Below are 71,238 nucleotides of genomic sequence, written 5' to 3'. Positions count from 1 at the left end.
GCAGGGTGAGGTAAGTTGTTTAACCTTTCCCAACTGAGAGTACTCTTGCACTTGTAGTCAGGCTGCAGCAAAAAGTGAAATCTCTTCCAGCCTTAACTCCTAGGAACTGATCCCCCTTTTTGCTTGTGTGGCTCAGGAGAGAGCATTTGGAAAATCCAAAAACTTTATGTCCTTTCCATCTTGGGCATTGCAGGGTTTGGGGTTGGTTGGTTGTTTTTCTTTTTTTCTCATTTATCTGATACTCAGATCCTTACCAGGTGGCCTGAATTTCTTCAGTCATTCAGAAAGCTGCAGCAGCTCCTCCCATTGAGGTCAGAACTCAAAGCAGCAGCCTGAGTTCATATGCTAAATCAAGAGGGATACAGATGTGTGTGTGTATGTGTACATACATATATATATATAAATATACACATGCACACTGTAAGTTGCAGTACAAATTGGGAACAAACTGAAAGGGCTGGATTCTCACCTCCTCTTTGTGACACGAAGTGTAGTCAGTATAGGCAGCCCATCATAGCTGAGGAATGTGCAGGCAAAACTTATGGAAGGAGCAGGTTTCTTCTGAATCTTCTGCCAAACACGGCTGTGTTGTTTGTGCTGCAGAGGATGGAGTATTGTATTTTAGTCTGAGTCATCCAATTTTGCTGCAGGCCACGTGAGACCTCAGCTTAATAAGTACAACTGGTTCTGAATCTATTCTTAAATTGCACTGATCTGGTAGGAAACAGCTGAACGTTGTGTCGCTCTGTGGCAGAATCTGCAGGTTTGGGTTTATTCTGAGAGGTGTAACTGTGGGATTCGATTGAGCCATCTTGGTTAGATGTCTTTATAAAGCTGCCACCTCCTTTTTCCTTTGGCTGCAGATTCCCAGTTACATGGAAGGAAGGAAGCACATCGATGAGAGAACAGAAGAGGTCACAAAACACAAAAGCACATTCTCCAAATAGAAGAAAGAGCTGAAATGGCATACAGGGTCACCTGTGCCGAGGTGACCATCACCTCACCGAAACGTGTGTGTGTTCAGCTCGGTGCCAGCTCTTCACTTTCCTCTCAGCTGGGTTAGGGGGTTGGAAACAAGAAAGTTGGCTCGCTTGCTTGGCACTGAAGGGAATCCACTACCACAGCTGGCATGCGTGTCTGCTTGCAAAATGGAGTGGTTGCTGAAAGTGGAGAGAAGTGGTGAGAAACCTTCTGGTTTCCTTGCTCTGATTTTGACAGTGGCAGTTCTCAAAATAGGAGTTGCCAGCCCAGAAAGGCAGAACCGGGCTGGCTGACAAATCCAGGGCGCAGGCAGAGAGAATGTGCGTTTTTAGGACTGATACCTCTATTAGAGCTACACAAGGCAGACGTAACTTCCCGTGCACTTTACTTCCAGGCTCATCACATCACAAGACTCACCCCAGATTTCAGAAGACCACTTTTTAGGAGGATGAAATCGCTCTCCAGCAAGGCACCTAGATAGGGTGATCCCCTGAACATCTGAAGTAAGAACTAACACATCTAATTCTCATAACAATTGTCACTGTCATTTGGAAGGAGATCTCTTGGTAGAAAGGTTATAGATGATGCAAGTAGCAGGGAAAACAAAGCTCTTATATTTGCCTACTGGAAAGCCTCTAATAAAATAATGCATCTGCCAAAGCAGCATATAAATGTCATTTCTGTGTGTCATCAGAAAGGAAATGTTATTCCTGAGTGCAAGCTGGTTCTTATACACAGTTTTCAGCCTTCCAAGAACTATAAATGCAGCCCAAATGGATGATTTGGAGCTCTGGTGCATCCACCTTATACATTCCTGTAAACATCAGGAACTGCCTTCTGTGTTTTTGCTGTCTCTACTCTTCAAGTACAGTTGAAATTGTCCATGTAAATGGGTGCTGCTGCGAACAACAGCGACAAAAACAAACAGCCCCATGCTAAACTCCCTTGCTTGTCATGTCTTTTAGGTCAAAAGATGGATCTAGTAAGCACTCAGGTGCTATGTGTCTTTCTGGCAAGTTTAGTATTCTGTAGCATGAGTCTGTTTTCAAGCAAGTTTGTCCCAGAAGTACATCAAACGTTTCACAGTGTGTGCAGTCTTTGCTGAGCTCTGCCAGTACAGGTATCTGGGCTGTCTGCAACAGCCTGTGCTCCTGGCAGGGGGATATGCTGGATTGTGGAGGCTGGGCCAGGATGCCGCGGGCAGGATGCTTTCACAAAGTGATGGATTTTGTGTCTTGGGAGGACTAGACCAAGCTAAAACTCCCTCACCTTCAGAATATGAAGCAGAGGCAGTTGTTGAAGCTGGCAGGTTCTCCAGTGGTCATGTCAGAAGAAACACCAAGCGCCCAGAGAACAGCAGTGGCAGCCCTGGAGAGAAATGGAACTCCAAAGGCATGGGAAGAGCATGTAGCTCCTTTCAGGTGACTGATGATAGCCACCACACGTCATGGGGGTTTTGTGCGTGTTTAGGAGGGGAAGGGGATGTGTTCATAATGCACACCATACCTTCAAGGTTATTTACAGAGGCTCGTGCAGTCATGCCTGTGCACACAGACACACACAGGGACCAGGCACTCCTTGGAACGGCAGCTCTTCAGCAACAGACACAGCTCTTCAAGTAAAACCCCAGTTTCAGTCACTCGCTCTGGGAACGTGGGGTGATGGGGTTCGAGGAGGAAAGAGGGACGTGTAGAGGGAAGAGACCAAAAAGCACCGTTTCATTAAGAGAAACAAAGTGATGTGTTGCCTTTGGCCGTCTCCCTAGCGAGTGCAAGGGTCAAGCACTCATCTGCCCCACAGCAAGCAGAGCTCAGCATCTCTGCAGTAACCCTGTTTTGCCGGTGAGTGATTCTGGTTCTGTGACTTTGCTGCTGCTCAGAGGCACCGTTTCTAGGGCAGAGACATGGTGTGGAGCTGATTGCACTACTGGCAGGAGAACTGGATGGCAAACGACAGGAACACTGCACCCTTCAGATGAAATGGGACAGGAGAAGAGCGGGGAGCCCCCCAGCCGTCGTGGGTGAAGACACATGGGCAGATAGTAGGGAGCAGAACACTGATCAGAGGAGATGATGATGGAAAAGCAGCAAGAGAAACAAACAAGCAAAGGTAAAGATGCAGGGAAAAGATGGGAGAGAAGAGCTGGGCACAATGTTGTGTGCTTTTTGGCAGAGGGCTGCTGGGCTTTTACTTTATTTATGTGTGTTTATTTCTGTATGTTCTTGGTCTTCTCAGTTTCTTGTCCAAAAACTTGTTTGCTGCCTACAGGAAGTTTTTAGACAATGGCTAAGAGCCAACAGTGCATTTTTTCATCACACACTTGGCCAGATAGAGAGATTCAAGGAGGAGAAAACCTTCACATCCAGCATCCAGGTTGCAGATGAAAGTGGGAGGATAAGGATTTAAGTTAAAAAAAAAAAAAACATGTGAATCCAGTGAAATCTATTCAAAGAAGCAAAAAGAAAGAAGAATGGACAAAGAGGAGGATGAAGGACTAGGAAGGAGACATGGCTTCAGCTGTGTTGCAGTATGACAGGAGGAGGAAAGCCCTGTAGAAAAAGCTTCCCAGTAAAAGCCAGCAGCTGTCACCCTGAGAGCCCTCAGTGATGGTCCCTGAGCTCCTGTCCTCAATTTTGAGGCTAGCCAAAGACACTGTAGAGATGATGGGTCCTTCCCTGAGCTAGGAAGGGAAGCACTGTCTTGAGCTTTGAGCTTATTTTCTTTACCTCTTGAAATATCTCAGACTTGAATATTCACATCTTAAAAACAATGTTACTGGACTCAGGGTTTGCCTTGGGCCCCCTCTAAGAAAGGGAGAGTGCAGGAGGAGAGGGGTGGTACAGGCTGAGACCTGGCACTGTGAGAATTCTGTGGTGAGCATTTGGGCTGTGCAATACAAAATTCAATGGAGGATGGAGGAAGGATATTGAAAGATACTAAAAAAAATGAGAATAATGATAATAAATCATTTTTTGTGTGAGGCACTCCCTGCCCCCCATAAGCTACTTCCATCTCATTCTCTGCAATGCCTCAGTGCTGCCATTTTTCTGACCAACCATTAATTTACAATATTTACTGCTTCCCTTGGGTAGCAGAGTCTCATTATTGCACGAAAATCTCAGTTCAGTTGTGTTCCTTGGCTAAAGTTTCTAACTTTCAAAGTTACAGAGGAAAACTCATGTACATGACCTGGATCAATAGTCAGGCTACGAAGACAGGAGACAAGTAAAAAGAAGCAGCAAAAATGTGTTACTTGAAAGTAGCCACTAATGATTTCTCATCCAATCTTTTGAGTGTCTTTGGTCCGTGACCTTCAGAACTGGTGACAATGCCAATAGAGAGGCTTGTGAAGGGTGATCATCTCAGTAATGCTCCTGGGGAAAAGCGGCACTGAGGTCCAATGTAATTTTGGAAACTGCAAAAATAGTTAAAAGTTTCCCCACTTCATGCAGCCTCCAGTATTCTGGTAGAGCAGATCAGGCACCTTCAGTGCTATCTGAAGCCTTTGTCATCCTTTTCACACAGCATCTATAGCTCTTTTCTGTCTTTCTGTCCTAAAGAATGAGAGTCTCTAATCTTTTTTATGGAGAAAATGTACTTCTGCTTATTAATGGAACCAGGATGTGTCGCACTCTGCTGCTACCTGAAAGGAGGTTGTTGTGAGGTGAGGGTCAGACTCTTCTCCCAGGTAACAAGCAATAGGACAACAGGAAACGGCCTCATGTTGCAGCAGGAGGGGGTTAGTTGGGATCTTAGGAAAAAAATTCTTCACAGAAAGGGTTATCAAGCATTGGAACAGGCTGCCCAGGGAGTTGGTGGAGTCACCATCCCTGGAGTTATTAAAAAGATGCCTAGATATGGTTTAGTGGCAGGCTTGGCAGTGTGACATTAGTGGTTGGACTTGATCTTAAAGCACTTCTCCAACCTAAATGATTCTATGATTCTATCTGTGTCAACAGAACAAGTATAAGAAAACAGGCACGTTACGGAAAAATGTTACATATTTGAGATACTATCTAGCTATCTAAGGAGGTCTCTGTTTTAAAATCATGCTAAAATAGAAAGACTCATTTTTATGTACTGTGAAGAACTATGCAACGTCCCTTTATGCTGACCCCCCCCAGGAATTCACATGGCTAGCTCTGACTTTTATGGGGTGCAGGTGTGATGCAACTGACACACAATCTCCCACCCAGGGTCCAAACTTTGCCAACACATCTAACTTACTGGAAAGCGAGCCTGAGTAGTGAAACGTTTTGTAGCCATTCCTGCTGACGTGACGGTGGATCAGCATCGTAAGAAAGGAGTGAGCAGCAGTGTGGAGATTGAGGAAGCACCCAGGGGACTAGTCAGGGGTGAAGCAATGAGTGTCTCCTGCTCTGGTCTTTAGCCCAGACACAAAAGTGTGCAGATGCCCCTGTCCCCCAGGCCCTGCATCTCGTGAACATGTGGAACACGTTACTGCGTGTTGGCACCGGCGTTAGCAACCCTTCATTAGTCTTTGGGTTTCCAAGACTGTAGGGTGTCTGAGGTCTGCTTGTCAGAAAGATGGAAATAGCTGATTTACAATGAGTCACTCAGCAGCTCTGAGCCGCTCAGATGGCAGTCTCCCAAAACAGGCATCTGAAGTAACTTCGCTTTCCTGCACCACATAAAATGCCAGGCAGTTTGCTTCAAGTCGAGCCATACACTGCTTCCCTCCCATTTGGGAGCACGGGTTGTGGCCCGCACTCAGGCTTTCCTGCCAAGAGCACGAGCCAACCTTGTCCAGCAAAGGGAATTGACTTTTCCACTTCTTGGCTGTCACTCCTCTGAATGATCTAGCTGGTGACTCCAGACACACTTCATTTCATTTCTTTTTTTCTCATCGGGACTTGAAAGTTCCAGTTGGGTCTGTTAATTTCTTCCATGACCTTATGAAAAGGCAGATTTTATAGCTAGGCTTTCCCAGAAGCTCTATACCAGGCATCCATCTGACTTGGTGTGTCATTAGCAGCTAGTTAGGGTCTGTGTGTGTGTGTGTGTTATGCATGGATTGTGTGCACATGCATGCATAGGCACACAGCAGTGCCTAGGGCAAGATTGCAAGGCACTTGGGTGCTCTTGGCTCCATGTTTATGTTGTAAATGAAGGCCTGGGAACAGATAGCTGGATGGTGGAGATGGAAGGGGAATGGAAAAGAGGAGGAATTTCTTTACTGACAGGGTTGTCAGGCCTTGGAACAGCTGCCCAGGTAGCTGGTGGAGTCACCGTCCCTGGAGGTGTTTAAGAGACTGGTGAATGTTGCACTTAGGGAAATGGTCTAGAGGTTGATAGGGCTGGGATAAAGGCTGGACTCGATCTGAAAGGTCTCTTCCAGCTGAAACAATTCTATGATTCTATGAAAAATGAAGGGAAGAGATGTAAAATGTAAAGCAGAGAGGGAAGGGAGCCTGAAAGTCAGGCAGAGAGGTTTCAGGATTGGTGCAATGGAAGATGGTGCAGCCAAGCCTTCCTGCAGGCAGCTGGCAGCGCTCAGCACAGCGATGCCCCAAGGCCTGCTCCTGGCAGGGAGGAGGAGTTGCCTAGGAATGTTGTGCAAAGCACTGTTGGCAAAAGGAGGACGTTATTAGGGTTGCGTTGCTTATGCCAAGGACCTGATGTTGGCACTGCAATGAAAAGAAATGCTTATAAAGGGTGAGCTTCCTCCACTCCCAGAAGGGAGCAGGGAAAGGTAATGGGGTTTGCATCGCTGGGTGACCTTCAGGATATCAACCTGGGGAGCTGTCAGGTATTACAAGGGCTTTAGAAAACAGGTTCCAAAAAAAAAATGCTAATGTAGGGCTGAAATAAAATCAGGTTATTCCCCCCTCAGTCAGGAAATGCCAGATGCTGTAATGGACACGTTCTTTCATAAAGTGGAAGGATCACTCACAGCTTGAGACTGCTGTTCTTCAACCCCCAAGCCAGTACTGCACACATGGACAGGTATTTCTGAGTTAACAGTGTTGGCTGTTTTCACTTTCCCGAGATCTGAGCCTATTAACTGGTGTATGTGAGTGCTGACACACAAACAGGAACCGCTACTACCAGAATTTTAACGCATGCAAACAGAAAAAAGGCAGCATTATCACCAAGGTGGCCAGCATTGTTGGATTAAAGACTAAGGCTGACTCCTGAATGAGTAACACTATGTCTCCAGCCCATGGAGCTCTATATCTGCACCCTGGTGCCCCAGACCAGCCACATCAGGAGATGCCACAGCTCCCTTCCAGCCCACGTTCCTGTGGGTTTTCCATGGAAACCAGTATGGAGGTGATGATATCAGCACCATGGGGGTTGGGGCTGGGGCTGAGAGTAGCAGTGGGCACAGAACTGGGGCCGGAGCCAAGGGCGAGGATGGGGAGCTGTGCTGCTGCACAGACAAGGGCCAAACACAGGCTTTCAGGGCCCATATAGACAAATCATCTAAGGGCCTGGGTACTACTAATCAGTCAGTCTGTAATTAGCATTAAACGTGATCATTTCCAGGACCAATCCGTTAGAAACCTGGCAGTGTATGAAAGAAATGTGCAAAGAAGCGAGCTGTAATTTCCATATGCAGCAAGCCATGCGTTTTCCATCGGCTTATGGAAAAGATTGAGAGCTGGGCTGAACAGGTCAGTCACGCTCTGCAGCAGCAGCGATGGAGGAGCTTACCTGGGCACAGCCGGTGGCTTAGCTGCTAAAAGTGCAGCCACCATGGAGAGTTAATTCCTCTGTAGACTCAACCCCTGAATCAAGCGTTTGCGGAGGAGAAAAGTCTAGAAGCGAGAGTGGTGAAACACCGAAGGTGCTGAAAGGAGGTAGAGAAGACTGAGCAAAGCAGGGAGGGGAAGAGGAGCTGGGGGACCCAAGGGGGGAAACCTTCCCAGCTCCAGGGGCAATTGGGTGTTTGGGTAGGTTTGAAGGAAATGGTATGGAGAGGTAAAGCAGTAAGACGAGGCCCTGTGGGAACGTGGAGACAGACACACACATGCAAGGAACCTACAGCTGAAGGAGGGGACCTGCAAGAGAAGGAATTAGTGGGCAGAGGAGGCAGCTGAGAGGCTTAGATATGGAGTAGGTAAAGGAAAAAGTTCATTTTTTTTCAATTCCTATTCTCTACCTTTTCTTCTAGGCAAACTTTGTTCAAAATAGGTCACTGTCTGTATATACTTCTCTGCAGCTATGCTCCAGCTACATATGACCTTCTCAGGCCAGGCTGCACCTTCTGAGTCCTAATGGCCCAGGAAGCGTTTCCAAACACAACCTTAGACCCTTAACCAGCCCTCCCCATGGGCACCAAGGTATTTTCTGAGCTTTGCAAAAAACTCAGAGTTTTCCTTTCCCAGCCTCAACCACACACCTTGCTCTTCAGGTAGGATGAGTTGCCTGGTGTTGAGTCCAGCCCCATGCAGGGCAGGGGCAGGCAGGGCACTGAGAGCTCTTGCTCCACCATAGAGAGCAAGGAGAGCCAAACTGTGGCAGAGAGTGAGGAAACAGGATTCAGTGATGACTCATGGAAGTGCATTTCTCTGAGGAAAAGTGAAAGGGAGATCTTTCACTGAAAGGTTTACCTTATCTGGCTTTTTTGTCCCCCCATCTAACTCCCTTTGAAGATTACTGCCCTGCATTCCCCCATCTTGCAAAGGGCACTTCATTTCAAGAGTGCTGCAGGTAAACAGGGTTTTAGAGAGGCTGGTGGGGTCATGTTCTGCACTGGGTGCCACCACCTGAGCACAGCAACTTCAGGACTGGTGAAGCAAGCCCTGGAAATCTGTCCCATGGCTGTAAACAGGTGACTGGGATGAATGGGAATGCTTTGGACAAAGGACAGATTTGGGGAGACTATTGCAGAAGGATGTTACCACCTTGAGACGTGGCTGAGAGGGGCAACTCCTCAGAGGGGCCATACAGGCTGTATGGGGAAGGCAAGTAGAGGCAGCAGCAGTGCTGACCCTGCCTTGTTCTCCACAGCTTGCTGCCTCAATCCCTTCTGCATAGCTACAACCAAGGGCAGGGGGAACAGAGTGGACAGGGATGGTGCCATGCCACTCCATGCCAGCCCTCTTGATCCCTGAAGCTTTATACTCACCCTTTAAGCAGGGTTTGCAGCAGTATCTTAACTCGTGTAAAGACAGCATGGATGTTTCGTGCCTCGACAGCAGTGAGTCTAAGTGCAAATTGTGTGTGACCTGAATATCCCACAGTTACACCTTGGAAACCTTAATAAAGCTGCCTCTGAGGTGCTTATGTGGAGCAGACACTAAGACTGGAAGACAGAGGCACATTTTTTACTCCCTAGGAGCGCTCACCAGGGTAAGTGGCAGCTGGCTGAGGCACCACCAGGTCATCAGGCTAAGGGCTGAAGCCCTGCAGCCCTCTGAAAGCCACAACGGCATGGGTTGTGGGTACAAAGTGGTGTGTGTTGTAAATAACTTGGCAGAGAAGGCAAAGCAGAGCTGTGCAGGGCTTGATGTGTGCTGCCTGTGGTCTGGGGGATAATAGCACAGCACTGCCTTTAGCTAGCCAAAATGCTCCTTTAAGGATGGAGAAACGTTGCCTGGTGCAGTATTGCCAGGATTTGGTCTATCTGATGAACTGTTGAAGGGCTGAGTGGGAGAGGAAAATTCTTCCAAATTGCTTTTGCCTCATGTTGCACAGCACATAACAGAGTGGGGAGACTGGGGACGGGGGAGGGAGGGTTAAACCAGCTAAAGGAAGGCAGTGACCTCACGGAGCTGCACATCCTCTTTGATGAGTACCATCTTTTGTTGCCTTTCAGGCATGGGCCTGAGCTGTGTCAGATTACATCAGGCTTTTACCATAATTTCTGAGAGCTCAGCTTTTGTAGATTCCATCTACATGAAAAGTTCTTGAAAAGTGCAGCACTCATCAATTGTACAAGAAAGCAATTTTTCTAGCAAGTATTAATGTAATTAAGGGGACAGGGGTGGTGGGATGTCTGCTGGAGCTTCAGTTTAAACCCACAATAGGGACAATAGATATGACAAGGAGGATGGAGAGGCAGGAAATGGGATCATTGCCTGGATTTCTGAGCCCATCTTTTTGCTGGCTGTAGAAGCGGGTTGCTTTTCTAAATATAAATCAAAATGTGGATGCTCACCAGTGTGAGATTATGATCATTAGATGTCTCAATGATGTGTGATTAAATCCTTCAATGCACCAATGACCTTGTCTGATCACTCTTGGAGTGTGTGATCCACATGGGGGGGATCTCAGCCTCCTCCTGTACAAGACCAAAGGCCTCAACTGCGTCCCTCAGTGTGAGCACTCTTGCTGCCTCTTTCTAAATGGCTGAGTTTTTCTTGGTATGGTTATCTTCCCTTCTTAACCTTGGTAAGTCAGTCACTCGGGAATGAACCTTGGTAAAACAGGGTGAAGGCAACGCTTAGTGCACTGGGTATGAAACAAGCAGCCATGGGAATCTTGGCTGATGTACAGAAGCAGTGAGGCCGATGTGGAAGGGCTATTGCAGTGGGAGAGGCTGTGCCCACCTCAGAACAGCCATGGGGAGGGCCATGGGGATTAGTTTACAGGATAACCTATGGAGTAGGCAGCAAAATAGCCTAGAGGATAGCCTAGGGCTAACCTCCTGGACATCTTACCTGATAACACAGCCTAGGAGGCAGCTTGAAGGCTAGCCCGTAGGATAACCCTACAAGAGCAAGGGCTCTCCCCTAGAAGTCCCTGCTCCAAGCTGGCAGAAGAAAGATGTGAAGCAAAGGCTTGCGCTTCCCAAAAGCACTTCAGCTTGCTGCTGGCTCTGAGGACATTAGGAGTACTGATCCAAAAGGCCAGCCTGGCTCTGGCTCCCAGAGGGGCCCAGGGAACCACTCACAGCGCTGCCAGCTCCGCAGGTTGAGCGGGCCCTGCCTCCGTGTTGCAGGGGGCAGTTGAGGCTGCACGTCATGCCATAACCCATGGGGCCACGTTGGCCTCCTCTGTAGGTCAGTCATGCTTCTCTCATATTGCAACAGTGGCCTGGGAGCGGTCAGGCAAGACAGTATCAGCCCACTGCTGCAAGCCCAATGCTCCCAGCCTGTGGCACGAAAGAGACTGGGAAGGCTCCTCCGTCAGAAGCCTCAGAAAACACTGAAAGCTGCATGACTGTTTCCAGCCACTCTGTGTGCCTGCAGCCCATCAGCCAAGCCTCACCCCTGTGAGGGGAGAGGAACCACTGCCCACAGAGCCCTCTGCCCTCCCTCCGTGGCAAAGTGTCAGCTGCCGCTGCCTCAGCTCCCCACAGGCACTGCAGCACAGCCCCAGCACGCAGCAGATGGCACGTGGAGTCCGCTCCCGGGATCGACCCGCGGATGTTGTGCTCCCTCCCAGTATTTGGCTGTGCCTTCCCATGGGAGATGTCTGTGCCAGGATGCTGCATGTTCCCTTAAATAACACATTGCTTCCCTCTGGGGGTGGCATGGATGGCATTGGGCGAGGAGTAGGGGCTTTGCGCTTTCTTGGTGCTTCTGGAGCTTACAAGGAGGAAAAAAAAAAAAAAAAGCTGCTGCTTTTCCTTTCTGTCCTTGTAATAACAACAACAGGAGGGATGGGGGAATTAAGGTGCTGAGTTTGGGCTGAGATAGCCCAAGCCCTGGCTGCTCTGAGTGTCTGAAAGGACCCATCCAGCACAAGGCACAGCTGGGAGCCCATCACACCACTTGTACCAGAAGGGTCAGCACTAATTAATAATTATGGTTCTATTTTAGCTTAAAAACAAATGTCATCTCTCACCACCCTGATGAAGGAGGTTTTTCTTCCCCCTCCAGCCCATTCTTGCCCCCAGAGGATAAGGGCTGCTTGGTCTTGTGTGTAGCACGAGCTGGTCAGCCCCAGGGTCAGAGCTACTATGCAGATGCCCAGCAGCTCTCAGCCCTCAAGCCAAGAGGGGTTGTTGCTATGGGAATCCAGAGGGGACTTGCAGACAGCAGCTGGAGCCTGTATCTGTCCCTGTCCGAGACAGCTGGATTTGGAGAGAAGCAAAACTAAAAGGAGGTGGCAGAGAGAGACAGAGGCACAGCAAAATGCATGCATGTTAGAGGAGGGACCTTCCCAGAATGAGAGTACAGTGGGATACAGAAGAGCGGGGACACCAAACTGTCAGGCAGCGGTGGCTCGGCTTGGCAGGATAAACCTTATTTTCTGCTCTGTTGGACACTGGGGGGGGGCAAAAAAAAAAGTAAACCTGCCGGTGAAAGCCGAGCCGTAGCAAGATGGGATCTGCCTCCTCAACTTACCGGCCCAAGTGTATTTATTTGGATATTGATGGAAGAATTCAAAAGGTACTTTTGCCGTTTTTCAGCCAAGTCGCGTCTGCGGGCGCAGCGGGGTCGTGTTTGCTGCACCACCTCTTCTGTAACGCCGCTTCGATGCGCCTTTGCGTTCAGCGCCGCCGTGGGTTCCACATCTCTTTTTAAGGGGGAAGGGGGGTACGGGGTGGGGGTGGCGGGGTGCATCTTGAGCGGCTTCTGCTTTGTATACGGATGTTTATTGAGAGGGGAAAGGGGCGGCCGGCAGCAGGGGAGGGCTGGGCGCTGCCGGCGCGGGATCCTCGGTGTGGCGGCCGCGCGGGTTTCCTCTCCCGGAGCAGCTTCGCGACGTGTTTACAAAGTTTTTTTTTCCTGCGGAGAGGTTTTTTACCCAAGCACACGGCGTGCTGAGTTATTGGGAGATTGCCTGTGTTGGGTGGAGGGTGGCTGGGGTTTATCAACGGGCATTTTCCCACTGGCAGGCTGAGCGGCGGGCGGGTGCCCGGCTGCTGTGTGGAGGGGGATGCGGGGCCATGGGGGAAGGTGGGCTGCCGCATCCCTGGGAGTGGGCTGCGGGGTCCCCGCCGCCTTTGTTAAGTTGTTGGTAAATCATGATAAAGGTGAATTAAAACTTACACTCCCGCTAGCCTGCCTTGTTCGCTTAACCACGGCTCACAGCACAGGGAAAGCTGCGGGAGAGATCTAGTCTGGCTGAAAGAGAGAGCTCGCACGCTGTCGAGCTGACAGCATACTGCTTTTAAACCGAAACAATGCCACTGTGTTTTTGCTAGTCTTTTTTTTATAGCCCACTTCTTCCTGTCAGCAATCCTTTGGCCCCAAACCAAGTGCCTTTTTAACAGAGAGCCGCTGCGAGGCTCAAGAGCGAGTAAACTCACAAAATTCGAATCTCTCTCTCTCGCCTTTCCTGCTCTACGTTTGCGTTTTACCCAGGCTCGCCTTTTGTTTCTCCTTTAAAAAGAAGCAGACACAAATCCCCTTTGCCTGACCCTCCCCTTTGCCGTGTGCGTGACCGCGGAAGCGAGGTGAAGGGAGAGCTGATACTCACAGTGCCATCCCACCTCTGCACACCTCCGTTGCCTACAGGTTCCCTCTGCCACCGCCCCGGGGACACACCGCAACCGCCCAAGTCGTGTCCTCAGGAGTAAGACCTCGGGAGCATCCCAATCTGCGCCAGGTCCCCCAGGGGAAAGCTGCTCTTTTTCACCCATCTCGGGGCTTAGCCGTGGCGGTGATCCCTATGTCCCCGTGGGCTTCTCCATGCCGGGGCGGGCGGGAGCGAGGCGACTCTGCTGAGCTGAAGGCGTTGCTTCTCTTTTAGCCGAGGCTTAGCGAGTTGGTCGCCTGACGGCCCCCAGAAGCCAGGCTTCGTACAGAACTCCCTGGCACCTTCACAGTTCAGTGCAAAACCATTTCGGTGTTTTGAAAGGGTGGCGAGTGTTTCCGTAGCCTTAGGCAAAGGACATTGTCTGTCATCTGTGCCAGCCTGAAAAATAAAAAGCTTTTCTCAGATAGAGTCCAGTCTCTGGAGAGCGCTTTTGACACTAAAAACGCACAAGAGACATGATTGCATGAGCAAGCAAGTGCAAACTCAGGCGTTATTAAGGAGTGGGGTTTTTTGCTCGATAAATGTTATCTGTTTCTTTTGTCAGATGTACAGTTCCATCTGTGCAATGTTTGGAAGGATAAAATGCCACAAAAATTCCAGTAAAAATGCCGTGTAAATGGGGTTCACCCAGGGGTAAGCGGGGCATAGCTCAGATTCTCATGCCTCCTCTGTAACATCATTAGAAAGAAAAAGAAAACCAAACCCAACCCTTAATCTTCCAAGGAATGCAGCATTGGAGGCTTCTAAATGGAGCTCATTTAATCAATGCTAAGTTGCTCATCCAAATAACGATGTACCAGCCTCGTTATAATAGCACTTGTTAAGTTTGACAGGGCTCAGCTCCAGCTTGCCACCAGCTCGCTGGCCACGTATTGCGGCTGAGCATCTGACGGTAGTGGTCTGATGGCAGCTATTCATGGGTCATTTCGTGTTTCCATGGCCTTGTCCCCAACTCCTGCGCATGCAGCCACTCCGGGCTGTGGGTGAAGCTGTTTTGCTTCCCATGGGAACCCCATGTCCAGCAAGTGGGCAGTTGAAGGTGCCCTGCACCAGGAGAGCTGCATTCAGGCAAGTGGGTTTGTGTGTCAGCAGGTCCCGAGGGGCACGGTGGGGAAGGTGAAGGTATGCATCAGTTCTGTAAGGAGAGTTTGCTGGCTTTGAAACCCTTCTCAGGAGTCGTTGAGATAAAGGAGGCACCATCAGCACGGGTTGAACCCGAGGGCCGTGCCTGAGGCCAGGACATCCCAGGGAAAGTTGCGGAGTCTTCTTCTCTGGAGGGTTTCAAAACCCACCTGGACTTGTTCCTATGTGACTTGATGGAGGTGAACCTGCTTTAGCAGGTCCCTTCCAACCCCTAACATCGTGTGATTCTGTGAAGGACTGATGTCTGCACCTACAAGGCCAGTACCATGAACCTCCTGCAGTACCCTCCTGCAGAAGGGTGTTGGGAAGCTGTGAGCAGAGGGGAGCCCGGCCCAGTGCCCTTGTGCATCACTCCTACATCAGGCTGGGGAAACTTAGTCCATGCCTCCATAACTTTCTTTCTGCTTATCGCCATCCTGCCTGCACTCTCAAAGACTCCTGCTTTGTCACAGTCTGATAAACTGACCTTTCAGAAGCATGGGCAGGCACAAAGTGGTCTCCGAAGCTGGCGGCAGGGTTCTTCTCCAGTGAGCAGAGTTGACTGAGCATCATCTCGTGCTGGGGGCAGCATGGACTCTGAGAGGAAGCTGAGATGACCCATCCCAGCCCAGCAGACACCAACTTTGGTACCAGCCCCAGCCACCTTAGCTCAAAAGCCCCAAAAAGTTGACTTTTGTGTCAGAAGGCTTTGGGTTGCCAGCAGCTGTGTCCCAGCCAAGGGGAAGGTGATGAGAGTCTTCCATGAGGCAGCCATCATCTGAGCTGGTGGAGCCAGAGCCAAACACGAAGCAGGAGGTGGAGGGGATGGCTCTGCTGGGACTGCAGTAGAGGGAAGATCAAAGGCTTCACAGTGTTACAGCCACGTACCAAACCAGAGCGCTACACAAACTGGCTTCAAAGAGGTTACTTGTTCTTAGCGCTGACTGAAAGATGAAATTACCCGGGAATGTGCTTTCCTATCCAGCACCTCCATAAAGGGACTGCACCTCTTGGCAAAACCAGCACTGCACAGTTTGTTTGTTCTAAAAGGATAATCTCACCTTGTCATGGTTTAGGCCCATCAGGGAAGAAAAGATCACAATTAGCCTCAAGTATCAAAGACCTGAGGATTGCCAAAGGGCAGGGAGAGCTTAATTGCCGCTTAAGGTCCAGGACAAAACAGAGCAGGCTACTCAGCTCGGGGAAGAAAACAGAAAATGATTTAATGCAACATCAACTAAAACATAACCTTAAAACCCCAAAACATAACCAAAATAAAACAACACAGAGTGGTACAACAATGAAGAGTCTGACCAGCCCTTTAAGAACACCTTCTCCCCACTCCTTCCCTCTTCCCCGGGCTCAGAGCCCTGATCCGTGTGTTTTTACCTCCTCCTGCCCTGAACGGCCCAGGAGGGCAGGGAGTAGGGGTTTCAGTCTATTCCTGATAGCTTCTGCCCTCTGCCTCTCCTCAGGGCAGGTGAGCTCTGCACCAGGCCTCCCTGCAAGTCTGTGGGGAACCTGCACGGGCTGCTCCGACGTGCATTTATCCCAAAGGCTGCAGCTCCTCTCTGCCTCTCGTGTGGGGCTGCTCTGCGGCGCGCAGGCTCTCCAGCACGGCCTGGGCCATGGCCATCTCCCCACACAGTCTCTTGCCCGACTGAGTGCACTCACACGGAGCTGCTGGTGGCTCTCAGTCCTGCCATCGCCCTCCATGGGTTGCAGGGGCACAGCTGCATTCTTACCACGGCTTGCAGAGGGGTCTCTGGTCTGGTGCTCCTCCTTCCTTCCTCCTTCTCTGACTGTAGGGCCCGCGTGGTCGCCTCCATCTTGTATCACTCATACACCTCCTGCCAGCACTTCAAATTCCAGTCCCTAAATAGTGATTGCAGAGGCTCCAGATTGGCCCAGCCAGGCCGGAGGTGGGTCAGAACCAGGGAGCTGGAGGAGAGTCCAAATACTCTTTACCAGGTCTTCATTGCAACCCCCTTCGCCTGTTACCAAGCAAAAGCTGCTCCTTGCTACACCGTGACACACCTTCTCACACTTGCCTGGACACAAACCTCCCTCTGTGCTTCACATACCTGCTCAGCACATTTGTGACATGTGTCTGTGTCCCACCCCTGCCACAGACTGGTCTGCCACTAGGCAAAGGAGAAGATGGGGGGATGGGAGGAAGCTGTGGCTGTGTTTCATATAGGATAAGGCAGTGCCACCATGACGGGGTCAAGCACTGAAGCCCTTAACCTGCCAACCGAGAAGTGAGGTTCGCTCACTTAACTTAAGCTGGATCTGGAGTCTTGTTTTCCTTTCTAACATTGTTAACCCTTTGGCTTCATCTTTAAGAAAAATTCCCATTGAGTCTGTTTCGAATTAAAAATCCACCAGCAAGACAATGTTCCCCAGCTCATGCCCATTTATTTTTTTCCATGAGGAAACTACTGGGGAACGTTGTCTCTTGACCTTTGATTTAAATGGTAGCAGAGCTGAGGCAGCCAGTGGCCTTATTCCCAGGTGGGTGGCCTCATGGTTCTTCTTTTCAAATGTCACAGAGTAGTGGCTTTACTTGCAGAGTCGTAAAGAGTTCCTCTGAGAAAAATGCTTGATCCAAGAGGATTTTTGTTTCCAGTGTCTTAATCAACATCATATTTGTAACGGGGATGGAAAGTCAGAGGGGTGCAGAGCCTGAACTAACTGGAAAAAAAGAAAAGGACCGCTGCCTTTGTCAAGGATTCTATGGAATCACTCAGGGTGGTATTTTCCGCCTGTTCAGAAAGCAAGGAAAGAATTTTGGAGTCATTGTGCTGGTTTACTGAGTCATTCTGGCTGACAAACAGCAAAACTACCTTTCTATTTTTTTTCCTCAGAGAAATGCTTTGAGTTCAACCTTTCTGAGTATCTACTGTAGTGATTCACGGACCAGGACATTGAGCCATCCACAGTCATTGTTCCTCTTGGTCCAAGGTCCACAATGAACAGAACGATGATAGGACTGCATTTTGGTCCCGTGCTTATTGCCTTGAAATGCCAGCGCGCAGAAATCGTTTCTGCCATGTGAGCTTTTCTCTTTTTAATTAGAGCAACAGCAACTGTGCTAAAAATGCCTAGACTCTAGCAAACCCAATAGATTTTTCCAAAGCTCACTGTGCTATTTTTAACACGTCAAACTGGATTCAGATTAAAAACAAAACACAGCGGAAAAATAATGGCGTGATGATTGGGTCAAGGCGACTGAATATTTTTGCATCTCAGTGATTCTGTCAGCACAGGAGGGCAAATGTGCTCTGCAGTGCCCAAGGGCCCCATGCCCTGTCTGTTTGGACTGGAGAGTTAAAGCAATACCTTTTCAGCTGCTGGCCCTCAGAGACAGGGCAGTCAAGACCTGGACATCTTTGAGGGGGGCCACTCTGCCTGGATGGTGTTTGAAGGTTCTTCTTGTGCACAGACAAGCCGACACCAAATCCCACTTTAGCTGGGTGAGGCATAAGTATGTTTTTGTGGGATCAAGGTCATTTTCTTAGTGCTGGCAGAACTCTCTGGGTTAGGGAGGGTGCAAGGTAGCACAGCCTGAGTCTGACCAGGAGTGTTATCTCTCTGATTTTAGCTGGCCCTGGTGAATTCAAGACAGCTGCTAGAGGTTCTCATTGTAAAGCAGCAAGAAATGAACAGTGAATTCCTACAACTCCATCACATTACACTGAATAAGCATTTTAAAGAGGAAAAATGACTTAAAACTGTGCTTTTTAAGAAGTAAAAGAAAATGTCGTGCTTGAGGCCTCTCTCTCTCCAGCTTTACTGCTGTTTCTCTTTCTGAGGTCACGTGCAGTCTAGTACAGTTACTATGGTTTATGCTCACAGTAGCCAAGACACCCTCTCCTGCTAGCAGCACCTACGGATTCAGACAGGCCAACCATAGCAACTCACGCTACTCATATACAACTCTTCTGTGCAAACAAGACAAAACTGTTTTGTTCTTAGCACCCTTCTGACGAACTTGGTTGTACAGCTTCAGATCAGTCTGTCACTGGCCTCTCGCCATCCCTGCTTTTCTTTACTCTGTTAACTAACATTACCCTTCTGTCAGTCCTGTATTACCGAGCATGTGGTATTGTCAGGCGCTAATTGTGTGAGTAACTTTGAAACAAGCAGCCTAGCTTCACATATATTTAGCAAGGACATTTGTTGCTAAAGCATCCTGATTATCCAGTTTAGGAAACATTTCAAGCCTAATGCACTAATGTGCTACAGGGTTAATTGCACTTAGTACTCCATTAGCAGCAAAAGTGTGCCCTTTTGATGTTAGAAAAAGCCACAGTGCAGACATTTGGGTTATTTGTCAAAGGTGGAAATACTTTTATGGCTGCTGCAGAAAATAAGAAAATTTCAGTTCAGCCTTTCACAAGCAGCCTTACTGGTTCCTGGTTATATTCTGCCATTAATCATTAGTGATGAAAGACCAAGTATTGCCAATATGTCCCTTAGTATAGTCGGTAGCTCTCTTTAATGTAACCTCGCTTCTTTTGTGAGCCTCAATGACTTTAAAAAGTAATGAGGTCCAAAAGTAATGAGGTCCTTCCTTGCTTGTAGTGAAAGAGCCAGCCTCTGCCATGCTGTTCCTTCCAGCAGGCATCCAAGATTGCCCTGGGGAGTCACACGTATGAGTCTATCATAGACAGTTTCTCTTTCATGAAGACAGAAAAATCTTTTTTTTCCCCATAACTTTCTGCTCAGGGATGTTATAGGGATGGAAATTGAAGTTACCATATAGTCACATGCCTCGGGATCCTGATATGTCAGCTATGTCTGGCAGTTACTGTTTCCTATTTTAGGGTAATGTATTGAATTAGGAAACTAATGGGGGTTCTCCCCACTTAATCATTGGCCATCTAAAAGCGAGTGATGACTGCTCCAAGCTGGTCATGCAGGTTCCCCGGTAGACACTGGAGAGGCAGGTGGTATCTCCAGAGAACGATTCATCTCATCTTAAACTTGGTTTCGGAGACATGTAGGCTGATTTACCCTTTGGAGGTTGTCCTTTTTTTCTGCTGGAAAGAGAGGGAGTTTAGCAGAGCAACATACACGAGACACCAAACTTGTAGATGGTTAAAGTTACATCAGGCAAATTCCACCTGTGCATTTCACTTAGGTGTCACACTGAAATCAACATTGTCAAGCCACGTCACTGCCTGAAGGTAAGCATGAATCAGCAGGGCTGCAGAGTTGTTGGAAGTAAAACGTTTTCCATGCTCCTCACCCTCTAACAGGTGTTTGAAGAAACTCAGGGGAGCTCTCATTTTTGCCTGGAATCTCAGCTGAGGGCATGCACATTTTCTTCCCCACACAAGCACATGCGTGCATACATTTATTTTCTGTTCTTCTCTTAGAGGAGCTCCTACTACATCAAACAGATGGCAAATGTGGCATACTATTTTTAATACTGCCTAACGTTTGAAGCTCAGATAAACTGAGTGGTTTTCAAATATCAGCTCTTAATTAATGTGAGAAATAAAAACCAGACAGGTAGTTTGTATGTACTTGGGCTCCTACTATGCTTGTATCTGAATTCAAAGAATGAAAAAACTCGAAGTTGTGTAGATAGGGGGAATTTTAGGTAGGGTTTCTGTTGGATATTGGGAACTTATCATGGTTTTTGGCTTACACATTTAGGAATATGAATTCCTTCTGGTGATTTCCACAGAGCAGTATCTAAAAGTTCTAGATCCTACTTTGTTTTGATAATGGACAACAAAGCCCACTAGAGAGACAGGGAAAATCACAATGAAAAATTTCACATCAGCTTTCTGCCTTACTAACAGGAGCCCTGGCACAGGCTGACCGGCGAAGGTGTGGAGTTTCCTTCTCTGGAGGTCTTCAAAACCCTCCTGGACGTGTTCCTGTGTGACCTGATCTAGGTGGACCTGCTTGAGCAAGGGATTGGACTGGATGATCTCTAGAGGTCATTTCCAACTTCAAAAAAATTAAAAAAGAAATTTGAAATCCTCCATGAAAGCTGCTCTTACAGAAGCAGAAACAATTTTCACAGTCCGTGCAAGATACATAAGTGGGTTTTACCAGACTGTTTTCTGTCATAGTCGCTTCCAATCTCATTAGTGAAAGATCATCATTTTAGATTGTTTAAACTCTGCAATTTCAGCTCTGACTCTGAACATTGCTCACTAAGCTGAATGAAAGCCGTCACCGAATGCTTGAACACAGCAGGTTGAGACCAGCAAAAGGAAGTAGGACTGAAAACTGAGAGTACACTGGTTTTGAAAATATTTCATTATTTATTTAGGAATTTTACTAGGGTAAAAAAACCCCACCAAACACAAGTTAAATTCTTGGAAGAAAACCCAATTGCCAACAGCAGATCAGAACAGGATAACATTCTGGATAGGGTTTGCAGTTTACAAAAAGGATTAACTGTACTGAGGATCAAATATAGAACAGAAATTGGATTTATAAGCTGTGTTTTTATCCATCCTATCTGTAAGCAAAATATAATGTGATTAGTTGTAAACTCGTAGGCTGCAGAATATGTGCACAATGGTCCCTTAGTAATATCTCCACCACAGCCCTTCATATTGGGCAGCTCCTCTGAGTGAGAAAGCCAGCCGAAGTACCAGGGCTCTTAATCTCTACTCTTTCTGAGAAGAGGTTTAAAATCTTTGCCCTAGACTAGAGGTGGATGCTATGGATTAAGAGACAATGGTGCCTTGTTTCAGAGGAAAATGTTCCCCAAAAAAATGCAGAACTGTCTCTGGGAAAGAAACCAGTCCCACAGAAATGAGCTCTGGGCCAGGAACCAGGCATCCCCATAGAGTCGTGCTGTCCTACTTCACAGTCACTGCATGCTTCATCAAAATGTTATTTCCACTCCAAAAAGCCACAGTTATAATTCATTCTGCTTTTTCCCCTTTTGCTTCGTGTTACTTTCCAAGGCAAGACCGTTGGCATTCCCTGCTTAAATCAAATGGACGCTGCTTTGTCTTGATGGAGACTCATTGAAATGATCAAGCTAAGCATTCAGAGAAGTGTAGTTTTCCTGCCATTTTGTTTTTCTACACGTGGTAGAAGTTTTGCTAACAGTAACAAAGGCAAACATATGAAATAAAGTTAACTCTCAGACAAGAGGGGTGAATTGTTTGCAGATGCTGCATCATTTTGAGCAACACATTCTTCTCCTCCTGGCACAATTCCAAGGAAAGTGCAATTAACAGGGTTTATATGCGGCTGATTTTCTTCATGGTCCTTAGCCATCAATCTGCAAGCCGAAGCAGAGGCCTCTGTTTCCCTTTCCCATGTGATGCATCACTACTGTGACACTGCTTACACATAATTTTGGCTCTGCCTTTCCTTTCAGAAACCACATTGGTGACTGAGTGCCTTGCATTGGCCAGTCTCGCAGGAGATTTGTATCACCAGGCAATATTTGAATTCCCATGTCCACTCTTTCATGTAGAAGTTATGTTGCAAGCTGCACCTCTGGCTTTTCTGGGCTGTGCTGACCTTCATGACTATGCAATTTTTTAATGCTTTAAGGGTATATCTGTCTGTGCTCTATACACTCACCATCTTACCTCACTACCATAGGTGTAGAAACTTCTGTGGTCTCCTGTCTTTGACGTCTGTTATGCTCCATGGGAAGGTCTCAGTCCTGCCCTAAGCAGTGATACTTTCCAGTACCAGGTGTTAATGCAGGGAGTGAGGTGCTGTGAGACACAGTGCAGCAGAGGCTTGCCTGCCAGGCATAAAAACGGGGGCCTAGGCAAGATGATGATTGTGGGTCAGAGACAGCTGAGACGGTTTTGAAGGGAGATGAAGTCCCTCAATGCTGACTGCAGTTCTGGATCAGACTCACAGTGCTGGAAAAAAGTCATCATGGAGACCCAGACTGAACAGCTGTAACTTCAGGACGTCTGCCCAAGCAAGGATATCTTCACAGGACTGTGTAAGATACTCACTTCTGTAGCTAGTGCTAACAGGGCTCCCTGACCACAAAGCTGCAGGTCAAACGTGCTCCCTCGTCACAAGAGAAACCATGTGTCCCAGATGGCTGCAAGCCAAGTGTCCCTATATTGCCTTCATGTTGTTAATGTCTCTGCAATGATAATGGACTTTAGCCAAATAAGATTCCTATACTGTGCTGGAGCCATCAATAGTGCACAGTACTGCCTTCCCATCTCTCTGAAATACATTCCAACTGACAACGACTTTATTTGGAACGTGAACCTGAAGACAATAACAGGAGCAATTGCATATTGCTGATTTGTTTTAGAACAGGAGGAAACTGCTCAGAAAAGCTCAGCATGTTGCAAAAGAAGAAAACTGAAGTAGCATATACTCTTTGATTAAAAAAAGCCCAAGCATCTGAAGACAACCATCCTGAGATGAGTATCAAAGTGCAGTGGCTGATTCACAAATTCACTTTTAGCAAACTTAAGTAAAAATGCCAAGTATGGAAAGCTAAAAAGCTTGTATGGAGACAGCTCGTGATCTATTATCCACAGTCTTTGTTTTGCTTTGCTTCCCACTCTTTCACTGTTACGTGGAGTAAAAGGAAGCATTAAGATTCATCCTCAATGCATTGAAAACTCCTGCTGCTTTCTATGAGTCAGGCCAGCTTTCTTACCTTTAATGGGGTTTTTTTAGTGTGGGGTTTCTTTAAGCTTTTCCTCTCTTATCTGTCCTGGTCAATAATAATTGATTTCCAAAATAAGAAACCTCAATACCTGAAATAGCACTTCTGGCAGCCTTTACCCTCTGTTCAGCCTCAATTAACATCATCTACTCAGTTACTACCTGTACCACTTGCTGTATCCTCTAATATTCAGCCAATTTGAGCAACTATCACTCTGTCAGGATTCCTCATTCTGCTAAGAGCAGGGTTTCAGACTTATCTGGACTTGATTGGCTATATCTTATTGCTTTGATTGCCACCGTATTTTAACAACCAAGTATCAATCACCAGGCAAAATAGCTTTTTAAAACACACCCGGGCACCAATCCCATCTATTTCCCTGGTAGCAGTTACTACCTACCTCAGCAATCAGGTGCCTTGATGTTTTATAAAGTAGAGATATTGCCCGGTGTAATCTCATCGAGGTTGGAAAATGAAGAAGGTGTGTGTGTGCGCGTGTATCAGTCGTAGACACCCCTTGAGGTGACCAATATTGTTCTCTACCACAAAACCCCTGATGCTTCACTCAAGAGTAAGAGGGCTCCTCGCCACCAGTGAAAACTGAGGCCTGAAGTCTTGCTTCAGAATCAGCTCAAGTGTTGGTGGCCAGGCACATCCCAGGCACGATGGGTCTCAATCTGGCTGGTCAGATCTTGCAGTATTGTCTCAACTCTCCCGATTCCTTCAGGCTTGCCATGACCCAAGATGTGGGCAGGCATTAGCAGCTCCTCGCCAGCAGCATCCCACGGGGTCTCCCATGGCTTCCCCATTTCCAGCAGCAGAAGACTGGACTGACACCCTATGACACCTCCAGGTGAGGGATTTCCCCTGGTGTCTGAAAGGCAGCTTAGGAAAGGCACATGGGAGCCACGTTAGTGCAGTGCTATTATGACTCAGGAATCAAAGCACTCCAAGGCCAAGACTGCTGGGGAGAGGCTACAGGCTTAATTAACTCCTGGCACCTATGCTTTTCTGAAGAGTCTTTAATTAGATGATGACACGTTATTCTTCCAGTGTGGTCCTCGCATGGCTGAACACCCGGGGCTTGCACTAGCTGGGGAGGGTGGCAGCAGTCCCCACTGCCCACAGCCTCTACCTCCTCCTGGCAGCAAGAGGGAAGCCTGTGAAAACAAACTGTTGCAAGGCCATCCTGAGTGACACATTCCTCATTTTCTGGGTCACCAGCCTCAAGGCTGATCCGTGGGCATGCACAGTCCCTGTGCCCATGATGGATGGCAACAGAAACTGTGCCTGAGAATATGGGATGCTACAGGAGGTTGTTGGGAGTGGAAAACTGCATTTCCAGCAAAGCAGTCACTGGAGCACATCTCCTATGAAGACAGGCAGAGAGAGCTGGGATTGTTAAGCCTGGAGAAGAGAAGGCTGCAGGGAGACCTTTTAACAGTCTTCCAGTGCCTAAAGGGGCCCACAAGACAGCTGGAGAGAGATTTTTTTACAAGGACATGTAGTGATAGGACAAGGAGTAATGGCTTTAAACTGAAAGACAATAGATTTAGATTAGGTGTAAGGAAGAAATTATTTACTGTGACGGCAATGAGGCGCTGGCCCAGGTTGCCCTGGGAGGCTGTGGATGCCCCATCCCTGGAAGTGTTCCAGGGTGGGTTGAATGGGTCTTTGAGAAACCTCGTCTGGTGGAAGGTGTCCCTGTCCATGGCAGGGAGGTCGGAACTAGATGATCTTTAAAGTTCCTTGCAATCCAAACCAGTCTATGAATTTATGATGGAGAGAAGACTTTTGATCTTGATCTCCCTGTGCCTCAGACCTCATCTGCAGAATATCACTTTCTTACTCCTCCTGAGTTTTGCCATTAGGCCTCCACAAAGTCCCTTTGAGCTGCAGCATCTTGACCCAGAGGCTCTCTGGCTATTTCTTCTCAGGGCGTGCGAGAGAGGTGATTCCCAACGCTGGCCAGGGAAGCTGCCCTTATCCACACCACCACCTCCCCCTACTCCCCACAGCAAGCTGACACCCACAGCCTGTGTCCATCTCATTAACACAAGCAGCCCCCCAGCAAATCCTCCCTGCTGTTTGCTATTGGTCCTGGCTTTGAGAAGATGAGCCAGACCTGACTGCAATGAGACATTTTGTTTCCACGGCAGGTTCAAAGCCTCCACCACAGTCCATCAAAAGCACACAGACAGGCTTTCTGCCCCCTCTCCCTCCTAAACAGCAGGAGAGCTTCTCAACCAGGGATCACCACCACCCACGTGTGCTGTGACAGATGCCTGACTCCTGGGGAAAATCATGGCGCAGGATCATGCCATTGAAGGCTGTGTCACAACAGGATGAGAGGGATGTTGTGCTCTTAGATGCTCTGCTCAAACAGTCTTTTCTGCACAGGGGTTGCCTGGCATGTGTGGAAGGGCAGTGGGATGAAAGAAGTATTTGGGGGATGGGAAGGTAACAGTAGCAAATTTTGTAATTCCAGGTCGGAGCTGTGACCTAACAGCGAGAGGACACATCCTCAGAGTGGGCATGAAATTTGGCACAAGCCTGGGGGAGAAAGCTCTCTGTTCAGTTTAAAGCTAGCTAAAACTACTCCAAAAAAGCAGTGTACCTTTCTTACCATCCAAGGCCTTCCTGAAATCTGGGCTGTTTTCTTCCTAAACCTGGACTCTTATATCCTTAAATTTGCAGTTGTCATCATCCTGCAGCTGTACTACATTATGAGAAACCTTTTGCTCCCAGTTCAGCTACATTATTGCTCTACTTCCAAATAGCATAATTAGATCTCCAGAGCTTGCTTGCTTTATCAAAAAAAGACACAGGTATTAAAGAGGAGTAGAGAAATAGTCCAGCTCATGAGTCAAATTAGATAATTGAAATGGTAGGATGAGCCTTGAAATTAGTCCGGTTCCTGCCTGAATAGAGTTCATATCTCACTGGGAACTAATTGTCCTTCCTTGTCTTTTGTCTTCGTTTTTCCTGCTGCAATTTGGTTTGCAAGGTGATCTTCAGTAAATACTGCAACTCCAAAGATATCATGGACCTCTTCTGCATTGCAACAGGGTTACCAAGGTAGGTCTCTCTTTTCACTTGTGATGTTTGTTTCAATTTTGTTCCTTTACTTCTAGGAACAATTTAAAGACTGTCCCCAAGAGATTCAGTAGCCTCCTATTTGGGCTTCTCCCTTGTTCCTGTCTACTAGAAGAAGAAACTGGGGCAATCCAGAAAGCACCAGCTGGAAAAGTGCTCAAAGCTCTGGCAGACCTTGAGCTACCTCAGTGCTGCCTGCACCTGAGGAAGAGAGTGAAATAGAGTAGAACAAAAGAGATACAGTCTTAAAAAAAAAAGAGCTAGTGCAGAAGCCCAGCTCTGAGCACAGGTGTTGTGTGCACCTACTGCTTATACCTCAGCACTACATTTTTGCCTATATTGAGTGAAAGGCAAGCAGATGTTTAGAATTTGTTTTTTTAGGGAAAAATTTGGGGTTGATGAGAAGCATTGTTACTATGTCATAAGGTTTCCGCTCAGATATAGAACAATCTAATCTCACGTAGGGGACAATCAAGCACAAAATACCCCAGGAGAGTCATTTAATAGAACATAAATATCCCCAAATCCATTGCCCAGGCCAAGTATCTCCTGCAAAGTCCTCTCACCTCTCCTGCTCTAATTTCCTGAAGGGTTTGTTTCTCTTACCTTTCACCTACAGAGCAGCATCCAAATTCTATCTCTGTGTTGATAGTGATCCAGAATCAAGTGTAGGCGTGCGTTGGGGTGGGAGAGGCCGGTGCGTGGGGGAGGGTGGCATAATGTAGGCTCCAACCACTTCTGCACCACCTGTCCAGGGAAGGGGCATCTGCTATCTGCATATGGACCTTGAGCAGCACAGGCCAGAGGAACAGCAGTATGCAATAAGCAGTAGCCTTAATCTTTATACACACAGGTTCATGATACAGAAAAATCATGGGGAAAAATTATGAGGCAAGACTGTGGGAACTGGGGCTGTTTAGTCTGGAGAAGAGGAGACTGAGGGGGGATCTCATTAATATTTACAAATATCTAAATGGTGGATGTCAGGAGGCTGGGACATCTGTTTTTTCTATTGTATCTAGCAGCAGGACAAGGGGTAATGGGAGGAAGCTGGAACACCAAAAGTTCCATTTAAATATAAGAAAAAACTTTTCACTGTTCAGGTGAGGGAGCCCTGGCACAGGCTGCCCAGGGAGGGTGTGAAGTCTCCTTCCCTGGAGGTCTTCAAGACCTGCCTCGACCCATTCTTATGCGACCTGATCTAGGTGAACCTGCTTTATCTGGAGGATTGGATTAGATGATCTCCAAAGTTCCCTTCCAACCCCCTACCATTCTGTGATTCTATGAAAAAAGTAAGACAATCCTTAAATCATGGGCTTAGCACATATCTTCAGCTCTGGGAACTGAAAGGTAGAATTGTCTATATTGACTCAGAATTTGCAGAAGCTGATGGACAGAATTAAAGCCCTTTGCTGTTTATCTTATTTCCTCCCATTTGACATTAGAGAGGTTAATTACCCTCATTTGCCTGTGATGACAAATACTTCCACTCCATCACCTAGGAAACTTTATCAGTTTTAGTGACTGGTGATCAGGATGTTCACTGTATATTGGGCACTTTACGTTTATCGTAAGGCTTCCAATGCCAGTGCCATTTCCACCAGGCTCCTGGAGCCAAAGTAAACCTCCAAGGTTTACATCTGAGCCTATGAGATCACACTTAGTACAGTACTAAAAAAAAAAAAAATTAAAAGGCCTAATATATTCAGCAAGACATTTGTTTTGGTAAAAGAGTAATTAAATAATTTCAAGACATTCATAGCACTGATAGTCATTTGTAGAGTGTGAGTCAGTAGCTAGTTGCCGTGTCAAGGTTTCACTAAACATATTTTTCAATGGAAATTGTTAGTTGATGAGTCGACAGAATAGGTGAGTTAGCAGGAAAAAAGTCTGCTCTGAGATCAAAGATGATCACGCAATGTTTTGCCAGAAACTTTCCTGGTAATTGAAATGGGTGAAGCATCAAGCCTGCTTTGTTCTGTGCATTGACCTTTTCTGCACCAAGGTAAAATGGGTCTGAGACACTGTCAGGAGTGCTGCAGGAGAGAAAATGGCTCTGCAATGTATGCAGCAGCATAGAATGCAGACAGCATTTCTAGGTCAAATAATCCTCTTTGAAACATACTTTTCAGGAACACTACAATCTCCCTTTTGACAGCAGACAATTGTATGGTATCCATTGATCCGACAATGCCTGCAAACTCAGAGAGGTAAGCCTTGCTGCAACCTGCTCTTCAGAAAGAGTGTCAGGCTCCAGGGAAGGGGTGGTGGTTGCCCATAGGTGTCTTTTGCATGCCATGGGAGGTGAGCAACTCCCTAGAGGGAGGGAGAAGAAGGACAGTAAGGATCATCTGCTGGCTTATAACACTAATGCCAGCTGGTTTTGAAGGTTTGTACTTGTTATTGAAGCAGGAGTCATTATCTGAGGAAGAAATATCTCTTTCAAGTATTTAATGCAGAACATCTGTTCCCATCCCACCCTGTTCATTGTCAAGGCTTCCAGCTCCTTTGATTCCCCACTCCTTTACTGCTCTGCCAGGACACAACCATGACATTACTTACAACGTGAAGTCAAAGCCTTTGATGAGGTTAGGTCTCTTCCATGCTGGCTTTGGCCCTTCCGACCTCCAAATCCCTTTTTTCCTTGGCTTCTTGTTGCTTGTTCAGCCTGACACTTTTCATTTCACTCTGACTGCCTGCAGTTATTTACTTCATCGTGTATTTTATTGTTACTTATCACTGACATTGCTCTCAATGACATCATGTGGCAGAGTCCCAACAGTTGGGAGAGATCTGCTGCACAGGACAGTATGTGAACAGAGAGTAAAAAAGGTGACCCTCACCACTGCAGCTTCCTTCTGACCCACAAAATTTCCTCAGTGTCTCAGTTCACAAGCTATCAAGGCTTGACAAAGAGGAAGCATTTTGACCACGTTAATTGCATGACCATAGAGCACAAGAGAGATCTCTCTGTCTCTCATTCAGTAGCAATCAGAGGGTCATATATTCATTAAAAAAAAAAGTATCCATTGCATGTTAAAACACCCATTGCAGGTGTTAAGAGAGTTTAGAACATATTCAGGTACTTCTTCCTACTTTTCATGGAGTATGGATATGAAATACAAACTGCTTGCTATGTGTTGCTAACATCAGCCTTCTCTGACTCTTCCAGGTCTCCATACAAAGTGATACCTGTTGCCACTGGGCAGCTCTCAGGTAAATCGACCCTTTTGAACTGAATTTACTAAAGCTGAGTTTGTGAACTTTTGCATGTGGAAGTTACATGACTATGACATAGGAAAGAAAAACGATGGTGTCATGGTTGCAGTTGCCACAGGGTAGGAAGCATTTGATCACAGTGTTCTGGAGGAGAAATGAAAACAAACCAAAAAAAAAAAGTTCCAGATTTCAAAGTGTTTGAGAATGAGGTGGAATGGCTGGGGTCCATGGGACTTTCACAGTGCTTAGCTCTGGTCTGACTCAGCACCACTGATGTCCTGGGGAAAGTCTCACGTGAAGCAGTGTTTTCTTTCAGGCAACACACAGGCAATGTTTGAAAGCCTGTCCTGCAGTGCTTCGTTAAACTTATTCATCTATCAGCAATGCTCTGTTGGAAAACTGAGCCCAACTTTTGAACCCCATGTTCTTTCCAAATGACTGAGGAGAGCATAATGTCTGCTGTGGGCATGGTAGCTCTAATATTTAAATACACCTGGCAAAACTAAAGAAGGTCTGGAGGAAAGCACCCATCTGGAACACATTGCCCTGCACACAGCACTGTTGTGCTCCACAGGCAAGACTGAAGTGGCACTTCTACTGTTTCTCTATGCCTGACAGTGTTATCCTCAGGCCAGTAGCTCTCAGACATGGGAGTAGGGCATTTGCTTGGGGCAATCTGTTTAGAGCATCTGGCTCTGGTCTCTCTCTTGTCTGTACAACTGCAGTATGTCCTGCTGTTTACTCCGAGGCAGCCTGAGCAAAAGCCTGAGTTTGTACACTGTAGAGACAGAAGGAGAGGCTGGCCACTGAAGCAGGGGCTGCAGGAGGACAGGAGATGTCAGCTGAGGACGCAGTTTGGAGCAGTAAAATAGGAAGATAGGAGAGACAAGGGGCAAGAGATTATCTTGGAAACATAGAGTGCACAGAAGGAACACAAGGGAGACAGACAGTCTGGGGCTGGAAAAGTAGTTTGCAGGAATGGGTGAGGCTCCAGGGACAAGGGCAAGGCAGTTTTGCTGGTCCCACCTCATCTTCTCACTAATGCTAATTGAAGGTTCCATCTCTTCTTGCTTAGGCTCTTGTATTACACAAGAAAACACAGTGTCTCAGAGCACTGTAATTTTCTCAGATGGGGAGGTGCAGAGAACCAAAGCCACTCTCTGAGGTACCTACATCCACTGCAGCAGAAGTATCAGTAGGAAAAGAGCACAGGAAGGCAGTGCAGGAAGAGGTTTGAGGGGACAGAGAGGCAACAGCAGGGCACTTGTGCCTGCAGAGAGCAAAGGTGAATGGAGAGCAGAAAAAAATCAAAGAATCTAGGAAACAGAGAAGAACTTTATCACAGTGAGATTTGTTACAAGTCATAAATAGATCTCATGTCAGTGACTCGCTGTACCAGAAGGAGGTAGTCAAAGCTGAGGGACATGTGACTGGTAAGAGAAAAGAAGCTGTCTCCTAAGCTATTTCCTTATTGTAATAAACCCTGTTGGAACAGCACCAGTCTGCTGGTCCAGGAGTACGCTATTTGCATTATCAGATGAGAAAAGGTGGGGTTGTAACTGGAGCACCATCTCTGTGTACCAGCTGGTATGAGTAACTAACAGCCATTCGCCTTAAGACAGAGAAAGAGCAGGAAATGGGGCTGGTGGGGCTCTGCCGGGGAATGCCACTGCGTTATGCCAGCTGGGAAGCTGATTGAAGAGCTTTCTAGGAAATCTACTTCTTTTTTTTTTCCCTAAAACGAAGCTAAACATATCTTAAGACCATGTATGACTTTTCGTACTCTCCCAGGGCCCTCGTTTTTCACCTCAGCTGACAGCCCATGGCTCTGCTTTGTGCAGAGCGTAGCTCACTATGTCAGCGAGGTCTCTCTTCCCTCCTTGCGTTTTATAAAAAAAGAATATCCAAAGATCTAAGCTGAAAAGGACAAGAAAAATTCTGGCAGTAGGTTGACAAAGCATAAGACAGAGTGGTATGGAAAGAGGAGGAAAGTTGAATTGAGTGTGATGGAACTAATGTTCCTTGGTATCTGTTTCTCTTTCACATGGGTTATCATTAATCTTAAGCATTCCTGACATTTTGCTGAGAGTAGGAAGAATAAACAGAGTGGGAAATTGTTCCTCTTCATTAAAAGAGAGAGAGGGAAAAAACCAGCTCTGTTTTAGTCTTCACTTCTTAAACAACTCTGCCTGCATGACTCTGCTTCCCAAAGCAGCTTGTCCAAATACATACCAAAAAAGGGGTCACCCCAATCTTCACAGCAGTGGGAGGTAACGCACCTTTTTACAGCAGTCTCCCAGGCAGCTGGAAAAGAATGACACACACTTCAGGGCAACAAAGGCTGTCAAAGGTGGGACTGGAAAACACGTTCCTTTGGGAGGAAAATATAAGCAGTGGCTTTTGTCCAGCAGAGGAGATATCCACTGGAGTCCTGCTAAGAAACTGTTCTTCATTTCCTGGCCATAGTCATGGGAGGCATTTGAAATTAGAGAAATGATTATTCCAGTGAGTGTCGGTTGGATGCAGCAGCAATGGCTGTATCACCACAGGGTCAGCAGCCCACGAGGCAGAGGCAGGGGCCCAGCTGGCCGGCTCCAAGCCTGTGGGGCCCTGTGGGGCCCTAACCCTCCTCCTTTGGCCTGGCCCAGAATGCACGCAGCTATCCGAGCACAGCATCAAACCCCGGTGCCAAACCTTTCCCTTTCTCTGGGATCAAGCCTGTTGAGTGGGCATCCTCCTGACAGCAGAAAGGCTCTGGTCTGCAGCCTCCTGGTGGAAGAGACTCAGAGCTCACAAACTGTGTTATGGCTGCAATTAGTATGGTTCAGGCCCTCTGCAATATTTATGGAGATGTCAATTAAATGAAGAAATCCTATCAGCATCACACTCTTGAGAAATAAAATTGAAATCTGTTACGTTTCTGATAGTGCAGAGAAAGGACCTATTGTGGAGCTCAAGTGAGCCTAATCCACTGTGGTCCTAAACAGAGGGGAAACACACGCAGGGGCCTTCCTACCACCCCAAAGTCAGAGCAGCACACAAGAGGCTGAATAAACCCTTAAAGACCCCACCAGCGATAAGACCTGAGAGAGCATAAGATGTGCCAAGTTTAGCCCCAGTTCTCTCTGCACCTCTGTCTCCTGATTGTTCCTGGTGGGTCCTTCAACACACGCATCCTCTCAGCCCTTGGGGAACGGGCAGGAAAGCCCAAAGATGGGAGTGCCCAATCATCGTGGAGAGAGCTTGCCATCTGCCATTCTTTGCTCAGCACCTCAGCACCAGGGAACCCCATCAGCACACATCAGAGCCACTGTGGGCCAGGCCGAGACTGTCGGCAGTGTCTTCACCTCCTGCTTCACCTGCCATTTGGTTATTTGACATTTCGACTAACAAGCTACCCAGAACCTGGACAGGGAAAAGCTCAAGGGTCTCTGCCTAGGGATATTGGTTTACAGCGGGGGAGGTAGCTCAACCAAGACTCGTGTAGCTGCCTGCTAGAAGGCCCACCTCTGAATTGAGGCTAACCCTGCCTTGCCTATCGCTGAGCCCACCAACAGCCACACTGGAGATCCTCAGTGACCACTTATTCCCCCTGAATTGTTAAATACACCAAGTCCTGTGCACATCACTATCGGTAAAGTAACAGAAGCTTGTCACTGCATCTAAATCTACTTTCTCTGGGATCTCTCTCTTCTCCTTTTGGAGGCATATTCAAGCTTACAGCTCAGGCAAGATGGAAAGAGACGGAGACTAAGAAACATCCCCCTCATTCCTGTTGCTCTTTCCATGCATCCCACGTGGATGCCTGCAGCAGGATGGGGACAACTGCTTTAGGATTACTCACCAGAGTGGGGACTCGCGTGCAATAGCCCAAATCAACCTGAGCTGCCAAATGATTTGGGTGCTTATGTGATGTGATTCACTGATGTGGTCTTGAGTTTGAAGCACACCCTTTCCTGAGGCTCCTGTACACCTGGCTGTTTGGTTTTATAAATTCCTCTGACTGCCCAGATCCAGAAGAACCACAGAATGCAAAATGCAGAGAGGAGCCTGAGCAAGAGGCACAAGCACATGTGAGAAAGAGACCGCGTGGCAGGAATTGACCAGCCTGATGCTGGCAGGGAAAGGCAAACACACATGTCCTCCCAGTCTTGCTTGGCCACAATGGAAAAGATGGAGGGAAACAAACTCAACCCAAGAACCCCACACGTTCCCCACTTGCACCCCATTAAGGCTGGCAGGATGGCAAGGGGAGGCAGGAGGATGGAGGTGTCTCCCCAGTCATGATCCCAGTGAGTAAGACAGGAGAGGAAGAGTCACTGCTGAGCAGGATGGTCTAAAGGAGAGAGTGCCTGCCAGTGAGTTATAAGCCATCTGTGTCAGTGTACATACAACCTGAGCTTCCCCAGCATGTACCTCGTCCTTGTCTGGCAGGGAAGGTGCGTTCTTGCTGCCAGCCCTCCCATCTGGCCGCAGTTGGAGTTACAGGAAAAAGTGCTGCTGCCATATTTCCCCACACCTGGTTTCTGCCCAGACCTGCTAGAGATGAGACTGCCCAGAGGGAGGGCAAAATGGCCCCTTGCCCTGTGACACCTCAGCCAAGCTCCCTGCTGAGTTTGGCAGAGGACAGCAGGCAAGGAGCTGAAGTCCCTGTTCCCACAGCGAGTGTGGGAATGAGCTTGGGGAAGCCTGGGGAGGCTCGAGCTGGCCTGTCCCTTGCCTGACATTACACTGTTCCAGCATCTTCTGGAGGGAGGTTCTTCTAATTCTAATTTGTGATCTCTAAAATGCCCTGTGTATTGTGCAAAAATCTGACTCGCTGAATACCTGCATTTGCAAATGTTATGCATTCAGGTTGGCAGCGGGGTATGAGCTGAGAAGAGTGGCTGTTGGCTTTTGGGGTGCTGCAGGCAGGAGCTGGCAACCCTCAGCAAGATGCACAGACTGCAACCGCCCATCCTACGTGCAGCAGTATTTCCTTTTCACAGAGGGAATTGCAGCAAAACAAATGAAGCAACTGAGGGAAAAGGTAGCTGTGTGCACCTAGGGTGTCAGCCCTTCCCAGAGGTGTAAAAACAACAGGAGACAGAAGGCAACGGAAGGAGTAAAAGGATACCTAGCACTCCTATTTTACAATGGAGTGGACAAGCAAGACTAAATTATGTTGACGGGATGTCTCGTTTTCTTCATACCTAGGGGTTAGCAGAGGTCTTCCCCATGGAAAGAAACAGGGCAAAGAAATGGATCTTTGTCTCTTTAAGATGAGACGAACTGCCACTCTTAGTCATATATCTTTACTGCACCCTAGGGTTATAAAAACATACATCTTCATTTTGAAAGTCTTTTATTACATCCATAAACATCAGATTGCAGCTGACTGTTCCCTGGATGAGAATGTCCTAGTACTCCAAGTGAGTTCTGACAGGGGGAGGGAGTGAAAGTAAGATTTATTTTTTTTTCTACTGGAACAGTGTTTATAGGGAACTTGTCAGTCTCTGGCATGCCACAGCCAGTGTCAGAGAGCTGAGCAGCATTGAAGTGAGAGGACACGGGTTTCTCTGCTTATTTTCACTGTTGGACTCGGGTACATTCCCAGGTGCTGCATACGGTAAGCTTTCCTACTGCCTTAAATAGGACATAGCGTTTGCTTTGTTTTAGTGCTTGGGTTTTCCAAATGGATTTTGTGAGAAAACTGAAAAATTAGTCTCTGTGAAAAGAACTAATCTCTTCATTTGCTCTGCTAGTCAGTCTGCTGAGAGTCTCATCAAGGGGAGAAAAAAAACAAAAATGGAATTAGTTCTGAGACTTTCAGAGCACAGGGTACTTGCTCCAGCTTAGAAACACAGGAGTAACAGCCAAATTGTTTTGACTAGCAAAGGGAATGCACTTGACAAGTATCTCTGACATCTCTGATACCTAAGGAATTGCAAATCCTTTCAACAGGTACAAGAACTATTTAGAAATATAGTGTAAACGCTGGGCTGTATTTCTGTCTGATGCATTTTGCCTGGGTGATTGCACTAGGGAGTGATTCTGTTCCCTCAGGCAAGTGTGAGAAGTAGCTTCAGAAATGCTATTTCTACGTAGGGTATAAAGGGGTGTTCTGCAATCTGTGCCGTGTGTGAGAGTATGCAAGGCTTCTGCTCCTTGAGTTTGAGAAACCAAGATTACATCCACTTTGCAGGGATAAGAATGACTGCAGCACAGTACAGTTTAAATTAGCTGGTGTGAGTAAATGAGAGCAACCTCAAAACAGCAGCTCACAGCTCAGGAAACGTGATTTATGCTTCCCCTGTCTGTAGGAATACAGTGTGTGCAGGCTGAAAGAAAGATGGGAAAACATTGCTATCGTACTTCTCCGTTTCTAAAGCATACTGTCCCTTGAGATTGAGGGTCTTGTTTAAAGGACTCATTTGCTTTTCCTTGCGTTAGTGATGGTCTTGAAAAGGGTCTTGGGCTTCACCAGGCTGATTTTCCCAAGCTGGCTGAAGTGCCTGAGTGCTGGAGCTGGTAGCAGGAGGCCGGAATTTACCCACACAAGTGCTCCCAGCGCGGCCACTGCCGCAGCAGCTCAGGCAGCGATGGGATCCCGCTGGGATCCCGCCGTGGCTCTGTCAGAGTTGTGTTCTCAAGGAAAAGGGGTTGGGAAACTTGTGCCCTGCTGTGTCCGTCCCATGAACCAGGAAGGGCGGATCTCTTTCTGCAAGGACAGTCACTTTGGCGTCTCATGTTTGCTTGAAGTTTATGCATAGCAGTAGAGTGCTCATGAATTTACACCAATAAATTGGTCTCCAGGGTAATGTCCCAGTGTAAATTTGAAAGGTAAGCAGGGTGGGTTTTTTTGTTTTCATAAGCTGTTGCATTGTTTGTGGGCACTGCGACAAAGTGTGCTGACGGTGTAGAGGTAGTCCTTGTGAGACAGACATTTCAAAAGCAAACGGCAACTCTGAGTATCCCACCCAAGGAATGCAAAAGGTGTCTCCTTTCTGGAGGTGCAGCCTTAAAATAAGCCACCTCTCAGAGAGACGGCACCTCCAAAAGAAACTTCTGAGAAACCTTGGCTGTAATCTGCAAGCGGTTGAGACGAGGAGTGGTTCCCAAATGCTCTCACTGTTCAAAGGACCAGGGTGACTTTCTTGGCTAAATGCCTCGCTGTCAGAGCTGAAAGTCTGGGGATGCCACTTTGAAGGGGTGTTGAAGATGTCTTCTTTCCTCTGTTGTTTTCTGTTATATCGCCCTCCTATTTTTTTTTTTTTTTTTCAGAGAAAGAAGAATTGTTCCAGAATTTATTGGGACAGATTGCTGAGCAGTTCTCGAGGTAAGAATGTGAATGTGATTATTAATTTAAAATGCTATTTCTTTTATCAGCCTGAGGTGAAATTTTCACAGGAGGCAGAGGGGCATTTAAGATCTCTTTCAAATCCCACTCTTCCTGCCAAATTTAGGGCCGGTACACACATTATTTCCTGCTGTCAGCAGTACAGTAACTTAAACCAAAAGTTATTTTGGTGATTATCTTTAAATAGGAAGATCAAGTAGTAAATATGAATGTTCTTATTGTGCTCCTGCCCTCTTAGGAAACAAAAGTTTCTTCACTGAAGAGTCAAAACATCTGATTTGTTTAATATTTCCCTTTATCATCTAAACATGTCTCTCCTCTGAGAAGATTTCTCAACAGCTGTATAGCTGCTTATTTTATTTCTGCTGGTTTCAATAAGACAGATCAATCCCATCACAACTCAGCAAATCACCAGCATAATTCAAAAGGAGAAGGGCTTCAGAATGTGCAGACACCAAGATGCTGCTTTTAGGCGAAGCATTATCAATTTAAATTTGCTTCCCTGGGGCTTACAATAACAAGTCACTGCCTAGAGAGGGTGTGATGAAGTGTTGCAGAGCTACAGTACATTCCCAGGGCCATAACAAAATCATTTGTTGTTAATTTTTCTGAAAATTGAGCCTGGGTGTATTTTCTGCACCAATTTTAGCATTTCCATTGAAAATTTTCTTTTCCTTACAGCAATATCAGTTGGACAAATCAATCCTCTGAAAAATACAGACATTTCTAGTAAAAGTCCTTTGTACCTAGGGTAAATATGACACTAAATGTATAACATTAATACATGAGGATTTTCTTTTCAGGGTTTTTAAAATCAATGAGCTGAAAACGGAAGTAGCTAACCACTTGGCAATGCTGGAGAAAAAAGTTGAATGTGAGTGTCCCTTTATTTGTATTGCAGTGGGAAATAGTGCCTCAGAACCTTCACCTCACTGCCCTTGCCATACATGTCCTCTGTCCCATTTCTTGCAGCCCCTCTGCTTTCTCCAAGTCCCATAATTTGGCCAGCCTCAAGCCCCAAAGGCCACCTGGGGTGAGGCGCGGGTAAGGTGGGAACCCATAGTGACATTGACTGGCGGGACAAAGCCAGTGTGGGATGTCTTGCGTCTCAGGCACACACAGCACCTCCCTGCCTCCCCTTTGACAGGTTGTTGAGCCTGCTGCCAACCTTTGGGCTTGGGGCCATGTCCTCCTGCTACCATGTGCTCATGGCAGTGTGTCTCAGCCCACCTTCAAGCCTCTCACTTGCCCTCCTGTGCCCCCATGCCCCAGCCCCCTGTCTTTCCCCCTGCATCCAGTGGTGTCCCGCCATGCCTCTGCACAAGCAATGTCCCCCTTAACACACCTGGGGCCTAGCGCTTGCTGCTGCATCTTGTAATTAATTACGGGAAGGTAACGCAGCCGCCTGCCATCTGCTTTAAGTCAGTTCCTTGCACAGGTCAAATGTGGTGTTGTCTTGCAGAGAGACCCTCTCTTTCAAAACCCACCTGGACGCGTCCCTGTGGCACCTGATCTAGGTGGCCCTGCTTTGGCAGGGGGTTGCACTAGATGAACTCTGAAGGTCCCTTCCAACCCCTGCCATTCTGTGATTCCTTTCAAAAACACATTTACTGTGTATTAAGCAGTGGGGTCGATCCTCACCACTGAGCGAGGCCTAGTGCCAGCACAGACACCTGACTGTGTACTTCCACTCGGTGTCATGTCGCTGCATCCCTCTGCCAGGAAAGGGCCCAGCACAGGGTGAGCCCTTTCCCCGTAGCACACGTGTCACATGTGCACACCGCTCGTGGAGCACGGATGCAGCACAAATGCCGCAGTGCCTGTAAACAGACGGTGTAGCAAGTGCTGCGGCACAGCCGGAGGGTCCATTTCATCGTCCTGCATGGTGGTGATTTCTGTGCTGCAAACATGGGGTTTCACCCCTCACTGCCCATAGTGCCTGTGAGACTGCTAGGCAGCATCGCTGTCCTAGCTTGGTCTGTGTGTTAACAGTAACGCATCCCTCTTCAGTTACTGTGCAATGACAAAGTTAAGTTCAGCTGGTCAAAGAGCTCCTTTTCTGATTTTGTTATTTTGGGCTTTTTTACCCGCCCATCAAGCATCTGACTTCTTGCTTTTCAGTATATTTTGCAGAACACAGAAAATACTCCCTCCTAGAAAGCCTGGGAGGGGGTATGAATAAGGCCCTTTTGCCCAGCACTGTTTTGTCACTAAAGGCCACATGTTTAGTGACAGGCATGAGTCAGGAGTAGACAGTGTCTTCCCTGGCACTACTGCTGCAGAAAGACACTAGAGCTAGCTGGAAAGAAAAGAAAAAAACAAAACAAGTTTCTGGTTCCTGGAAGAAGTTGTTTTCTTGAAATTTCCCCTGACCAGAAGCTACCTTGACCCTGCAGCTGCTCAGTGAGACTGATTCCTTTGTCAGCAGAGAAAGGAAAAACTGCCTTAAGTGAAGAGCAGCTCCAGGCAAACCTCTCTCTGAGGCCACCCCAGCCACAGGCTTACGGTGTGGTGGGAGCCTTCCGGCGAGGTCCATGGAGGGGACATCTACTCCCAGCACAGACCTCAGCAAGGGGTCCAGATAGCAGCTCCTATCTATCTGCCATTTTTCCTAAGGCTGCCATTTTTCCTAAGGCGGTGCTGTTTTATTATTTTGTCCAAAATTTAAAACAAAAAAAAAACAGGGGAAAAATTAGCTCAGTCATTCTGAATTTTCAATGAAACTTCTGACCAACTCTAGTCCTCAGAGCAAAGCGCCACGGACTAGAGCAAGTGAGGCAAGTGTTCCTGTGGGACTTTTTATCTCCTTGGCAGCCCAGGCAACTAACTATCCCAGGCAGCTAGGGGCTGCTTTTGGCCTCTGGCTCTCCCTGCTGACCGCCTGGGACCCCTGGCTGCACCCTGCACACACACTGTCTCTCAGCACTGGCAGCTGGCTGCACTGAGGGAGGTGAAAACAAAGCTTTGTGCGTCACTGCCAGTGGGGAGGAGTTGTACACTTGCACTCTCAGCACTTTGTTGCTGGTTTAGGAAAGGCAGCCTACCCAGAGCTGTCATTCATTGCAGGTGAACTGAATTTGCTGGTCCCTAGACGAGGCTTCTTTCTCTAAGTGGGTCTCACCCTGATGGAAATAGCAGCAGATGTAGCAATCTGCTGCCATTCTGCATGAGTGCTCGCTATCTCATCTCCAGCAGCCTCTGCCTGTGGGAAGGACCTCACTGGGTTGCCTGTCTGCAAGTGCATCCATCTGCTCAAAATCGGACTCCCAGAATTTGCAACAGAGCCAAATCTGCAACATTTTGGGATAATCCCAGACTTTCATGTTTAGAAACCAAAACTGTAAGAGAAAGGGAGTGTTCAGCCTCCCTACTTGCAGAGGTTGCTTTAAGAGCTGTGTTTCAGTGCTGGATTCAGACCAAGGATTTCTTTAGACAGCACAGGGTCTTTTCAGAAGGCATTTCTTGCTGCAGAGTAATGTTATGGGCCCTTAATCAGTGCACATGACAAGGCCATTTATCATTTGCTAGCCAAATGTGAAAAGAACTGTGCTTTTGTTTTGCCTTTTCTCCTACATCCATCAGAGATCCCTTTTCCACTACATATGTGGACTCCAGGATTTCTTCCCCAGAGTGAACGCATGTGTGGGGATAAGTGCTCATGACAGCACTACATCTGCACCTCACATAAAGCATTCTCAGCTTCCTTCCTGTTACTGTCTAGAGACCGCATCACAAAGATGTGTTTTCGAGGAGCCAAATCCTTTAATTGATTTTTAAATCCCATCCAAAGCTTGTGACTTCCCCTTGGAAAACCTGACCATGCAGGGCAAGCACTGGGAATGCTTTGTCCCATGGCTTGACTTACTCTGCTCCAGTGTTTGTACAGAAACCCACACGTGAATAAGGAAGTCGGTAAAAACATTGTACAGTTTGCAAGCATCTCACATCTACCTTAAGGAAATAACTATGTGAATTGTCTGCATCCTTGGAGATGTTTAGGAAGAAAACTAAGGAGATGCATAAAATAAAGTGAAAAAATGATCAGGGATGCCATTTTGCACCAAAACTCCGTAACTCTTCTCTCTGCAGTTGCTTACCCCACTACCCTGTTGGTCTGATAACTCTGCTTTTCTCCCACTGCTTCAAGTAAGCACTGGCCAGCATGTAGACAGCTTGGCAAATGGGCTACCCACAAACTTGTTCCAGATTAATTATATACCAAGGTGGTGTATAGCAGCAGAGACCCCGCAGGTCAGCTGCAGCTAATAATTAGCAGTTGAACAGAGCACCCAGAAAAGTACAGCCAGATATCCAGAATGAAGATACAGCATAAGCAGAACAGTATCTTCTCTCTACCATCACATTGTGATCCCACAAAGAAATTGCTTGTAACAATACTAGGCAAAAAGCCATTCATCTGGAAACGAGATTTTTAAGGGGAGGGTAGCCCTGTAATCAAGCATCAGTCAAAACCCTTTCCCTTTCCTCTCCTAGTATGTGGCATTTTGGACTCAGTTCATGCACCTCTCTGTTTTTCCCCTTTCCCAGTTCCAACGGCAATCTTTGTTGTTACTAGACTAAAGAAAACAAAACTGAGACCTCTGCTTATCTACAGAGTTATGCCCTTCCAAGGCAGTTTTTTTATCACTTACATGCCACCCTCCAGATAAGTGTGATTTTGAGTATTATTTTCTGAGAAAGTGACTGAGTGCTGATTGTGCGATTGCACATTCCCTGGAATTCCCTGAACCACCGCTTGTCCGTGCAAACAATGAGTTCAGTAAACAAATGAGCTGTGAAATGATTGTATATGAATGACATGTACTTAATAAATGGTGCTGTATTATGTCCTTGAGCACATTGATAGTTCAATGAGAGGGAAAGAAAAAAAGAGAGTATTCTCATACCCGCACTGCATTAGGTTCTCACGGCCACATGGAATGAAGTGCATCGCTGCATAAACAAGCAATCAAACTTTTTGCCTTGTGGCTCTCATAATTACAGACAGAAAGGAAATATAGGATTTTTTGTACCACATGCAGAAATAACCTTTGATTACAAAATTGATCAGCAAAAAGAAGTGACAGATCTTCAATACCTAAAAAAAAAGAGAAAGAAATGAATCATTAGAGCAAAACTTCTCGGCGTCATTTCTCTCTGTCTCTCTCTCTCTCTCTCTCCCCTCCATTCTCACTCTGGTTTTTCTATATCTAGCAATGCCTCTCAGAGCTCCTTAATGCTCTGCATGAACTTTCAAATAAAGCCTTTATCTTAATGGGAATTCTAATCCTACGGGGACGTGTTTGCCTAGCTGCACTTATCATCCCATCACGGGAGGGTCTTTTTCACTCAGGATTTCCTTTGATTCGTGTTCTACAGCGGAGAAGTGAAGAACAGCTGACTGCTGCTAACAATTGTGGAAAAGCTGAGACGTTATAGCCATTCTGTGAATTAAAATACTGTAGCTATTATCTAAAATTGGCAGCAGAGAATTCCTATGGGTTTTCAAGATATGTTGCTTTGGCAGCACCTGCATATGTGAGAACCGGGGCAGACTGTTAGAGCTTGCTGGCTCACTGGATAACCCCACTGTTAAAGCCCTTTGAAATTTTGCACAATTGTCCAACAAGATCCTTCGACTTTTGCCATGGTAACACCCCTGTTGTTTTCCTTTGTTGACAGTGGAAGGCCTGAAAGTAGTGGAGATTGAGAAATGCAAGAGCGACATTAAAAAGATGAGGGAGGAAATGGCAGCAAGAAGCAGCAGGTAAGTTCTGCTTTGGACCTCAGCAAAGAAAAAATCTGGTTTCAAACCCTAATGCAATGTTTCTGCAGAATCGAATTACCCACTGGGCTTAGAAGTAAAGGAGCAAGGAAACCAATAACTATTAAGGACAGCGGCTTTAATTTAGCGTTTGAAGACCTATAGCCATTCATCAGTTAAAATAGCTCAGGCCATAGGAACAGAGAAAAAGATCTTGCAACAAAGGGTTCTTTTTCACCGTATAGAATGTGAATTCTTCATCCAGATTTACTGGGAGAGAGAGAATGGGAAAAGAACTTATGCATAGTGCAGGGTTTGGTTGGAAACCAACTAATGCTCGAATCAGCTCCAATATATTCTGGGAAAATATCAAATAAACACGTAGCAGCTCTTCTAATTACGATCTCATGCTATTATAAAACATCCATTTTGAACTCAACAAGAAATTGGGAATTTACTTTCTAATTCGAGCCCCCCCCCCCCCCTTCCCCCCCATGATTGTGAAGCTTGGTTCTGCTGAAATTAAACCAACAGCAGAAAAAGTCGCATTTTGTACGGCACGCGATTTGTCTGCCCTGTGTCACTGAAAGACCCTGTTAGGACAAATAAATAATTACTGTGAGACTATGAATACTTCTGGGAAGGTTGCTGAAGAGGATGTACCACATTGCTCAAAGTGTGGGTGAAGGGGATTTTTCTCAGCAAATGTAACTATGCTGTCTCGACGGCCTCTTTTTCTTCATTTGGGGTCAAATTCTATGACCTTTAATCAATGCTGTTTCCTACTGAGGAGCTTTGCTAAAAGAATTAGGCTTTATAATCACTCGCTTTTATAAATTCTGCTATCCAGCTATGTCAGGAGGCACAGTGTTAATACACTCTTATTAAGTCTAAGGCCAAGTTCATCTATTATACTAGCATAAATGCAGAATAACATGATTAACCTCAGATTCACTCCAGATTTATACCAGTAGGACGGATTGCAGTTTTCCCTGTGACTTGAACCATTTCTGGTTCAACTTTGTGAGGAAATCTCCTTAGAAAAGCCGGAGCTCAGATCGCCAGGGAATGCAAAAACATGTACACTGATTTGTGCTGGGTGTGATGTGCATAACGTGTGTCCCCATGCATGTGTTTCTGCTTTTCCTTCACTGTTGCAGGGAGCTGGGAGAGCTGCATTTCTGAGTACAGTGACGCACAGGCAGACAGGGAACTAAAACTAAGAAAAAAAAGAAGCTATGGCAGCTTCGCATTCGCCCAGTTGCCACCACACATATCAGGAAGTACAAGATTGTCCCAGCAGCAGCCATGACTCATTCCTGTCCCAGATCTTGTCACTTCACGATCTGTAGTTTGTAGTATAAGCAGCAACCTGCTAACAAGGAAAACAGGAACGAGCAGTGCTACCCAGCGGAGCTGACTCCAGCTGAGGTGTAGTCTTCACTGGGAGCTTGTAGTGAGAGATGAAAACTGCCAAAAGCCAGAGACCTACATGGAGCATGATGCTGGAAAGCTGTGGTGTGAAGGAGTGTGGTGCTCAGCAGCAGGTAGTGCTGAGCACAGATGTCCAAGCTGGCTTGCTCTGAGCTCACACTCCATAGCTGCTTTTGCTGAAGCAGGAGCCTAACTTGCTCTGCTCGACATCACTTTGTACCTTATTGATGTGGCAGCTACCCATCACAGCTCTTCTTTTTTTCCTTGAGCTAGGTCTTCCTCCTCCCAGCTACACAAAAGCTCTTCCTCCATGCATAAAATTCTGCCCATGATTATCTGTATCCTACAGGCTTGGGTCTCAAAGCAGCAGCCAGAGGTGGCTAGGTTCAGTGTATACACCAGGGGTGCTGAGGAGTCACCTCTTTTTGCTATAAGGTTGAGGAGAGGATGCTCCTTGGTGGCTGGCCACTAAGAGGGACCCTGTCAGGAGCTGCTGAGGAATGAGCTATCATTCCCAGTTCCTAAGGCACCATGGGCCCACAGCAGCCTGTCGTTAGCTCACAGTGACCCTAGCCTAGGAGTGCTTCACCCCAGAGCTGTTAAGCAAACTCTGTCCTGCTGGCACGAGATATGTGCATACTAGGATGGGGAACAAAGGTGTCCCAGGACAAGTGCAAGTGGTTTTGCTCCTATTTACATTTACTATCCCTTGTGCAATGTCGTTTGCTAGATAATGCCTTACAGGTACAATGAGGGATCACATCTAAATTTTATTAATGTACACAAGTATGTGCGAGTGTGTATATTCCTGCAACAATACCTTGATGTACACAGCTGTATTCTTGTATGTTTACTTATTCTTCCATTTGTTGTTATGTTACCAAAGGACGGAGTAAGGACAAACAGATAGGTTTATGTGTGCATGGAGTTGTGCATTCCTCCTCTTCAGAAAAGCAAAGCAGCCCCCACCACTGGCAGATGCTAATAACATTACAATGTCACCTGGATGAGTTCCTGTGTGACCTACTCTAGGTGGTTCTGCTCTGGCAGGGGGATTGGACTAAATGATCTTTTGAGATCCTTTCCAATCCTTAAGATTCTGTGATTCTATGTGATTTAAAATCATGATCATTTGTAGATGGAGTTCTGTATGTATAAAGGTCTGATACAACCTGGTTCTGATGTTCCCCGGTGTAGTAGGATGAAGGCTTCAATGTCTTACTACAGCTGGGAATTAGAGACAGTTGGCTGACCTTCAGCTAACCCTGGCAGCCAGTTCCAATTAGGGCAAGGAATGTCCCTATCTCACTATTTTTGTCCTACTAATACCCCTCACAGTGGAATTTTGAGGAAAAAGCTTTCGAAATTATTAAGACGGCTTTTCATCAACTGAGAATCTCCTTGAGCAGGGCAGGAAAAGGCAGCTGGTTGAAATCAGCTGACTACCATGATTAGTAAAGATGATATAACTTTCGCAGGATTCAGAAATTATAGCAGACATCAATGCTAAGAGGAGAAAAGAAACCCAGAACAATTCCCAGCAGACAGACACTAAAAGCAGATGCGATACAGAATATGCAAAATAATTTTTAAAGGGACAAATAAAATTAATAGAATACTTTAGTTGACTTGTGATACTCCTTTTAGCTTCATTTGGCTTGAAGGAGGCTTGAAAAACAAGAAAGAGTAATCCCAGTCTTAGGGCTTCAGGGATAAATGAAAAATGCAAGGAAATCAACCTCACATGAGGGTTATTAAAGTCCATGTGACCAGCTACCTGAGAAACACATGTTGAGTTCAAGTATCACATTTGCCATGGGTGATATCACAGAGCTTTATTAGTTTTATTGTGCAAGGCAAGAAACTGTTCTTCCATGGCAATGCAGCAGCCTCAATGTTCCGCAAAGACTGTAAGGCTGTTCTGCACCTCCCACTGTCATGGTCCCCTGCTCAGATGGGATACCATCAGCTTAGTTCTTCCACATACAGAGGAAGGAGGAGTAGATAACTGACAGTGGATGCTGATATCAATAACCAGACAAGTGTTAATTACCGTCCAGGACTGGGGAGCCAAGCAGAGTGCGTCTGCCGAGCCTTTGCCTCACTGCTCTTGTCCTGTCTGAAGGGCAGCAGGCAAGATGCTCATGCCATCAAAGTCAAGGGTCTTACTCAAGGTTTTACAAAGCCTGGAGCTGGGATGCAGTAAGCCATGGGCTCAGTGTGTTCCTCACTCACTAAGCAAGCTCAGGCATGCCAATGTCCATACTAAGTGTGGCCCCTGGCAGGGCTCTGCTGTCCTTGGACATCTATCCCTGCCGGGGACAGCAAGCTCACTGAAAGGAAAGTTACTTGGCTTAAATAGAAGTGATTGGGTATCCATGGATACATGCCTGAAGACAGAGCAATTCTAGACAGAGGAATGTTGCACAAGGGGAGAAAATCCTAAAGAGGATCACATTTTTAAAGCAATTGAGCAAACACCATGTTAGAAAAGGAGGGGCTGGGGAGCGGAGTAATTCTCCAAGTGATGCCTGCTGAGTGGCCAGAGTACTTTTGGCATTTTTTGAGTCACTGTAATTCCATTCGACAATGTTAAGAGCTGAATATTTAATTTCAGGACTAACTGTCCCTGCAAGTACAGCTTTCTGGATGAAAACAAGAGGCTGACTCCCCGACGGGATGTACCATCCTACCCAAAGGTACCACGCAATGCTTAATCTTCCCAGAATCCTACCATGTGCTCATCATCCTAACAAGTGCTGGTTTATAATGCATGACTCCCTAGCCATCTACCTCCTAGTTATTCTAAACTCAAGGCCTGATCTGAAGTCCCTGGAAGCCGATAGAAAAAGCTGTTGTTGCCTGTGGTGATTTAAAGTTGGATCCCCAGCAGTCTTTAATACTTGAAAGCTCATTAGCGTTTGAAATGGTAATGAGCTTTATGCATTTGTCAACATTTAACGCTCTTTTGTCTAGTTATATTTGTTTATTCTCCATGCTCCTAGGAAACAATCATAAGTAGCTTATATCGTACTTTAATTGAAAATAATGCTGCTGCGTGTTTTCTCCTAATGGATTATTTTTTTAATTTAAAAAGTAATTTATGGAGATGCTTCACCTAGGGAAACAAACACAAAATGCAACATTGGGTTCTCTCCAGAATGATTAATTGTCTCTGTGAAAATGAGTTTCTGTATTTGCTACAGAAAAAAGTAATGCTTGAAGAAAAATGTTTACTGGGCAAGTACGGGTACAAATCCACGTGATGAATGAGGCTGAAACCATGAAGCACACAGGATCTTTAGTCCTAGTGCCAGCAGCCTTTGCCCACAAGAGTTATTCAAAGCTACCTGGTTATGTTTGCACAACACCCAGCTCACACCTTGACAAAATACCAGCTCACACATGAACAAATCACAGATAAGAGTGGTCATTTGCCTGCACACATCAAAGCTGTCTGAGCTGCTCTCAAGTTCACAGGGTCCAGTGTGATGCAAGTGCATGATGTGGACATGCATCCTTGCATATTTGTCTTCAGGACCTTACAGAGCAGCAAATTTTATAAGTTCTGCTGTTTATTTCCCTCTGCCTAGCAAAAGTGACCTCTAGGTCTCCGAAGCAGATGTCATGAGACTTAGATCTCTTCGTTCACTTTTGCCCATGAGGCTTGTGCTCCTGCCACTAACAAATGTTTTTGCAAAACACATCCATTCTGAAAATTACTTTTCCCCTTGATAAGTTTATATGTCAGATCAACCTTTGATCTACTGCTTTGATACTGAAATCTTGGATTAAGAAGTGCAGTGAAGAGTTGTACTAACTGACTGCAGAGTAAGCTGACAGGCTGTGTTGTCACTAGACCAAATCTCACAGAAGGTTTGATTTCAGAAGTCTGAGTTCTGTTTGATCGATTGCCACAATTTGTTAGCACTTGTCAACTGATGGATTTGTCCAGTGTCAGTGTAGCTAAGGAGTCATGAGTCCACTAAGATGTTATTACAACACTGTTGTCAAAAAACAAATCTGGACTGGCAATTCCAATTTCTTGCAGAATATCATATTAAATGTATATTACATAGGCAAATGCAAAAAATCATTGCCTTCTCAAGAAGGAAAATTAATCTTCAGAGTTATTCTTCCTTGGATTACGTACCAGCAATTTGATGGCTCAGAAAATTTCATTCACCTTCACAGTACGGTAAACTCGAACTAATTAGAGACAGCCATGGTAAATGAGTCAATTCAAGGTACAAGGGTTTTTTGTCCCAGAAAGACTTTGATCAATAAGTCTCAAAAATATGATTTGGTAGAGTCTGGATCTCCCCATGACTTTTAAGCTTCCACGTTCCTTTTTTTGTTATTTTTTTTGTATACAAATTGTAACTGGCCAATGAGCTTGATTTTGTTTTGAGCCTCTGGGCACAATGATAAAAAAATCACTTGAATTTTGCAGTCTGACAACCAATTTGAAAATACACGTGTTCTTGAAAAAATCCTCAAAATGAGAGCATAAATCATCCAAAAGTAAACATATCATGCCCATCATCTAATTTAACACTCTAAGCATAGACACCACCCAGCCATCCATGACGGTCTGCACTGAATGTCACTGATGCTCTGCAAGGCAGCAGAAGCAGTGCAGGTGGCGATGAATCTGGGCCCTATGCCCCTTATATCCCCTTGATAACACCTCCAGTCTCCCAAATCCCTTCTCTTCCAAACCCTCCATATCCCTGCTCTGTAAGGATCTCCACTGATCTACAGCCTGGCAGCTGGCATCAGCATCCTGGCATAACTGTGACCAGCCAGTGGGAAGAGAGAGGAGGGTTGAGCAGGCAGAGGGAGAGATCAATGGTACTGTCCTTGGGAAATACAGCTAAACCCAGCATGAACAGAATCCCAGAAGTCCTAGAGACATGCTGACAGCAGGTCTCACATCAGTCCAGAGAACCCTCATTTATACCAGCTTTTTGTTTTCAGTACATGCTGTCTCAGGAGACCATAGAAGCGCTTCGGAAACCAACTTTTGATGTCTGGCTGTGGGAGCCCAACGAGGTAAGGATGCCAAGATTAGCACTCTTTTTGAGAGCCAACAAGGACAAAAGAGCCCTTTGAGATGGTCTGCAGGGTCTTTCCCCTTTCCTGCCCCTTAGTTTCTGTATTCTTTTATTTTCATGACACACCAGAGTACAGTACTATTTCCCTACAGAGTTCAGATAGATTATGCTGATTATCATAACTTGATCTCTGTTTATTTTTTTCTTTATTCTCTTCCTATCAATGTCCCACAACAACCAGTGCACTATCATTACTGTCACATGAGTTCTCTTGTGCCTTTTTATTTGAACAAATCGATCGCTTGCAAAGTGTGTGCTCAAGCACCTCATCAATAACTCTACCCAAATCAATGAAGCTGCGTGCTGCTGAGCAAAGCCAGGCAGAGGTGCATGCATTGATTCATACCCTTTCAAACGAGTGGTTTTTTGGTGACACTTTCTGGAGGGGTTGCAAAGCTGCATGCATGTCCTATTATGATTTTCCTATTGCTTCATTTTCTGAATTTTCTTAGTGCTAGTTGTATTATTCGTTGTTTGCCACTTATATTGCAGAAGGTTCTAGAAGGCCCAGGTGTAAACCTCTGCAGAAACATGAAGGAGAAGGTTGTCTCTGTAATGGCCAGCTTATAAATATGAGCAAGCCTCACCTGGGAAAAACGTAAGAGAGGGCAGGACTAAACTCCTGGGGTTCAGTGTTGGGTTTTTCCCAAGGAAAGGATTGGGTAGTTCTATCAGCACCTCCAGCAGCAGTCATCTGAATTACCTTCTCAATCAAACGTTATGGATACAAGAGACATTCTGACTCAGTACCTGTAAATCAACATGACAGGGGAAAATACCCCTCAGAGCACTCACAGAAATAGCGTATTCCCTTAAGGATGTTTCATCTGGCTGGTAGAACAACAGAAGGACTCTGTGGTGGCCTTAGATCCATCTACCATTCCCACTGGCTGTCAGAGCTTTGCTTGAGTGGTCCATGCCAAGCTGAGGCTGGTGTTCTGTGGCCCTGGCTCCCTCTCCAGCCTCCCTGTACCACAGCCATAGAACTTCTCAGGTGAAATGGCTCACCTCCAGCTTTTGAATGCCTGTCAGATCTTTACAGTGAGGGAGAATTACGATCTGCCAGGTGGACCATAAGACTGCTGGCTCATTGTTTTTCTGACCATTAAGAAAGAATAGGGAGAGACAAAAACCTTTATCCATGGATTCTTGTGTGCTGAGACATAGTTTGTTAACATAGTAATGCATTCAGAGTACTAGGAAACACAATATGGTGGCAGGAATAAGGCTAACAAGAGAGTGCAGAGATCAGACATGCCCTGCAAGAAGTACTGCTCAGAAATAAGACGTTGCACAAGCTCTGATGAGCCATATGGATTTATCTCATACTTTTAGCTCTGGTTTGTGTTTACAGAGATTTCAGTTCTATCAATGCTTGTTTGCCCACATGCTCAACATGGGGCAGGCAGGTGATAAACTATGGTTATCTGTAAGCAAATTAATAACGTGCTCTACAGCCTCTCAGTAAACAGAGCTGCACAGCAAGTTTGCATTCTATTCTCCTCTTCTAATGCCCACTCACTTTCAAGTTTTAGAAGAGTATGATGTTCAAGCTTTTGCTGTTGACCAAGAAAGCTTAAAATGAAAACTGAGATGATTCTCCTGTGTTCAGGGGCAGCAGCTCTGGAAGTCAGAGTCACCTCACCACTAACTTAAAGCAGTCTTGGCAACAGGACAGAGACAGGCATTTCTGAGGGTAATTCAGCCCCTCCAGATCAAGTTTAATGCCTTGGAAATTCTTTTCTGAAACTATTGCAAAACATATACTCTACCTCAGGGACTAAGAAGAACAACAAAATGCTGGCCACGTGACCTGAGCACATTTGAGCTTATGACATTGTCCCTCAAGTTTTGCGGGAAAATTTCTTCCTGTTAAGATGACTTAAAATCATCCTCCTTGTTGCTGCATGAGCTGTAACAGCATGAGCTGTATATTCCCTGGATAAAGTTTCATTAGATTCAATAGTTTTTGTGGAGAGTTTTTAAGAGCCTAAATAACAGAAACCTAACTAAAAAAGTCTCCAAGGCCATATTTGTGACATTACACTCATCATATTAAAACCTCCAGTATCAGTCTGCAGTCTGAGAACTGTATCTGCTAATGTAATGGCTACATTTCATCCGCTGCAGATTTTGCCTTTGGAAATGGGAATGCACGTACATAAACTTGAGGAAATCTGTTTGTTTCTGACTGGCGGCAGCTGTTAAGTGCCCAGACACACTAGATTACCAATATCTTACTTTTGCAGTGTTTTGAAATGCAGGAGATTAAATGGGAGTGGTAGTGCTAAACTGTCTGTATTCCCCCTTTCTACTGCAGAGCAGATATTGCCTCGAAAGAGGAGCCTGCCTTTGCAATTCGGCCATTAGAATTCATAGTTACAGTTTACAGGGGTGGATGGTCACAAACCTAAAGCAATTTTGTAGTGTTATAACAGGAGATCTTTCATTAAACAAGAAATCCAAGACAAGATGGTTGATTTAGGAACTCATGAAAAGTCATAAAGAAAGAAGATATTGACACATATAGAATCATAGAATGTTAGGGGTTGGAAGGGACCTTTAGAGATCATCTAGTCCAACCCCCCTGCAGAAGCAAATCCACCTAGATCAGGTCACACAGGAACGTGTCCAGGCAGGTCTTGAAGACCTCCAGAGAAGGAGACTCCACAACCCCTCTGAGCAGCCTGTTCCACTTGTCCTGTTGCCACGAAAAAAGGGATGTCTCAACCTCCTGACACCCACCATTTAGATATCTGCAAAACTAGAAAAACTGCTTCTTTAAGCATCTTTCTGTTTTCTGCTGTCATTTGCTATACAGCTAGGGCCTCAGGAGTCAGTAATAGAACTTCCACAGATTTCATCGGGTGTTAGAATGTATCTCAACTGAATTAGAAAATGGCAGTACTTTGTGTGTGTGTGTGTGCGTGTGAGAAGGAACTGCTGTGATACGCATGGATCGCAATTACTAAAGAGAGATTATGTGATTCAAAGCCCTGCACAAGATGTATGAAGCCAACAACAATCTATCAACTTCAAAAAGCTTTCAGAACCTCTCAGTCTCCCCTTTCGCACTGCCTTTAATAATGCCATCTTCGAACATCCTTCTTTCATCTTGACAAGAGGGCTCTACAGTTATTTGATGTTTGCAAGGAAAAGAGGAAACTGACTCTGCGACATATCGTCAAGTAAAGTGATATTCACCAAACCAATAACCTATCTGTTCCTGGATGCAGATGCTGAGTTGTTTGGAACATATGTACCACGATCTTGGGCTGGTAAAAGACTTCAACATCAATCCTATCACATTAAAGAGGTGGTTGGTAAGTATTTCAAATTCCCAATATTCGCAGTTCCTCAAATTGAAAATAGCAATAAACAAAACGTTTGGTTGTGGAACCAACCTGACTCACTTGAGTAATCCCACTGAAAGCACTCAATCTTTACAAATTCTTGATATTTAAGTACTTCAACATATGCTTGCTTTCTTGTGGTAACAGATGATACTTCTTAAGCTGTTTTCCATTTGTTTGCTGAATTTTCTGTTACTGAAGGCAGTTCATTTCTTGTGAAGGCTGTTGGTGCCTACTGTGAATGGAGATGAGAGTCTTCAGATATGACCAAAATGAGCTAGCATGTGCAATAATCATTAGAAGTCTTAAATCACAGGGAGTGAAAGAACAAGACAGGAAGGTAAAGGAATTGCTGAGAGGTTAAATAACTTTCTTTGCCTTGGTTTTTAATGTTGAAAATGTTGCAGACATACAAGAGATGATAAAGATAGGATTGTGCCAAAACTAAGATTCTTAAACAAGAAACACTGGAGTGTTTAAAAATCAATGTTATCAGGTCCAAGGGAGAATAAGAAAGAATCTGCTAAAAAGCTGTAGCATATATTTGCTTTCTGAGAGAAAAAAAAAAACAAAACAATCATATTCCTGGAGGACTGTGGAACAGTAAAAATATTTTACCCATTGTCTAAAAAGGATTTAGGATGCCCTGAAGAATTATACCTAGTAAAACTTCCATCTCTACATGACAAATTGATTGAAACAATAATTAAAAGTATCATAAAGTGAAGTTCATTATACAGATGTTTTGTATGATCTTACTAATCACTTCTAATTGTCTGAAGAGTATGGACAGAAGAAACTGTTTTACAAGACAGATCTCCACTCCCAGAAAGGCCTGAACAAATTACACAAATTCAGGAAGCTGCTAGAAAAGACAAAGCAAACCACTGGATTCTCCATACCACAGAATACAGCAACAACAAAAAGCACCTGGGCAGCAGCATACGCAGGCCAGCTATCACTGCTTGGTGTGCTGCTGCTTGCTCAAGCTAACAAGGCATTAGGCTGATCAGAGACTGGAATATGAGATAAAATGGACTGGTGTTACCATGTCTCCACATAAGGCATAAGGCTTATCTAAAAGTTATGCCTAGCACTGGTTAAATCTCTTTAGAGAAATGGTATGGCTACAAGAGCTACAAAAAAAATGATCGAGACCCAGAAAATCTCTCCCCAAAGAAGGCAGATGAAAAGCTCAATACTGCTGACCTTAGAAAGCAGTTGAACAGAAATGGTGGGACGAAGCCGAACACAATAAGGCTAGCACAGAGTAGAAAAAACAGAATTTTTCCTCCTCCTGTCTCACAGCCTGAAAACATGGGAAAAGGTGATATGTCAACACACATCAACATGCCACCCACACACAGTACTGCAGGCAGCTTCCTGTTAGCTTGTATCTCCAAGTAATTTGTTACCAGTAGCATTTAAGACAGCCTCCTTCCCAACAAGGGGAGTTTATGATGTATTTTCTATAAAGGTAAAACAGGGTCAGACTTCCTTTCTTAAACACTAGCTTTGCAGAAAGAAAGATTATTTTTTAAAAAGCCCCAAGGACTCTGCTTCAAATGATGATACTTCCCCAGACACAGTACGGGAACCAGTTTGAATTTAAGTGGGTGAGAAAAAGCCACCTCATTCATATGCTTGCTTTCTTGCTCCCACATCCACTGGCTACAGAAATGTTCCAGAAAGGGAAGGAAAGGATGACTAATACTAACCAGCCACTGCAGCCCTTCAGTATTCTGCATCAGGAGTCCCCTGGGATGCTCTGGGCTCCACTGCTGGATGTGTACATTACATCTGTGCAGTGTTGCACAGTGCCTGGACATGGCCATGGTGCCCACGTGGAGTCTGTGAGATACTGTCCATCATCTGAGAGCCTGGATGGCGTTCCACTATTAGTTATTAATTTTAAAATAGTGTAGTATATTCCTCAAGTCCTTGTTGCAGGATAATCCGAACAGCTGGAACCCCCAAATACTGAATAACCATTGAAAATCCACAGTTCTCTTGACTTCATCTAGAGCTTTGAGGCTTCCTAGAAGGCAGGTCTCAGGGTGAAGGGTTTGTTGCTGATGAGACATGAGGATTCATGAAGTAAATTGACTGTTCAGCTGGAGAAGGGGACACAAATTCCATCCCCATCATTAATTCAGGCTTAGTAATTGAAGCACGTACATAAGGGCTCTCTGGGGTCCAGACTGCAGAAGATTCAGCAGAAGAGGTTCAGCAGCACTGCTGATGCTTGGCTATTTTGTGCAGGACAGGATACCAAAGGCTATCTAGTGCTTTGAAGGAATGACTGTGGCATGTGTTAACCCAGCTGTGCCAGCTCACTCAGCCAGCCCAGCTGCAACTACTGAGGACACACAGGAAGACAAACTTTAGCTTTCATTTGTAATGAGGGCACACAGCTATGATTTGGAGAAAGTTAAAAGACATGAATATCAGTCCCACGTGTCTATATGGCTAAATCTCTCCCATGCTGCCTAGCATAGGAAATCCACACAGGTGTGCTAGTGCATGTGTATTCACATCTTCACTTTGCCAAGCAACACGTCCCAGAGTGCCACCTCCGAGCCTTTGCAAATGAAATAACAACTAAATTTCAGCTGTGAAGATTGCAAAGCTCCAATTTGCATTCAGCAAGAGATGGGAATGGGGATGTGCTTCAGTTTCTTTACACACCTCAAAGTCACTGTTTATCCACTGTGTGGTTTGAAATGCAGAATCAGGATGAGAGCACAGAGTCTCATCTCAAGGCTGAGATGCACTTGCAGCTGTGCTGGGATGTTTACCCATGGCTAGCTGTTATGAGAGAGAAGTTACTGTGAGCTTTCCCTGCTGACAAATCCTTGAAAGGCGGTAATCTCCCACCCACTCCCAGGAAGGCAGAGTGTCACAGGGCCTTGTGCTGTCACTCTGTCCTAGCAGAAAATAATACCAGGCTCTGTAGGACTCCAGTAGGGATATACAGTGTTTCCAAGGAGGATGGGAAGTGTGTGCAATCTTTTTTTTTTTCTGTAAAGACAGAGCTCTCCCGTCTCTGAATGCTTCATTCCCTCTCTCTGCAGCTGTGCATTCACGACAATTACAGAAACAACCCCTTTCACAATTTCCGGCACTGCTTCTGCGTGACCCAGATGATGTACAGCATGATCTCGCTCTGCAGCCTCCAGGTATGGCCCCCACCTCCATAGTAGCACACCATTTCAATCGCTGGGCACGTGTTCATCCACTGAATATCAGGACACCTCTGCCATTTTTCTGGCAAAACAGGCCACCAGCTTGTTGGCGAGCGATGAGCTTTGCAACAGCCGCACTGGTTCAGTCCCTGGGGAGAGGAGAGATGTTGTGTTCCCACCTCTGCCTACCTTCTTGGCTATTCTATCCTATCCCAGAGTCCAAGCACCAACACAGCTTTCTGAGGCTGGTGGGAAGCTACCTTCACCTCCTGGATATCCCAAATTTGTGCACAGAAGATCTTCTGATGCTCTGTCATCATGAAACATCTATGAATCAGATCCAAAAGCCTACTAAATTATGGCCTGTGGATACAGTCTTTGTCTGTGATGTTAAACGTTCCCATGAGAGATTCTCTCCAAATGTGTGCTTGCACCTGGGCAAGCTACTTCAAGTAATGCCTTGCATGTACTATATGGAAGATTCACATTCAACCTGTACTTTGTCCAAAAGTATAGACCTCCTTTATTTTCATTGACTAGATACCCTGTGTGCATATCTATTCATCTCATTTCTATACAAACTAGATTTTATTCCATTAAATTCTTCCATAGTTAAATATCTTAGTTACTGGTCTATTTTCTGGTACAAATAAAAACTTGCTTTAATGGAATTTCATCCTGTTTAGAAGCTATGGGAATACAACAATTAATTTTTCTCACTCTTTTCATAACTTTAGTTAATGCACAATGCAATGGCAACTAAGCTGTCTTCCAGCCCTCCCGTAACTAATCAGCATGCTCAAATGGCTTGTAAGAGACTGTACTAATATCTCGGTGCTTTTACATGATCTCTGCAGTAATAGCAAGTTTCAAGCAAATTGCCTCCTCTGAGCTGCTGTTATTTAATGCTACAAAAGCAATTTTGAGTCATTTTTACTGGAAGGGAAGGCAGAATTCTCTTTCTTGACTGAAGCAAATCGATCTATGGAACAATGCTTCGTTTTGCTCAGATTTGCATTTCTCGAAAAAGTAAACTTGGGGGAGGGGGTTACTACTTTTCATTTATGGTGACAGGGGAAGTAAAACTACATTAGTGTTTCATGTTTCATAGGAGAAGTTTTCCCAAATTGACATCTTGATTCTCATGACTGCAGCAGTGTGCCATGACCTGGACCATCCGGGCTATAACAACACGTAAGCCCATCTCTTACTTTAACATTACTGGGAAGGTAATAGTAGCTGGCATTTTTGGTAGACCGGGTTTTCCTTCTCACAGCTTGAGCTGGCCATGACCTTCCCCCAAGGCCCATCCACACATGGGCCAAGGCAGAGCTTCATGCAGAAAAGTCAGGTGTGGGTTGAGATTGCCAGCTGTCCCTGGCTCTGTAAGGAAAATGCGTTTCCAGATTTCTGTTCCACCTCTTTCCCCTACTTCTGAGAAAATGAGGTAAAATGCTTTGCAGCTGAGAGAGAGGGTATAAACGATTACAGCCTCCCCTGACTGAAATGCAATGATTATGGTAAAATGCAAAGGGTGATTTAACTTACACATCATTTCTTAATTGGAAATCATGAAGTCCATATTATTCTCTTTATTAACACGCGAGGAAATCAGAATTGTCGACCCATGGACACTTTTGTGTGCACGTATGTGTGTGTGAAAAAGAGATAATCTAATTTATTTGTAGCCATTCATTAAATAAAGGCAGAATTCAATTCTCAGTGGGATCAGTGAGAATCTTTCTGTTGACATTAGTGGAGGTGGAATGAAGCCCACACAGTTCCTTCCTTGCTTGCTTTTTGTCATTTTAAGCTACAGAGGCTCAGTAAAATTAAAACCAAAAGCCAGTGCAGGACCTACAGGGGAATAGTGCTTAAGATGATATTAAAGTACTATCTGTCTTCTCGAAAAATCTGTGTTAGTGCTAAAGATCAAAATGCAAACTGCAGCTAGTTGAATAAGTATTGAAAAGAATGTAAATAAAAGTAAGCAGCTTGGTTTAGAGCAGCTGGTGTGTGTCTGCAGGAGCTCTCAATTGTTTTTCTTCCCATCAGCTATCAGATAAATGCACGAACTGAGCTTGCAGTACGGTACAATGACATCTCCCCACTGGAGAACCACCACTGTGCTGTGGCTTTCCAGATAATTTCCCAGCCAGAATACAACATTTTCTCGAATGTCAACCAGGACCAATTCAAACAGATAAGACAGGTACGAATGCTGCTCCCATCTGTGTCGTACAAACTGTTCCTGAAGATGTAAGCACACACAGACTTCCCTGCTGTACAATGAGAGTGAATCATTCTCCCTGGAGGGTAGGATTTGAAAAAGCCCCTCACACTAGAATACTCCAAGGGAGATTCTTGGAAGATGTCCACAGCAGCAGTCTCTGGAATGTCTTGCTGAGAAATAATGAGTACATTCTAACTGTTGAAGCCTATTTTGTTGGTAGATATTTATATTACTGAAGGAGCAAATTAGCTTTGACTGGGAAAAGAGTAAGCTCTCATGGCAGAAGTTTATGCTTTAAGAGAGCATTGTACTAATTTTAAGAGGGGCTTCAAAATGGGAACAGATTTACAACAGCAGAGCACTTGTACTGTTGGAAGAGTGTCTGGTGGACTGGGAGCCATCACAGTTATCTGTGAGACAAGGAAGAATGGTACAATTCCCATTAGAGCTCTAAAGGGCAAAATTTGCTCTTAGTTCCCACATTACACCTTCCTTACACACCAAATGAGAAGCAGAGCAATGTGAAAGTTAGCATACTGCTCTGGTTTGAGTTCCAGATTCTGCCAATGCATGGGAAGCAGACATGGGCCCAAAACAGACAGATCTGCTTGAAAACCTGCAACTTTAAATTAACCAGATGTTTTCGCATCATAAACTGTGCCTAGCAGGAGGATACAGAGCTCCTAACTCATTGGCTTGTATCTGGGTATTTCAAAGTCCTTAATCCAAGGAGGATGAGCAGAGAGGACATCCACATCTGCTGATTTTTGCCTCTTCTTAGGGCCACTAAAAGTCAGCAGCAAAACCTAGAGTGCTTCCAAGCAGCCAAAAGTGGATCTTGACAAACCAACTGTGGTTTTTTACATCTTACTGTGCAGTTTGCTTTTCCACAATTAGTCAATCACAAAGGGAAAACTTTGGTGCCTCTGGAATATCACACCAGTATTACAGATCAATCCAACCCTCATCTTCATGTACCACGAACTCTTTATAGCCCTTTTCCAGCTTGCTTGGCAGTCTCAAGTCAGAAACTTCCCCTTTCAGTACTAACAATGTTGTGGAGGCTTTTTGTGTGTAAGAAAGACCCTACTTTGCTCTGCCATAGTAGACTTTGTAAAGAAAGTCAAGTTAATATGTGAATGTGTTTTCTTTGCTAGGGGATAATCACGTTAATCCTGGCTACAGACATGGCAAGACATGCAGAAATAATGGACTCTTTCAAGGAGAAAATGGAAAATTTTGACTACTCAAATGAAGAACACATGACCTGTGTAAGGAGGTTTTATAGGTTATTATTTTTCTGTGCATAATGTGAAAGCTTGTAGATTAACATTCATTTATTTAAAAAAAAAAAAGGATTCAACATACATAATTGAAAAATAATCCTTCCTACATCCTCTGTCCCACCAATAAGAATTGCAAATTGGTAGTGCTATAATCTACATAAAACAGATTATTTCAGCTTTAGAAATCCTGGAGTCCCATCAGGGAAAAAAATCAAAGTTTACTCTGTCAGGTCACAAATTCTTCTTGTCCATTTCTGCGGGGCAAAAAATATCCAGGAGAGTGCAAACTCTAGTTTCCTCTACTTTCCAATCCAGTTGGTTTTGATGTCCAGGAAGGTCTTTCTCCAGCTGCCTCTGAGTACCCCACAAACAGCTTCATGGTCATTAGTGGCTGAACCTCTTCATGCAGCAGATAAATGCACAGTAGACAAATGACATATCCCAGTGCTACAGACAGGGAAACCAAGGCAAAGAGAGGATAAGTGGATTTACACCGAGTAACTGAGAGAGTGGAAAAAAATACAGATCATTTAAGACCTCTGATTTAATCCTAAAACTGTCCTTTCTGTTTGAAAACACTGCTTCTCAATGCATTGTAAAGACATAGGTCCCGGATTATGGGAATAAAAGGCTGGCATTGACTACAGTATTAAAGTATTATCCCCTTTCAGCTGAAGATGGTACTGATAAAATGCTGTGATATCTCCAATGAAGTCCGCCCAATGGAAGTAGCAGAGCCCTGGGTAGACTGCTTGCTGGAGGAGTATTTTATGCAGGTAAGAATGAGGGGCAGATGTAATTGGAAAAATTGCTTCTCTTCCTGAATCACACTTCAGCTACAGGTGCTCTGCTGTCTGACACCTAGCTCTAGGATGGAAAAGCTTCTTTTACAGAAAGCTGAAGAAGGGTGTCTGCAAGAGAAGGTGTTCAGAAAGCAAGTGAATACAATTAACTGAAATTTGCAGATGAAAGACAATAAGCAACCCAGAAATCCTAATGCTAGCAGGCTGAAGCTTGTTCTCTGTCAAGCAGCTGCCTTGCAAGTTCATTTGACATATAAATGATTTTTGAGGCCAAAGGGCAAAAGCAGTGGCAAGAGAAAGCTGTCAAGTAAATGATATCAAACATCACATGGGAACACGAGTTTAGCTAATTTTCCCTGTATATGGACATTCCCCTCAAGAGAAAGCAGATATCTTGCTGAGGTGTGCAAAGTCAGATTTTAAGCTCCACAATCCATTGCTCCTCCCTGGATTCCCAGCTGAATACAACTTCTGATTGCATAAAAAAGGACCCCTGGAAGAGTAGTCCTCAGACTCCTGAGCAGTATGTACATGCTGCAGCAGTGGGATGTCAGGTGACATGTAGCTGCAGTGCTCTGAGGAGGAAAAACCAGAGCTTTCATGTGTGTTTTGTCTATACTTTGAAAGGTGCATGCCAAGGAAGGCTTCTCACAAGAAACCTCAGATGATGTGTCAGAAGCAATCCTTGCTCATTGCATCTGCAGCTTTTTCCTCAAAATTACAGTATCTGTGTGCCTTACTGTTTTGGCCATGCACCAAAAGCACTGTGTGCCAAAAGAACAAATAATTGCGAGATCAAGTCTGCTACGGGATATATTTTTTGCACACAGTCTTGTGTGCACATGAACCCGCATAGGAACAGTGGTCAAGTAGGTAGCCTAGTACTACCCATTATAGTTCATAGAATCCCAGAATGGTAGGGGTGGGAAGGAACCTCTAGGGATCATCCAGTCCAACCCCACTGCAGAAGCAGGTCCACCTAGATCAGGTCACATAGGAATGTGTCCAGGCAGGTTTTGAAGACCTCCAAGGAAGGAGACTCCACACCCTCCCTGGGCAGCCTGTGCCAGGGCTCCCTCACCTGAACAGTGAAATAGTTTTTCCTTACATTTAAATGGAACTTTTTGTGTTCCAGCTTCATCTCATTAACCCTTGTCCTGTCACTAGATACAATAGAAAAAAAGGATACCCCAACCTCCTGACATCCACCATTTATATACTCACAAATATTAATGAGATCCCCCCTGTCTCCTCTAGACTAAACAGCCCCAGTTCCCACAGCCTTTCCTCGTATGAAACATGTTCCAGTCCCCTGATCATCTTGGTGGCCCTGCGCTGGACTGCCTTTAGAATTTCCCCGTCCCTCTTCAGCTGGGGAGCCCAGAACCAGACACACTACTCCAGATGAGGCCTCACCAGGGCAGAGTAGAGGAGGAGGAGGAGACATCTAGCCAAGATTAATATTTTTTACCTCTGGATTTGTTCCAGAGCGACCGAGAAAAATCTGAGGGGCTTCCAGTGGCACCATTCATGGATCGCGATAAAGTGACCAAGCCAACAGCACAGATTGGCTTCCTCAAGTTCATTCTCATCCCCATGTTCGAAACAGTAACAAAGGTAAGTCACCCAGGGTTACAAGCAGAAGTAAGGGCGTGCAGAGCTTCAGTGTTTGCTCTGACGGGTGTTTAGTTAGCCAGGGAAACGGTGATCTACCGTTCACAACTTGCCTCTCACCTCATTTCTAGCATGTGCAGGTTAATGAATACAAGAAGAAATGTTGATAATGTCTCTGTTGTCTTCACCTAGCTATTCCCAGAAGTGGAGGAGATGATGCTCCAGCCCCTTTGGGAATCTAGGGATCGCTATGAGGAATTAAAACAGATAGATGATGCTATGAAAGAGGTAAGCTCTAAATATCTCTTTGATAAAGCAAACATTGTGATTGAACAAGTCAAATCTTACAATTTAATAGCAGCTTAATTCCAAAACAGTAGGCAAGCTCACAGCATAATCATAATCATGAGAAACATATTTATTATGCCTGGCTAAAGAAAGGTGTGCACCACAAACAGTAATTATTGTGTGCAAGACCATGCCCTTGCAGAGTTCACCAGGCACCACACAGTACAGCTGTGGTAAGGGAGCTGGTTGCAAAAGAAGGACTTCGAGACAAAACCCAGAGATAACCACCTGAGGAGAACATTTTAACAAATATCTCTTCCTGGAGGGAGCTGCTTTCCCCTCGGGAAGGAGTTAGCCTGGGCTAGATTGCAGCAAAAGATCCTGGGGTTGGGCCATTCGGGGCATGGCAACGCCAACATGTACGTTTACTTTCTGGGAAGAAACTTCCACTCACGTGCCTATCATCAAGGATGTGCTTGAATTTTATAAGGAATTGCTCTCTCATACACAGCACTCAGTAGGATTAAACATACAACCAATTAAGCTGTTTTATAGCCCAGGCTGAGTGGGGAATTCCTTTTATAGTGTGTCTCATTTTGACATGTAAGGCTTAGGGGAGGTAGGTTATACATGTAACCACATCTGTGGTGTCCAATCACATCTGTGCTGCCTCAGAGCCCTGTCAAGGCAGAGAGCAAGGCAAAGCCCTGGGGGCAGGTGCCCGAGGCTCATGGTGCAGCAGCCAGCCATCCTGCTGGCCTGGTTCCTGCAGCACCCTGCAGCCCATGATGTTGAGCCTGCACACTGTCCTTGCACTCCTCTGTGAGTGCTTCTTTATCCTGCCAAAAGCAGATGACAAAACCAGCCCATATGGCATCACAGTGGAGGGCTTTCCTGACACGAACAAATTTATTATGTAGGCAGGATACTATCTGTCACACTGTCATTAAAATAATTTGGGAAGTGCTCTGGAGCATTAGTTGTGCTGATATTGTTTGATATGTGGGAAATGAAGGTGCATTCACCTGATCATCCTTGGATGGATGAGTGGAATAGGAGCTTTCTGGTGTAACTTCCACCTCTTCCCAAGTGCTTTGAAGGAAAAGCCCCTCAGCAGCATGAATACTAAGGCTGGTTAATCAAAGAGCAAGTGCTTTGAGGGCACTAAGTTATAGACAATAAAGTCTTTAGGTATTCTTCAGTTTAGAGAGGAGCATTTCTCAAAGGAGGGAAGAATTAGAATATGACTGCCAGACTTTCTGTTCATCTTTGAAGTTGAGCTGAGATTTTACTTTTGGTTTACAGAAGCTGTCAAAACAGAAGTTTTATACAAACTGATGGAGCTTTAATTACAGTAGATTGGCACAAGAAGTCTTAGGAAAACAGGAGCTGCCTGAATTCAGAAATACCCTGAAACAACAGGAGTTAGTTAGTAGTCTGAGAGCCTAGCATAACAGATGATGAGGGAGCCTGAGTTCTGTTTACTCAGGACATAAATCCAGAACTGTTTGGACAAAACAGTGCCTGTGATATCACAGGCTGCTGCCTATTATTTCCCAAGAAGTGTTGCACATGCCTTATGGAGAGATGAGTGTGTGACTCAGAGCAGCCGTGGAAAGCAGCACTGTGCCAGTCGGCACTATTAATCCTGCTTTGCTCTTCATTTCAGCTGCAGAAAAAGAAAAGTGAAAGTTTGACCACCAGCAGCACTGAAAAGTGAGACCAAAACGTCTCTGAGCACAACATAAGCCCTGAGGTGATTCTGTTCCTGAGAAATGCCGTATTTGCCAAATAGACATGATGGCTACATCAAAATCCAACCTGGGACCGTGTATGCGGAGAAGTGGCAGGCACAGATGCCCTGCCTGCACACCTGGGCACCTTGTCTACAGCCTGCAGCTTGCTCCCACGGGCACTGCAGTCACCGGGCACCGAAGGACTCCATGCTCTGGCATGCCCACCGCAGCCCCCTCAGCAACACGTTCCCGGCGGACATCGCACAGGTTGTAACACAGCTCAGATCTGCAGCAGATTTGCCTTTTTGGTGACCACACTGACCGCAGTCTTTAGAGACAAAGCAGAGTTTTGCTAAGGAGCCTTTTGTGGAAAAATGATCCTCTGGCATCCAAAAACAAAAGAAAAGGTTGTTTTAGTCAAGCCACTATTATCTGTGTGTGCAGCACTATGCTAATTAGAGCATAGCTTAACAGATGGTTGTATTTTGACTGGGGTCCTGGCATATATTTTTGTTTGCCTAGTTGGCCCTAATTACACATTTGTCCGTATTATTCTCTGAATTTTATAGTGTTCACAGTACATTCAGAAGCCCAGCATAGTGGATGCATTTTTTTGTTTGTTTGTTTTCTACACTAGAAGAAATCAGAAGAAATCTTTAGTGAGTTTGCAGGTTTGCTTTGTGGCCTGGTACAGCTAGACACAATGGGAACCTTCAGCACAAGCAAAGAAAGGAGCACAAAGCTGAAACCACTGTGCAAGCATATTTTTATCCTCATGGATGCAAAAAAAACCAACAAGAAGAACCTTCAAAGATGTACAGATTTTTTTTTAACTTTTAAACTGATCTGCTAAATAATATATTCTTCTACAGAAACGGGTGTTGTACTTGTTTTCTTTTGCATATGCTTTCACAACAGAACTGTCCCTGTTCCTAAAGACAAATGCTTTCACAATGAATACAATGTAAGGGGCTGTAAAGGAAAAGAGAGAGTCGGTTCTCCCTCAGAGGAGATTTAGAAATATTTTTGGTGGTATGCTTGCATCATAAGAGCAATACCAGAAGAGCTCTTCCCTTCCCTTGATAATTCTATCAAGGTTGGGAGCTGAGCTCTGCCTGGAGTTGCAGTTGTGCGAACAAACACCATGAAATACTGTGAATGACTCCTGTGCACCTCCTTGACAAAGGGCAGGACAGAAGAAATCTCCTCTCCCCATGTCCATGAGAGGCAGGCGACTGCTATGCTGCTCACTGTCTCCTGGTTTCTCTCACTGGGGATTTCAGCAGATAGGATCAGTTCCTGCCATGGAATGGCTGCTCAGACCAGTGACTTGTGTGCACCCTGGCTTGCTGGCATCCCCTGCACTGGCAGCCGTGGACATGCAGCCAGCAGAGCATCACACATGTGGCTTTGGTCCTCCTTGGCTCAGTTCCCTAGGCTGCCCTATCAAGTTTGCTAGGTGTGCTAGCAATAAGGGTGACACTTTGCCTCTGCAAAGTTCAAAGCCACAGGTGCTTGTCTGGGCTTATTTTTCAAAAGAGATGAGCATGTGGGGGCCAGTCTTTTCCCCCATGACCCAGGAAACACCTTGAGAAGCTCACCTTGACAAGTATCTAGTACCAAGCCCACCTCTGAACAACAGAACCTTTCTCCTCTCTGGAAATGCAGATTTTTTCCTCCCATTGTTTATGTGCATTAATTCTGAACTTAACTCTTGTTTCTCCCTCAGTGCTATTTCCCTATTTGATCTTTTGTACAAAACTGTATCACTTCAGTTACCCTCCAGTCTCTCAGGGAGATCAATATTACCTCAAAACATCCACCCCTCTACCTTATTCCTCCTTACATGTTTCCAGAGACCTAGGACAGACTCACAGCTACATACTTCTCTCTGGCCATGGCTCTTCCTGCTCAAGCTGTCTCCTCTTTGAACAGCTTTCGGTGTGTGTGGTTTTGGGCTTTCTGCAGCAAACTAGGAAAGGGTCTGACATGGATTTGAGCAGGGAAGATCCAAGCACAGGTTCAGCTCCAAGGTACACAGTCATCTTCAGGAATGGATGAACTAAACTCTAGTTTTCGTTAACCTCAAACTTTTGATGCTTGAAAGTTGGATCTGAATTATGTGGTTTGGACCTTTTTTCTCTACTAAATCTTATAATCCAAAGTACATTGTGATCCAGATTGTTCTGCTGTGGAATTCTTCACTTCTTTACACAAGTGAATCGAATTTATCGTCTCCATTCAAGTGGATTTCCATCACAAATCAGCTCCCAAAGAGATGAGCTGTGTAGGAGCTATAAACAATTGCTTCGACTATGCCAAGTACTGCACCAATCTAGTTGCATTAGATGAGAAAACCTGCTGTAGTAACTTGATTGCTTCCCCCCCCCACACTAAAACTGTGTAAGAGTTAGATCCTGATAGGAAGTTTTGTTTCAGTTGGAAGGATTTCCTCTCACCATAAACCCTAATCCAACAAGTATTTATGCATGTGCTTAACTCCCACAAGCCTAGCCATATGGAACCTGGCAAATAGTGGCTAAATGCATAGTGCGGGACCTTTAGCCATCATTTTTTAAGTGCAACCTGACCAGTGTTTACTGGAAAGAGACGATGAGAGGACATTGGTGAAATCCCGCTGGTTTTACTGGAGCTGCATCAGAAATGCAATCCATCCTTAGGGCTGCACTAGTGACTCTCACAATGCTCTAATACACCATGTGGCTCACTGAAAGAACAGGCAACATCCAGGCTGCCATTCACAGACAGCTGTAAAAAAGACCACATGCAATCACAACCAGCTATTGGTGTAAATACCAATACCACAGCACTTGAAAATCTCATTTGCTTTGTAGTATTAGATTTCTAAGAGACAGTGCTTCCAACACATGTTTAACCAAGGGGAATGCAAGGCATTCTCTCATCATTCCAGTTTCTTACACTTTTTCCACAATATTTGACGCTGTGATTCAATCCCAAATTAATGGATTTCAGAATCTTGGCAGTCAGCCCATTAAAATGTCACACATTCTGAGGCTGACATTTTAAAACTACACTTAGCATAAGAACTAAGGTATTTTGAGGCAGCCAGACGGATCACAGAACCAGAGAATCACAGAATGGTAGGATGCCTCAAGTGTGATTGAGTCTTCTTTCTCCCTAATCCAATGAAAGACATTGAATCTCATTGTTCTGTCTCAGTCTTCTATCTCAGTCTTGTTGTTTCAGGTTATGGTAGATGCCTCACAAAGAACTTCCTATGATCTGTTGCCTGGGTCTTTTCAGCATCGTGCCATTGCCACACGCATTCCAGTCATACGATGCTACTGCTTCTTATACTTGTGATCAAAGATGAACACAAAACAGGTTATAACCGTTCCATGCCATTTGACTTGGAAAACTAATGATGAGCCCTTGGATTTTATTTCCTATTCTTTTAAAACTATGAGATCCCACAGCCCCCATACTCACTTCATTTTTTCAGTATGGCTTTCATAATCGGATCAAACTAAGGCTATAGTGTAACGGCATGTCTTGGGAACGAAATGGCCTTTAAAAAATGTGAATACCCCCACAGCAGCCAATTTGCAATGAAAATTTAGTGTGTGTTAAATACACAGGTTATGTAATGCCAAAGAAGCGTCTGTATATGGAAACTGTTAATCTCAGTGCTGCCTCTGAGCAGCAATAACAACAGTGTCTGCTCCATACGGGAGCAAAGCTGAGTGCCGGCGCAGAGTATGAGCCCATCAGGAGAAGCGTTGCCAAGCAGTATTCAATGTTTCTGTTTAAGCAGTGGGTTGTTACTGCAAACCGCCCCTTCTCTCTGGAGGCATTTGAAGAACAAGCCTTACCTTTGTGCCTGGTTTGTAGTATTAAGAGCATACACAGACTCACATAGAATCACAGAATGGTAGGGGCTGCACACTTCTTTTTTTTTCTCCTGACATATTGCTCTGTTTTGTCATGAAGATTTCCGTGAGAAGGCAGACATGATGGGGCAAATCACCTACCCTACTAATGCAAAATCTCCCCAGATTTATCTCTTTCTCACACTATAATCTCCTTGATTTCTTTGTATCAAGGCAGGGAACAAAACACAGCAACATGTCTGTTGGTGACAAGAAGGGCTCAGCCTCAGCCTGCAGGAAGGATGCACGGGAAAGAACATCATCGTGTAGGTGCATCCAGCTGCTGCTTTGACTCCCAATGTAAAAAATCTCAAAACTTTCCATGAGGTTTTTCGAGAATCAGGCACATCCCAGCTCTAGGCTGTGGTCCAGAGGACATCAGGAAATTCCTGTGAGCCACCCCTCTGCACAACCCTTTGCTATACAGCACCCTTGTGATTAAGGTTGTTCAGTACCAGCTGAAACAAATACTTTCTGGAGCATGTTTGAAACAGTTTGGATGATGCTTTTCTAGGGAACATGACAGTGCAGTAGGCAATCTCTCCTTTCTCTCAGTTTTCCAGGGGATTGCCTAGGCAGAAGTAATTTTGTACTCTGAAAAAAATAGCACACTGGAGTCCTGGTGTGTGTGTGGGTATTCTAAGAAACAGAAAGTCTTGGTATAAACCTAGATCTGACACTGGCTTCAAATATCCTCTAGAGTGAGTCATCAAGCCCTCTCCTTTCAAAGTCATCCACTTCTGTAAAGCACCTTGTGGTAATTAGATGTAAAATGCTCCTCATTGAAAGAACCAACAGTTACCATTTTCAGAAAATGTGACTTCATCGAAACTTCTGGCCAAGAAACTTATTAGATGTCCTCATAAAAAAAGAAGCTGTAACCAACAAGTCAAATATCTCTTTCTTTGTGATCGTGTTGTAGTAGATCTGGCTCTTTGCTACAGTGAGAAATCATGCTTCTCACTATTTCATATGCACTTAAAAAAGTTTTCTGGCTATTTTGGCATGTAATCAGGAATTACAGGTGTACTCAGGCACATGTACACACAGAGAGTTGCTATCTGTAGACAATTTTATAATACCACTCTTGGCTCTGTTGCAAGACAAACTTAGAAGCAGGAGGGTTTGGAAAGCATAAACTAGTCTCGTCACAGCCAACATTTGCTCTGGGGAAAAAAAATCTCTGTTTTCCAAACTGTGTGGAGGCACATTTACTGCCTGGCTAACAGATCCTCTGTCCTAAAGGAAGCTCCAAGGTGATAGAGACTTGAAGCAGGCAAAAAGAGCTTGCTCTCAGCCTGCTGATTGTTTCTGAGCTCAAGGCAGCTGGCACACACTCCAGGATGGAAAACCAACAAGAAAATCAACACAAAAACATATAAATTATCCTCAAATCTATATGCTCAAGCCATGCCTTCTACCATGCTGAGTTAACAGCTCCCTTGGTTAACCCTTGCAAGCCAGATGCCTCTCCAGCTTGTCCCACAGTGCTTATGGCACCAGAGTTGCAGCTACCCTATAGTACACAAGGATGTTCTACAACACTTGTAATTAATGGGGCTGTGTATGGATAGCCAAGCTATAAATCATTAGATACACATATATCTGTGGAAAGGTAGATCCAGACCTGCCTCTGGCCTAAACTAGAACAGGAGAACATGCCAAATCAAAGGGAGAGGCAGAAGATCATCATACAGTATGGGGACATAGCATCCTCTTATAGTTTTTCAGCCTTAGGTATTATGGACTTTCTTCAGGCTTTAGTATTGGGATATGTAAAGCTTGCTCCTGGCATGGTGCCTCCATCTACTCATTTGCTGCCTGACCAGCCCTGCTCCCCATATCTGAGAGGGGAAAATATCCCCTACAAAGGACTACTGGTGATGGATGTGTTTGGCTTGTGCCCAGCCACCCAGCCATAATTGCCCTTTGTGGCCAGCATTGCAAGGGCTTCAGTATAAATGAAATTGATGTCCAATGATAGGACAAGGGACAACAGATACAAGCTGGAATGTAAGAAGTTCCAAAGAAACATAAGGAAGAACTTCACTGTGAGGGTGAGGGAGCACTGGAACAAGCTGCCCAGATGGGTTGTTGAGTCTCCTTCTCCGGGGACATTCAAAACCCATCTAGATGAGTTCCTGTGTAATCTACTCTAGGTGTCCCTGCTCTGGCAGGGAAGTTGGACTAGATGACCTTTAGAGGTCCCTTCCAACCCTTAAGATTCTGTGATTCTGTGAAACGCAAATGACTGGTAACGGGAAGGTCACACGAACGAGACATTGGCTCTGAGGTCATTTTGTGACTTTCAGCTCCACATCAGGGAAGTTGTTTGAGGTTGCTTTTTGAAGGGGAGCTTCATTTTGGGCTAGGTGGGAGTTTTTCTACACACTCTTCCATCGGGTCCTGCTGCGCTTGATCTGCTTTCCAAATCAACGTGCTGGAAACATAACGGCCATGTTTGTGTACTGCTGCAATCAGTGCCTGGGGATAGGCCAAGCTCTCTGTCACACAACAGTGGCCTTTTCAGGCCTTTACATTAGGGGCCATATAAAATAGAACCTGAGGCTGAAATCCCCTCTTGTAGTTAAATTATAAACACAGCCTACAAGTAGCCCTGGAAAGCGTGTGGTGAGGCAAAGCCAGTGCCTACGCCATGCAGGGCGGCTCATGGGCAGCCCAGAGAGCAAGAGGATGGCAGCAGCACAGCTTTCACCATAGGCACTGAGCCTCCCCAGGAGAAGAGGCTGCTGGCTCTGGTAGAGGCCTCAAGCTGTCACGGGCATCAAGGCACCCCAGCAACCCCCATGGTGGGGAAAGAGGGAGCAGAAAGCCTCTATGCCACCATGGGAGTTTCTCTGTTACCAGCCCCAGCCTGCCCCCTCAGCCACCCCTGCTCCCTGGGTTTGTAACTAAAGGGAAGGAGGGGAGCAGTGGGGAAAAGCCGCTGACAGCCTCACAGCTTTGGGAATGAAAGTCACAGGAACAACAGATTTTCCAGCTTGATAAGTAATCCCTCCCTCGCCCTCCAAATTCCCTCACTACCTTGAAATTTCATTTTCACTATTAAAATTTCCTCAGCTAAATTAAACTAACATGTTTATGTGTTGCTTCATTTTGAGCTATTATTTCCCTTCCAAGAGACACTATTAATTTTAGGTGAAATTATCCTTGAAACAAACAAATGCACAATGTCCCATTTAGAAATGTTTTCCGTCACGTTTCCTTGCCCTGCTTTGAAACAACCCACCCAATTTGACTTCAGCCCACAGACAATGCCAAAGCCATGTCTGGGATCCCTCCAGTGCCATCCTTGGGTCCTGCAGAGGACAACGGCGAGGATGAGGCAGCTGTGTTGGAAGTAGGTAAGCTCTTTGCACCCAAGAGGAAACCAGAGCACCCCAGAAAGTGAAGAGTGTGGGACAGGCACTGGTGGGCCCAGACCTCACTCTCACCAGGACTTTGGTGCCTCCTTCCGCACTGGCAGCCATCCGGGGCCTGGGGACTCGCATGGTGCCACAGGGGCTGACCAGAGATAGCTGCTTATCTTGGGGAAGAGCTGGAGAAATACGTTCCTCAGGGTTATAGGGTAACAAGTTTAAAACACTGTGTACTTCAGAAAGTTCACCAGAGCAATGTGCATGTCATAAATGACAATTTCATCCAGGGTGTAATTATTTTTTCCCTCACTCAAGACTTTGACCCTCCTTGACATGC

The 71,238-nt window shown here is 45.6% G+C and overlaps 1 protein-coding gene across 3 annotated transcripts; it reads left to right on the top strand.

The window, feature by feature from the left end:
* The first annotated feature begins 12,218 nt into the window (after window positions 1-12,218).
* Window positions 12,219-64,423, top strand: PDE9A (phosphodiesterase 9A). Of its 3 annotated transcripts, XM_061988617.1 has the most exons (18): window positions 12,219-12,287; window positions 26,151-26,221; window positions 28,372-28,449; window positions 29,412-29,455; window positions 36,722-36,776; window positions 37,601-37,671; window positions 42,480-42,564; window positions 46,613-46,694; window positions 48,976-49,050; window positions 52,349-52,435; window positions 55,540-55,644; window positions 56,762-56,844; window positions 57,706-57,862; window positions 59,041-59,154; window positions 59,841-59,945; window positions 61,461-61,589; window positions 61,779-61,874; window positions 63,544-64,423. In XM_061988617.1, the coding sequence occupies exons 1-18, from the start codon at window positions 12,219-12,221 to the stop codon at window positions 63,592-63,594; spliced, it is 1,557 nt and encodes a 518-aa protein (XP_061844601.1). In that variant the 3' UTR covers window positions 63,595-64,423. The 3 variants fall into 3 exon arrangements, with proteins under 3 accessions (XP_061844601.1, XP_061844600.1, XP_061844599.1); XM_061988616.1 differs by lacking the exons at window positions 12,219-12,287; window positions 26,151-26,221; window positions 28,372-28,449; window positions 29,412-29,455 and adding an exon at window positions 34,992-35,066; XM_061988615.1 differs by lacking the exons at window positions 12,219-12,287; window positions 26,151-26,221; window positions 28,372-28,449; window positions 29,412-29,455 and adding an exon at window positions 36,170-36,280.
* The last annotated feature ends 6,815 nt before the right edge of the window (window positions 64,424-71,238 follow it).

Source organism: Colius striatus, chromosome 1 (assembly GCF_028858725.1).
Source record: "Colius striatus isolate bColStr4 chromosome 1, bColStr4.1.hap1, whole genome shotgun sequence".
Lineage (NCBI taxonomy): Eukaryota > Metazoa > Chordata > Aves > Coliiformes > Coliidae > Colius > Colius striatus.
The sequence above is the reverse complement of the archived record's forward strand: the minus strand, read 5'-3'. Positions and strand labels throughout refer to the sequence as shown.

Bases quoted from the DNA above. Each gene is read 5' to 3' on its own strand.
- PDE9A (XM_061988617.1), top strand. From the start codon at position 12,219: ATGGGATCTGCCTCCTCAACTTACCGGCCCAAGTGTATTTATTTGGAT. The intron at 36,777-37,600 runs GTAAGAATGTGA...TTTTCTTTTCAG, and splicing joins ATTGCTGAGCAGTTCTCGAG to GGTTTTTAAAATCAATGAGC. The intron at 46,695-48,975 runs GTACCACGCAAT...TTTTGTTTTCAG, and splicing joins ATGTACCATCCTACCCAAAG to TACATGCTGTCTCAGGAGAC.